This window comes from Triticum aestivum, chromosome 5A (assembly GCF_018294505.1).
Source record: "Triticum aestivum cultivar Chinese Spring chromosome 5A, IWGSC CS RefSeq v2.1, whole genome shotgun sequence".
NCBI classification, from domain to species: Eukaryota; Viridiplantae; Streptophyta; class Magnoliopsida; order Poales; family Poaceae; genus Triticum; species Triticum aestivum.
This window is the reverse complement of record NC_057806.1, coordinates 32948298-33020386: the sequence shown is the minus strand read 5'-3', so window position 1 is coordinate 33020386 and position 72089 is coordinate 32948298. Positions and strand designations below refer to the sequence as shown.

The window sequence follows — 72089 nt, the reverse complement described above, 5'->3', positions numbered from 1 at the left end:
CCTCAAAAACTGGGGTGGGTAATCCCTTAGTCATGACATCGGAGAACTGCTGAGTGGTAGGAACGTGTAGAACATGAACCTTCCCAAGAGCTACCTGCTCGCGAACGAAGTGAATGTCAAGCTCAATATGCTTCGTACGGCGATGGTGTACGGGGTTGGCGGAGAGGTAGACGGCGGAGACGTTGTCACAGTAGACGATCGTGGCCTTGGGAACCACACAGAGCAACTCCTGAAGAAGCTGACGGAGCCAAGAGCACTCAGCAACGGCGTTAGCCACTGCCCAATACTCCGCCTCGGCGCTCGAGCGAGAGACCGTGGGCTGCCGCTTGGACGACCACGATATCAGCGAAGGTCCGAGGTAGACACAGTAGCCTGACGTGGAACGACGCGTGTCCGGGAAGTCAGCCCAGTCAGCATCGGAGTAGGCGACCATGTCGATGGATGAGGAAGCCGTCAGGGTGAGCCCCATGGTCATAGTGCCACGTATATACCGAAGGATACGCTTCACCAGAGTCCAATGGAAATCACGCGGGGAGTGCATGTGGAGGCACACCTGCTGAACTGCATATTGCAGGTCAGGCCGAGTGAGGGTGAGATACTGCAGGGCGCCGACAATGGAGTGGTAGAACGCCGCATCTGGCGCAGGGGAACCCTCCAAAGCCGAAACCTTCGCCTTGGTGTCAACAGACGTGGACGCGGTCTTGCAATTAAGCATGCCTGCGCGCTCGAGAAGCTCATGAGCGTACTTCTGCTGATGCAGAAAGAACCCGTCGGCACGACGAACGACCTCAATGCCAAGGAAGTAGTGCAGCGCTCCAAGATCCTTGAGGGCAAACTCATCACGTAGACGAGCCGTGAGCTGCTGAAGAAGCCCAGACGAGGATGCCATCAGGATAATGTCGTCCACATAGAGCAGTAGATATGCAGTGGCAGTGCCCTGATGATAGACGAACAACGATGCGTCGGAGCGGGTTGTATGAAACCCAAGCTGCTGTAGAAACCCGGCCATACGCTGGTACCACGCCCTGGGGACCTGCTTTAGTCCATATAGGGACCGAGAGAGCAGGCAGACATGGTCGGGATGCTCGGCGTCAATGAGACCAGTCGGCTGCTCGCAGAAGACCCGCTCCGTGAGATGGCCGTGCAGAAACGCGTTGGAGACATCCAACTGATGCACCGGCCACGCCCAGGAGACCGCTAGCTGAAGCACTGTACAGATCGTGCCCGGTTTAACAACCGGAGCGAAGGTGTCGGTGAAGTCCACACCGGCGCGCTGGCGGAAACCGCGCACCACCCAACGAGCCTTGTAGCGCTCAAGAGAACCGTCAGGGTTGGTCTTGTGGCGAAACACCCATTTGCCATTGATGACGTTGGCGTGAGGGGGTCGCGGCACAAGATGCCAGGTGCGGTTGCGCTGCAACGCGTCAAACTCCTCGTGCATCGCGGCGAGCCAATGGGGATCGCGGAGAGCGGCGCGTGCGGACGAGGGTATGGGCGATGGTGGAGAGGATGATGTCGACACTGCGCACGCGTACTCGTCAGCAGCATAGCGCGTGCTGGGGCGGTGGATGCCGGTGTGGGACCGCGTCACCATGCCGGTGGAAGGCGGGTCGGCTGCGGCGGGGGGGACGGACGGGGGTGATGAAGAGTCCGTCACGCTCGGCGTCACAGCGGGACCGAAGCCGGCTGCGGTGGCGGGGCCAGCCGAGGTGGGGCCGGCCGGGACGGGGCCAGCCACGGCGCCTGGCGGGCTGGAAGCCGAAGGGCCACCCGGGGCCATGCAGGGCCGCGCCAGGGGGCGTGCAGCCGGGGCCGCAGCAGAGGAGCCTACGGCGGGTTGCGCCGCGGAGGGGCCCGCGAGGGGGGCGCCGAGGCTGCACCAGGAGGAGTCGGCAGGAGCCGCGCCGGGGGCATCATCGACATACGGGGCACCATCAGGAAGCGCCGAGTCTGCTGCAGGCACCTGATGAAAGGGAAAAACCCGCTCGTCAAAGTACACGTGTCGAGAGGTGTACATGTTGGGGAACGTTGCAGAAAATTAAAATTTTTCCTACGGTTTCACCAAGATCCATCTATGAGTTCATCTAAGCAACGAGTCTAGGGAGAGAGTTTGCATCTACATACCACTTGTAGATCGCGTGCGGAAGCTTGCAAGGTGATGATGTAGTCGTACTCGACGTGATCCAAATCACCGATGACCAGCGCCGAACGGACGACACCTCCGCGTTCAACACACGTACGGGACGGGAGACGTCTCCTCCTTGATCCAGCAAGGGGGAAGAAGAGGTTGATGAAGATCCAGCAGCACGACGGCGTGGTGGTGGATGCAGGGCGTCACAGCAGCAGGGCTTCGCCGAGACTACGAGGGAGAGACGTAACGGGGGGAGGTGGAGGCGCCAGGGGCTGGTGTATGAAGTCCCTCCTCTCCCCCACTATATATAGGGGTGCCAGGGGGGGCGCCGGCCCTAGTAGATGAGATCTACTAGGGGGGCGGCGGCCTAGGGGAGGTTTTCCTCCCCCCCAAGGCACCTAGGGGTGCCTTCCACCACTAGGACTCCTCCTAGGGGGAAACCCTAGGCGCATGGGCCTATAGGGGCTGGTGCCCTTGGCCCATGATGGCCAAGGCGCACCCCCTACAGCCCATGTGGCCCCCCGGGACAGGTGGCCCCACCCGGTGGACCCCCGGGACCCTTCCGGTGGTCCCGGTACAATACCGATAACCCCGAAACTTGTCCCGATGCCCGAAATAGCACTTTCTATATATAATTCTTTACCTCCGGACCATTCCGGAACTCCTCGTGACGTCCGGGATCTCATCCGGGACTCCGAACAACATTCGGGTTTCTGCATATCCATATCTTCATAACCCTAGCGTCACCGAACCTTAAGTGTGTAGACCCTACGGGTTCGGGAGACATGCAGACATGACCGAGACGCTCTCAGTCAATAACCATCAGCGGGATCTGCATACTCATGATGGCTCCCACATGCTCCTCGATGTTGTCATCGGATGAACCACTATGTCGAGGATTCGATCAAACCCTGTATGCAATTCCCTTTGTCAATCGGTACGTTACTTGCCCGAGACTCGATCGTCGGTATCCCAATACCTTGTTCAGTCTCGTTACCGGCAAGTCACTTTACTCGTACCGTAATGCATGATCCCGTGTCCAACACCTTGGTCACATTGAGCTCAATATGATGATGCATTACCGAGTGGGCCCAGAGATACCTCTCCGTCATACGGAGTGACAAATCCCAGTCTCGATCCGTGTCAACCCAACAGCTACTTTCGGAGATACCTGTAATGCACCTTTATAGTCACCCAGTTACATTGTGATGTTTGATACACCCAAGGCACTCTTACGGTATCCGGGAGTTACACGATCTCATGGTCGAAGGAAGAGATACTTGACACTTGCAAAGCTCTAGCAAAACGAACTACACGATCTTTTATGCTATGCTTAGGATTGGGTCTTGTCCATCACATCATTCTCCTAATGATGTGATCCCGTTATCAACGACATCCAATGTCCATAGTCAGGAAACCATGACTATCTGTTGATCACAACGAGCTGGTCAACTAGAGGCTTACCAGGGACATAGTGTGGTCTAAGTATTCACACGTGTATTACGATTTCCGGATAACACAGTTATAGCATGAATACAAGACAATTATCATGAACAATGAAATATAATAATACTTTTATTATTGCCTCTAGGGCATATTTCCAACAGTCTCCCACTTGCACTAGAGTCACTAATCTAGTTACATTGTGATGAATCGAACACCCATAGAGTTCTGGTGTTGATCATGTTTTGCACGCGAGAGAGGTTTAGTCAGCGGATCTGCGACATTCAGATCCGTGTGTACTTTGCAAATCTCTATGTCTCCATCTTGAACATTTTCATGGATGGAGTTGAAACGACGCTTGATGTGCCTGGTCTTCTTGTGAAACCTGGGCTCCTTTGCGAGGGCAATATCTCCAGTGTTGTCACAGAAGAGTTTGATCGGCCCCGACGCATTGGGTATGACTCCTAGGTCGGTGATGAACTCCTTCACCCAAATCGCTTCATGTGCTGCCTCCGAGGCTGCCATGTACTCCGCTTCACACGTAGATCCCGCCACGACGCTCTGCTTGCAGCTGCACCAGCTTACTGCTCCACCATTCAACATATACACGTATCCGGTTTGTGACTTAGAGTCATCCAGATCTGAGTCGAAGCTAGCGTCGACGTAACCCTTTACGACGAGCTCTTCGTCTCCTCCATAAATGAGAAACATGTCCTTTGTCCTTTTCAGGTACTTCAGGATATTCTTGACCACTGTCCAGTGTTCCTTGCCGGGATTACTTTGGTATCTTGCTACCAAACTTACGGCAAGGTTCACATCGGGTCTGGTACACAGCATGGCATACATAATAGATCCTATGGCTGAAGCATAGGGGATGACACTCATCTCTTCTTTATCTTTTGCCGTGGTCGGTGACTGAGCTGAGCTCAGTCTCATACCTTGTAACATAGGCAAGAACCCCTTCTTGGACTGATCCATTCTGAATCTCTTCAAAATCTTATCAAGGTATGTGCTTTGTGAAAGACCTATGAGGCGTCTCGATCTATCTCTATAGATCTTGATGCCTAATATATAAGCAGCTTCTCCAAGGTCCTTCATTGAAAAACACTTATTCAAGTAGGCCTTAATGCTGTCCAGAAATTCTATATTATTTCCCATCAGGAGTATGTCATCTACATATAATATGAGAAATGCTACAGAGCTCCCACTCACTTTCTTGTAAACGTAGGCTTCTCCATAAGTCTGCATAAACCCAAACGCTTTGATCATCTCATCAAAGCGAATGTTCCAACTCCGAGATGCTTGCACCAGTCCATAAATGGATCGCTGGAGCTTGCATACTTTGTTAGCATTCCGAGGATCGACAAAACCTTCCGGCTGCATCATATACAGTTCTTCCTTAAGATGCCCGTTAAGGAATGCTGTTTTGACGTCCATCTGCCATATCTCATAATCATAGTATGCGGCAATCGCTAACATGATTCGGACGGACTTTAGCTTCGCTACGGGAGAGAATGTCTCGTCGTAGTCAATCCCTTGAACCTGTCGATAACCCTTAGCGACAAGTCGAGCTTTATAGATGGTAACATTACCATCCGCGTCCGTCTTCTTCTTAAAGATCCATTTGTTTTCTATCGCTCGCCGATCATCGGGCAAGTCTGTCAAAGTCCATACTTTGTTTTCATACATGGATTCTATCTCGGATTTCATGGCTTCAAGCCATTTGTTGGAATCCGGGCCCGCCATTGCTTCTTCATAGTTCGAAGGTTCATTGTTGTCTAACAACATGATTTCCAGGACAGGGTTGCCGTACCACTCTGGTGCGGAACGTGTCCTTGTGGACCTACGAAGTTCAGCAGTAACTTGATCCGAAGTACCTTGATCATTATCATGGTTTTCCTCTTCAGTTGGTGTGGGCATCACAGGAATGGTTTCCTGTGCTGCGTCACTATCCCGCTCAAGAGGTAGTACTTCATCGAGTTCTACTTTCCTCCCACTTACTTATTTCGAGAGAAACTCTTTTTCCAGAAAGCATCCGTTCTTGGCAACAAAGATCTTGCCTTCGGATCTTAAGTAGAAGGTATACCCTACAGTTTCCTTAGGGTATCCTATGAATACGCATTTTTCCGACTTGGGTTCGAGCTTTTCAGGTTGAAGTTTCTTGACATAAGCTTCGCATCCCCAAACTTTTAGAAACGACAGCTTAGGTTTCTTTCCAAACCATAATTCATACGGTGTCGTCTCAACGGATTTAGACGGTGCCCTATTTAAAGTGAATGTAGCTGTCTCTAGAGCGTATCCCCAAAATGATAGCGGTAAATCGGTAAGAGACATCATAGACCGCACCATATCCAATAGAGTGCGATTCCGACGTTCGGACACACCGTTTCGCTGAGGTGTTCCAGGCGGCGTGAGCTGTGAAACGATTCCACATTTCTTTAAGTGTGTACCAAATTCGTGACTTAAGTATTCTCCTCCACGATCTGATCGTAAGAATTTTATCTTTCGGTCACGTTGATTCTCCACCTCATTCTGAAATTCCTTGAACTTTTCAAAGGTCTTAGACTTGTGTTTCATTAAGTATACATACCCATATCTACTCAAGTCATCTGTGAGAGTGAGAACATAACGATATCCTCCGCGAGCCTCAACGCTCATTGGACCGCACACATCGGTATGTATGATTTCCAACAAGTTGGTTGCTCGCTCCATTGTTCCGGAGAACGGAGTCTTGGTCATTTTGCCCAAGAGGCATGGTTCGCACGTGTCAAACAATTCATAATCAAGAGACTCTAAAAGTCCATCGGCATGGAGCTTCTTCATGCGCTTGACACCAATGTGACCAAGGCGGCAGTGCCACAAGTATGTGGGACTATCGTTATCAACTTTAAATCTTTTGGCATCTACACTATGAACATGTGTAATATTACGCTCGAGATTCATTAAGAATAAACCATTGACCATCGGAGCATGACCATAAAACATATCTCTCATATAAATCGAACAACCATTATTCTCAGACTTAAATGAGTAGCCATCTCGTATTAAACGAGATCCAGATACAATGTTCATGCTCAAACTTGGCACTAAATAACAATTATTGAGGTTCAAAACTAATCCCGTAGGTAAATGTAGAGGCAGCGTGCCGACGGCGATCACATCGACTTTGGAACCATTCCCGACGCGCATCGTCACCTCGTCCTTTGCCAGTCTCCGTTTATTCTGCAGCTCCTGCTGTGAGTTACAAATATGAGCAACGGCACCGGTATCAAATACCCAGGAGTTACTACGATTACTGGTAAGGTACACATCAATCACATGTATATCAAATATACCTTTGGTGTTGCCGGCCTTCTTATCCGCTAAGTATTTGGGGCAGTTCCGCTTCCAGTGACCCTTCCCCTTGCAATAAAAGCACTCAGTCTCAGGCTTGGGTCCATTCTTTGACTTCTTCCCGGTAACTGGCTTACCAGGCGCGGCAACATCTTTGCCGTCCTTCTTGAAGTTCTTCTTACCCTTGCCCTTCTTGAACTTAGTGGTTTTATTGACCATCAACACTTGATGTTCTTTCTTGATTTCAGCCTCTGCTGACTTCAGCATCGAGAACAATTCAGGAATGGTCTTTTCCATTCCTTGCATGTTGTAGTTCATCACAAAGCTCTTGTAGCTTGGTGGAAGCGACTGGAGGATTCTGTCAATGACCGCCTCATCTGGGAGGTTAATGTTTAGCTGGGTCATACGGTTGTGCAACCCAGACATCTTCAGGATGTGCTCACTGACAGAACTGTTTTCCTCCATCTTACAACTGTAGAACTTGTCGGAGACATCATATCTCTCGACCCGGGCATGAGCTTGAAAAACTAGTTTCAGCTCTTCGAACATCTCATATGCTCCGTGATGCTCAAAACGCTTTTGGAGCCCCGGTTCTAAGCTGTAAAGCATGCCGCACTGAACGAGGGAGTAATCATCAGCGCGAGTTTGCCAAGCATTCATAATGTCTTGGTTCTCTGGGACGGGAGCGTCACCTAGCGGTCCTTCTAGGACATATTGTTTCCTGGCAGCTATGAGGATGATCCTCAGGTTCCGGACCCAGTCCGTATAGTTGCTGCCATCATCTTTCAGCTTGGTTTTCTCTAGGAACGCGTTGAAGTTCATGTTGACATTAGCATTGGCCATTGATCTACAAGACATATTTGCAAAGGTTTTAGACTATGTTCATGATAATAAAGTTCTAATCAAATTATGAACTCCCACTTAGATTAGACATCCCTTTAGTCATCTAAGTGTTACACGATCCGAGTCGACTAGCCCGTGTCCGATCATCACGTGAGACGGACTAGTCATCGTCGGTGAACATTTTCATGTTGATCGTATCTTCCATACGACTCGTGTTCGACCTTTCGGTCTCCGTGTTCCGAGGCCATGTCTGCACATGCTAGGCTCGTCAAGTTAACCCTAAGTGTTTTCGCTGTGTAAAACTGTCTTACACCCGTTGTATGTGAACGTAAGAATCCATCACACCCGATCATCACGTGGTGCTTAGAAACGACGAACTGTAGCAACGGTGCACAGTTAGGGGAGAACACTTCTTGAAATTTTATAAGGGATCATCTTATTTACTACCGTCGTCCTAAGTAAACAAGATGCATAATACATAATAAACATCACATGCAATTGTATAGTTGTGACATGATATGGCCAATATCATATAGCTCCATTGATCTTCATCTTCGGGGCTCCATGATCATCTTGTCACCGGCTTGACACCATGATCTCCATCATCATGATCTCCATCATCGTGTCTTCATGAAGTTGTCACGCCAACGACTACTTCTACTTCTATGACTAACGTTTAGCAATAAAGTAAAGTAGTTTACATGACGTTATTCAATGACACGCAGGTCATACAAAAAATAATGACAACTCCTATGGCTCCTGCCGGTTGTCATACTCATCGACATGCAAGTCGTGAATCCTATTACAAAGAACATGATCTCATACATCACAATTCATCATTCATCACAACTTCTGGCCATATCACATCACATGATCAATCGCTGCAAAAACAAGTTAGACGTCCTCTAATTGTTGTTGCATCTTTTACGTGGCTGCAATTGGGTTCTAGCAAGAACGTTTTCTTACCTACGAATCACCACAACGTGATTTTGTCAACTTCTATTTACCCTTCATAAGGGCCCTGTTCATCGATTCCACTCCAACTAAGGTGGGAGAGACAGACACCCGCCAGCCACCTTATGCAACTTGTGCATGTCAGTCGGTGGAACCGGTCTCACGTAAGTGTACGTGTAAGGTTGGTCCGGGCCGCTTCATCCCACAATACCGTTGAGCAAGAAAATACTAGTAGAGGCAAGTAAGATGACAAAATCCACTCCCACAACAAAGTTGTGTTCTACTCGTGCAAAGAGAACTACGCATAGACCTAGCTCATGATGCCACTGTTGGGGAACGTTGCAGAAAATTAAAATTTTTCCTACGGTTTCACCAAGATCCATCTATGAGTTCATCTAAGCAACGAGTCTAGGGAGAGAGTTTGCATCTACATACCACTTGTAGATCGCGTGCGGAAGCTTGCAAGGTGGTGATGTAGTCGTACTCGACGTGATCCAAATCACCGATGACCAGCGCCGAACGGACGGCACCTCCGCGTTCAACACACGTACGGGACGGGAGACGTCTCCTCCTTCTTGATCCAGCAAGGGGGAAGGAGAGGTTGATGAAGATCCAGCAGCACGACGGCGTGGTGGTGGATGCAGGGCGTCACAGCAACAGGGCTTCGCCGAGACTACGAGGGAGAGACGTAACGGGGGGAGGTGGAGGCGCCAGGGGCTGGTGTATGAAGTCCCTCCTCTCCCCCACTATATATAGGGGTGCCAGGGGGGGCGCCGGCCCTAGTAGATGAGATCTACTAGGGGGGGCGGCGGCCTAGGGGAGGTTTTCCTCCCCCCAAGGCACCTAGGGGTGCCTTCCACCACTAGGACTCCTCCTAGGGGGAAACCCTAGGCGCATGGGCCTATAGGGGCTGGTGCCCTTGGCCCATGATGGCCAAGGCGCACCCCTACAGCCCATGTGGCCCCCCGGGACAGGTGGCCCCACCCGTTGGACCCCCGGGACCCTTCCGGTGGTCCCGGTACAATACCGATAACCCCGAAACTTGTCCCGATGCCCGAAATAGCACTTCCTATATATAATTCTTTACCTCCGGACCATTCCAGAACTCCTCGTGACGTCCGGGATCTCATCCGGGACTCCGAACAACATTCGGGTTTCTGCATATCCATATCTTCATAACCCTAGCGTCACCGAACCTTAAGTGTGTAGACCCTACGGGTTCGGGAGACATGCAGACATGACCGAGACGCTCTCAGTCAATAACCATCAGCGGGATCTGGATACCCATGATGGCTCCCACATGCTCCTCGATGTTGTCATCGGATGAACCACTATGTCGAGGATTCGATCAAACCCTGTATGCAATTCCCTTTGTCAATCGGTACGTTACTTGCCCGAGACTCGATCGTCGGTATCCCAATACCTTGTTCAGTCCGGCAAGTCACTTTACTCGTACCGTAATGCATGATCCCGTGTCCAACACCTTGGTCACATTGAGCTCAATATGATGATGCATTACCGAGTGGGCCCAGAGATACCTCTCCGTCATACGGAGTGACAAATCCCAGTCTCGATCCGTGTCAACCCAACAGCTACTTTCGGAGATACCTGTAATGCACCTTTATAGTCACCCAGTTACGTTGTGACGTTTGATACACCCAAGGCACTCTTACGGTATCCGGGAGTTACACGATCTCATGGTCGAAGGAAGAGATACTTGACACTTGCAAAGCTCTAGCAAAACGAACTACACGATCTTTTATGCTATGCTTAGGATTGGGTCTTGTCCATCACATCATTCTCCTAATGATGTGATCCCGTTATCAACGACATCCAATGTCCATAGTCAGGAAACCATGACTATCTGTTGATCACAACGAGCTGGTCAACTAGAGGCTTACCAGGGACATAGTGTGGTCTAAGTATTCACACGTGCATTACGATTTCCGGATAACACAGTTATAGCATGAATACAAGACAATTATCATGAACAATGAAATATAATAATACTTTTATTATTGCCTCTAGGGCATATTTCCAACAGTACACACGGTGGAAAACGGGGTCGTAGCACCGGTAACCTTTGGTGTTAGGAGGGTAACCTAGGAAGATACATGCTACGGAGCGAGGAGCGAGTTTGTGTGGTGAAGTGGAGGCGGTGCTGGGATAATACAAGCATCCGAAGATGCGAAGACCATCATAGGAGGGAGGGGAACCAAAAAGAAGGTGGTGGGGTGTGTAGTTCCAGCATGGACGATAAGGCCTAATGTTAACTAGGAGAGTGGCGGTGGCGAGAGCATCAGGCCAGAACCGAGGGGGCACGTTGGAGTGAAACAACAACGTGCGGACGTAGTCGTTAAGAGTGCGGAGAATCCGCTCGGCGCGGCCGTTCTGCTGGGATGTGTAGGGGCATGTGAGACGAAAGGTGGTGCCGTGAGAGGCGAGGAGATGGCGAGTGGCAGCGTTGTCAAATTCTTTGCCGTTGTCAGTCTGAAGGGCGAGGATAGGGTGCCCGAACTGGGTAGTGACGTAGGAGTAAAAGGCCGTGAGAGTGGCAAGAACATCGGATTTGCGATGGAGCGGAAACGTCCATGCAAAGTGAGAGAAATCATCAAGTAAAACAAGATAATATATGAAACCGGTGTTGCTCCCAACGGGAGATGTCCAAACATCACTATGGATTAACTGAAACGGAAAAGAAGAGATAGTGTTTGACTCGCTAAATGGTCGATGAACGTGCTTGCCGAGACGGCAAGCATGACAAGTGTGCTCATCGTATTTATTACACGAAAATGAAAAACTCTTGAGAATCTGGCGAAGGACGGTGGAGTTGGGATGACCCACGCGTGCGTGCCAGAGGTCGACACCGGCGGCGAGGGCGACTGGTGAGGCGGTGGCGGTGGAGGTGGAGTGCACCGGGTATAAGTCGTCGGGGCTGTCACATCGGTGGAGCACCATCCGTGTACGGGCGTCCTTCACAGAGAAACCAAGGCCATCAAATTCAACAGTGAGAGGATTGTCACGTGCAAGACGACGAACAGAGACAAGATTTTTAACTAGGTTAGGTGAGATAAGAACATTAGACATGTTAATAGGCATAGAATTAGACGGAAAGAAACTATGACCGACATGAGTAATGGGTACGGAGGAACCATCACCAAAAGTGATGCGGTTCGAAGTGATGACCAGAAAGGAAGAGGCAAGGTTACCGGGGTGCGACGTCATGTGGGCGGTAGCCCCCGTGTCCATATACCAATCGCCGCCACCTCCGTAATTGGAGGGAGACGGTGCCGAGTGAAGTGCTGCGAGTAGAGCGGGATCTCATGGAGCCGGAGGGAGCTGGTAGCCACCGGGCTGAGGTGGTGCAGACGGCGGCGCTTAGCCGAAGGACGCCGACGGAGGCGCGTAGCCACTAGGGGCGTAGCCGCCCGACGCATAGCCGCCCGGCGCGAAGCCTGGCGCATAGCAGCCCGGCGCGTAGCCGCCAGGGGCGTGACCGCCCCCACCTGCCTGGTAGGGTGTGGCGGCGAGGTGTGCCTGCGGCCCGGTCGGGTGTGGCCCGAGGATGCCCGGGGCCCGTGGGACCGGCATGTGGTAAGCGTGGACCACGCCGGTCCACGGGTTGGGGCCAACGGCCCAGGGCGGGGAGGGCTGATGTTGGCGCTGGGCCCCCCATACCCGGGCTGCTGATGCTGCTGCTGGGAGCGACCGCCGCCTCCTCCCCCATGGCGCCTGTTGCGGCGACCGCCGCCCCCGCCCTGCTGCTACTGCTGAGGAGCGGGAGGTGCGGGCGGAGCAGGCGGGAGGGGGTAGTACCCCGGTGGCGCCGGCGGGCGTGGTTGGGGCGGGGTGGGCTGCGGCTGCCCGCGAGATGTCCCGGCGGCGAGGACGGTGTGGTGGACGCGGGCCTTGACCTTCTTCATCCTCCGTTCCTCCAAGCGTAAATACGCGGTGACGGACTGGAAAGTCGGGTTCGGCAGCAAGGAGAGGTTCGAAGCCACGTTGCCGAAGTCCTCATTGAGGCCGGTGGTGAGGGTGCTAAGCATGAGCTCGTCCGACACCTTGGCGCCGATGTCACGGAGCTCATCGGCAAGGCGCTTGAGACGCATGCAGTAGTCATCGATGGAGGAATCGTCTTGGTGGCACCCGAAAAATTCCTGTTGCAAAAACACAAGACGTTGAAGCTTGTTATCGGTGAAGAGGTTGTTGATCTTGGTCCATACGGCACACGCGTCATCATCCTCCGAGTCGACCGTGTGGAAGATATCCGGGGAGACGGTGAGGTAGAACCACCGGATGAGAGAGGCCTCAATGGCCGCCCAGTCCGGATCATCCACCATGAGATCGCCATCCACGGTCCCGTCGACGTGCTCGAGGAGGTGGTACTCGCGGAAGACGAGGTTGAAGTAGGTCTTCCACGCGTAGTACGAGGAGGTGGATTGATCAAGCTTGATGGGAACACGGGTGTGGATGTTAAGATCACGGACGACGGTGGCGTCGGGGACGAGTCCGGCGAACGGGTTGGAGTTGCTGGATTGAGGGGACGCCATGGGAGCAGCGGCAAGGGAGGGGTGCGGCGGCTCGGGTGGGAGGAGTAGGGTGGCGGCGGCGCGGGGTAGGGTTAGGGTTTTGGGGGGCGCGACGGCGACTTGGGGAGGAAGGCAGCGGCGGCAGTGAGGAAGGCGGCGGCTGCGAGGGAAGGGGAGGGCGCGGCGGCGGCGGTGTACAGCGGCGGCGGTGACGCGAGGAAGGCGGCGGCTGTAGGGCGCGGCGGCGGCGCTAGTGCGGAAGGTGGGAAAGGAATCGGTATGCTAAACTGATACCATGTTAGTTAGGAAGAATGAGATTGCACGAATCGATAATCATTGATCGTGTGCAAGGTGCACATATATAGGTACAGGGTGGACCGGCCTCTACTTGTCTCCCAAGATGTACAAATATACAGAAGGAGAGAGAGATACAACAGTATAAATACAAACCCTAGTCTTATACATATGCAGTGTACAACGTACGCTCAACAGCACGTGTAGTCGCTGCCTCTGTGTGGGGCTTCCTTTGGGCGATCCCCTGGGCCTCTCTCTGGGCGTCCTCCCCTCGATCTGATGGATGGGTATATATATAGGCAGAGGTGTGAGAATGGATAACTACGGCCTCGCGGGAGCGCCACGGTAATATGGATATACACGAGCTACGGACGTTGCGGCAGAGTTGTTGTTGAGCCGGCCTTCCTAATCTTGTGGACAGATTGAGAGGAGATAAGTACGCCGCCGTGAGTTTATCTTCCTAATCTTGTACTCCACACCATGGCATGCAAATGCAATTGCGTGCAAAGAAGTTACGCGCTCGGCCCCACCCCACATGCCGCGCCGGAGACCGGACTGTGATCTTCTGTGTGTGCAGAACAGTTCAGGCCTCATGCTCGCTTTGCTCCGTCCTCGCATCGCCGCTTCGCCCACGTTGCGTTGCTTGGCGCCTCCGCTATAAACGGCGAAGCTCCACACCACCACCAGGCTCCAACCAGCGACGGTTGTTGGTGCTTTCTTTTCTTAGCTTAAATCTTCTTCTCTTTTCCTGTTGATAACTTGATATTAATTAACGAGCAAAACGTACGTGCCTTCTTGATGATCTTTTTCTTTCCGGTTGAAATTAAGCTAGTGTATGTCAATTGTTTCTTCTCCCAGAGAAAATAACGAAAAAAGTTTCTCCCAAAGAAAATTAAACATGGGAACTAATTATCCGTGCGTTGTTGGCTTGTTGCTCATCTCTCTTCCTAGCTAGCTTGGATCCATGGACTCCCCGCAAAAAAAGGCTGGATCCACCATGGGCGGCGACCGCGAGGAGTAGGACTGAGAACAGGACAAGGAAAGGAACTGCCGAGAAACATGTTTAGATTACATGCATGTTACACATGCCCTGCTTTGCATTTTGCATTGGCCAGCCACGTTGCTTCTATACCGTGTTTGCAACTGCAAATTCTGTTGTATATGCCCTTCTCCCAGGGTCATTAACTTGTGAATTACACATATATCTTACCCCAAATATGACTAGTGTTGTATACAAGCTCTGAATTTCAGGCAGCAGAGCACATACGGACACACACATGACACATATATAATTACAGTAATTCGTACCGTCCAACAACTCAGACATGGGTTCATTGTGCCGGTCATCATTGTGTACCTGATTGATCAACTTCTTGTTGAGTTTATGCACGGATTATGCACAGCGGAGGCTAATTGAAACTCTTCGATATTCCCCTTCTTTTCGGTTTTGATTGACTCGTGATATTACCTCACATAGACTCCATTGTATTCCAGAAATGTCGGTCATTCAGTTAAGTTTCCATGTTTCAGCAATGGTTCCTAGAGTCGGGAGTTTCAGTATTTCACTAGTGTCAAAAACGCTCTTATATTACGGGTTGGAGGAAGTAATTTGCTTCCTAGAGTTATGTCTGATTAAGTAGTTTTCCAGAGTTGGTTTTTGGGCTAATTTAGTTTCTAGGTGGTTTCCTAATTGAAAATGCAAATGCAACTAGTTTCCGAGTTTGATCTTACTTGCTGATCAAGCAGTTTTCTAGAGTTGAGCAAATGTAATTTTCTAGAGACGGGGAGGGGCTCACCGTAGCTGGTCGGAATCGGATGGTGGAGCTGTGTAGCTTGATCGTGCCGGAGGACTATGGTAGATGATCTGTTTAAGTAACAGTGCAGTGTGGTCTGTGAACAGCTGCGATGGGAGTCCAGTGCAATGCAGTGCGGTCTGTGAAGTTAAACTGCTTCTGGTATACTAGTTGCTAGTAACAGATGAACATAGTACGGTGGTAGTGGTGTGCGGTGCCGTTCCCAGCTTGCTGGCCATGTTTTCTTGTTCCGAAAAAAAGGAAAGCTCTAGCTTGAAGAAGGGTGATGATGATGATGATGACGGCTAACAGTGACCTACACGTACGTCTCCACCATCTATCTGTCTTTTTTTTTTGCTCGCTCAACGAACCAAACCTAAGCAAAGCACTCACACCATACCCGCTGGAGCTTGGCAGTGAGCAACCGAGCTAGTCTGCTTTATCCAAGTAAAGAGCTCACTATTTATCCGTTTTGGACACATGGAAGATCAATCCATAAAAAATCCAACTTCAGAGGTCTCAACACTTGGAACATCTTGGAATAGACCCGAAAAATATATCAAGATCCTATCTAAATAATCCTGCACATGCAAGCTCAAGATAAAAAAAATCACTAACATGCTCACAACTCACTGAACAGCTATTGCCATGGCTGGTAAAATTTGTGTAGCATCAGCTAAGGTTTGTAAGAATGTACCACATAACTAGGTCCTCAACATAGGTTTAATCAGTATATTAAAGCAGCTTGCGCCAGAATTTATATGGGAATCCATATGCACGTCAAGTTCTAGGAATATGGTTTAGAATTGATCACCACGGGTTTTGGCATAGGAAATAAATTGAAGATTGGCAATGAAGGGAAATATGGCCTTGTTACAGCATCTGTAGGAGACCCCTCAAAAGTCATATTTGAGGAGATTTGTCTTGTTCTAGGGAACTAAGCATCAGCTAGCAGATTCCACAAAAAGTTAATTCCCTTGGATATTATTCTTTTCCCCACAAAGCAACACTCCATGTCATCAAATTTAGTCCAATCGCAACCATTCTCAGTAAAAATAGGGAATTCATGGCTCTCATCCGCCCGTTGTAACCCGCTGTGCCGGCGGTCCGCCACAACAGTGATAGTCAAAATGGACCCCCCCCCCCTGCAATGTGCCACCGACTAGCGGGTCAAGGAAAGGAGGAGGCAGGTGCGCGTCCATTTCGTATCCGCGCCGACGCAAATGAGGCTAAAAAATGAGCTGAAAATGGATCGGCAGGCGGACGAAAAGCAGATGCGCGTCCGTTTGGATCGGCGCGTTGAGCCGACTTTTCTGTCCGCGGCGACCTAAACGGACGCGCGCGGACAAAATGGGTCGTCGGGTTGGAGTTGCTCTTAGTGCATCTAACTTAGGTATGTTAGAATCTGTTTATACTCTTTCCTAACCAGCCAAACCTCCCGATCCTTTCCTAGATATGAGGATACAGTAAGACTACGGCTGCCCTGTACGTGCATATATGCTCCGGCATACGGTGAATACAATATGTGCTGCAATTCTTCTTCTTGCTTCCTACATGGTATCATATAGAGTTTCCTCCTACGACCCCACTTCCGCCCTCCAGCCACTTCGTGCGAGAGCAGGTGGCTCTCGGCCACATCCGTGTTTTGCATGTTTCGACTGCTCAGTGTGTCACAAGAGTGATACTATTACTATGATTATGGAATCTTTTTCGGCAAATATAACGTTTAGAAGAGATTTAATTGGTCCCAGACTTGAACCATGAAATACTTTGTTACATATCCATGGTACAATTGTCACAAGGAACCGATGAATTTCGTTGGAACCTACATGTGAGTGGTAAATTCACAGTGGACTCTATGTATAGAACTCTAATAATAATAAGATTTGGAAGATGAAGATATCACTTAAGAATATAATCTTTGTTGGTATCTTCATCGAGGAGTCATTCTTATCAAAGATAATCTTATTAAGAGGAATTGGCATGGAAATACGCAATGTATTTTTTGTCAACATGATGAAACAATAAAACACTTGTTTTTTCAATGCAAATTAGCTCGTTCTTCATCTAACTAGCTTCTGGCTTGTATCCTCCATGTAGTGTTGCTAATATATTTGGCAACTGGTTACATGGGATTGATCATAAGTTTAGAATTCTTCTAAGGGTGGGAGCGCTCGTCATTATTTGGTCGCTCTGACTATGTAGAAATGATAATGTATTCAACCATAAAAATGCTTCTCTGATGCAGGTTATCTACAAATGTACCGGTACGCTCCACTTATGGCCGTCTCTACAACGTGTGGAGAATCCAGACCTGTTTAGGTGTGTACACGCTTGGAGAACACGGCGAGGGATACTTTTATGCGACATGGATGTCAGCATGATCTTAGGATTGGCTCTCCCACGGTTTAGGCATCATATAGTCCGATTACTTGTATTTCGCATCTTCTCTTTATGAGTTTGGACTTGGTTTGGTTGTGTGCATCTTAATTATGCAAAGCTAAATCTTGCAGAGGAGACAATATCTTCCCGTACAAAATAAAGAGAATTACTTATCTTTATTCTCCCTGCCTACAAATTATTAAAAGTTATGAAAGAGCAAGAAAAAGGTCACTCAAGATAATGCCTTGAAAACACGCATTGCATTGTTGGGAAGCACATGATGGCTCACCACTTTATGCCTTCGTGGAGGCATGCCATCAATCGAGATCACCTTCTTTCTTCCTCTGACAAGCCTTTTGAGTAGACCACAAGGGTCAAGATGACCAAACAGACCTTTGGAGCCCCTCCATGTAACTTAAAGTTGAGTTTGCATCTCTCCTTTAATCATTAACCATAATGATATGGTTCTCTTGTGCCCATTTGCATATCTCCTTTGGCGAACTGTGCTTGTTGCTTTCAATATGTCATCACACACAATAATCACGAATATGTCTTGAAATAGGTTGCGTTGTGTTCATACTAAATTTAAGGCCCCAATTCTTTGTGGGGATACGTGCCTTACTTGCTACTCCCTCTGTCCGCGAATAAATGTACATCTAGCTTTTGTCTTAAGTCAAAGTTTTAAAACTTTGACCACCTTCCTAGGAATAAGTAAAAGCATCTATGGCACCAAATTAGTATCACTAGATTTGTCTTGAAATGTACTTTGATAATATATCAACTTTATGTCATATATGTTACTATTGTTTTCTATAAAGTTGATCAAAAATTTCAAACTTTGACTTAGAACAAAAGCTAGATGTACACTTATTCGCGGACGGAGGAAGTATCATTTAGCTTAGTCGTTGCGTGGTGTAGTAGGAAGCGTGACACAGCTCGACACGACGCATAGGTGACCACTTGACAACATGCACCATCAAAGTGCCATGAAAGCGCATCGTGCATGGTGCACCACGACATACATCGTTGAGATGTGGGAGTTGCGATCTTCGGTGATGACGAGATTATCTTCACTATCCGCCATTAGGGCACCACATGCATCGAGGGGACACATGCACATTCGGTGCATAATGGCAGTTAAGCGTTGTTATCCTATTTAAGGAGGCAGTCTTCACTCGATTTCCTATGCCATAATTCCACTTGATCAATTATAAAAACATATTTACAACTTGCCGTACATGTGTATCCCGATCTGAATTCCTGCGCGGCCTACATTAATTTAATGGTTAAGCTTACATTGATGATCTCGTTATGTCGTACATTCTCTGAGCCTCCGTTGGCGCTAAACAAAGTTTAGTGGTCATTGCAAAAATAGTTTAGAGTCATGGTCATTTGATATGTGAGCATGTGAGGGACTAATATGCTAGGATTTTCCATGTGTTGAAAAGAGATCAAACAATGACTATCCCAGTTTGTTAAAGCAACTAGTTTGGGTGGTGCATCTAAACTATTAATTTATTTTTAAAGCAACGCTAATTCCTTCAGAGGAGACAATCTCTTTCCCTACAAAGTAAATTGAAAGAAGAAGAAAAAAAAATAGAGAATCACTTAGGTTTATTGTCTATTCTAGAAACTATAAGAAATATGAAAAGCAGAAAAATTAATAAGCCCACTAAAGATAATATGTTAAAAGCACGCGTTGTTGGGAAGCACATGATGCCTCATCACTTTATGCCTTGGTGGAAGCATGCCATCAATGACCATCACCTTATTTCTTTTGCCACTTTTTCGAGTAGATGATTATGTAGGGTCAAGATGACCATGCAGACCTTTGGAGCCCCACCACCCATTCTCAACCAAGACAAATAAGCTTAAGAATGGTTTAGTGTAAAATATAATGTCACGTTGTAATACTCAGTGTATGTCAAAGTAAGGTTGCATCCGTTAATGACAACCAATCATGCATAAAAAAGATATTAAAAAGAATGAAACTATTCTGCCAAAATGTGGTAGAAGCAAGCTTATGGAAATGATTGATTTGGCCACCCGTCGTTAAGGGTGGTGAATGGGCATGCTACTCTGAAATCTCGCTAGTTGAGAATCACCCGTAGCTAATTAAAATGAGCATGTGCATGCGTGTGCGTGATGAGCTTCACTAGCATTTCTTTACGTATGGAAAGATATTAACTAGGCAGGCATGCATCCCACAGCATAGCCAAAAATGTTATACGCGCTCCCTTGATCGGACGAAACTTGCACGTGGTTTCCTCTCTACATCAATGCGACGACCGAGACCATCACATGCTTCCGCCTGGGTCGCTCGCGTATCGCAGCCTTGCATGCTCACATGTACGGTGAGTCCCCTCCCCCTCCCTTCCCCGTTCATCTAGCTTCTAGGAGCACTACGCATGCATGTGCACCTGTGTGTGTTGGGTGAGCAGCATTGCCAAAGATGGTCTAGGTCGCGGCCTCACTTTGCATCGCACACGACCACACTCGCTACTTAAACAGCTACGCAGTCCACAACACCAGTGGCCGGCAGCCTCCAACACCACCCTTGGAGTGTAGCACGTCGCTCGCGTAGGGAAAAGGAAGCACCTCCCACATCCGACGAGTGACGGTGAGTCCCTCCCCCTCCGTCTCCTCGTTCTTGCATTTTGTCGCTGAATTCTTCTTTCTCTTCCTCTTTCTTCCTCTTGACCTTGACTAACAGTGCCTCAGTGTCTCATCTCCTCATCTTGTCCAGGTTTGATCCATGGAGTCCCCGCAAAAGAAGGCTCCTGCATCCATGGACGGCAGTGCTGCCGGTGACCCTGTCCCTGGCCAAGAAGACGCCTCGTCCTGATCTTGTCCGAGGAGTCAGTTCATGGGCGCTCCTCACCGCCTGCCACATCGCGCTCTCCTTGGCCATCGGCACCGTAATAGCCTACGCACTCTACCACTTCCACGTCCGTTGCAGCCAGGTACGCCCGATTCCCCTTGCCCTACCCCTTGGCTGCTGCCCTTCTCCATGCCTTCTCAATTTCCACTCCTCCACAGTCCTCCTTCTTTCTGCGCTGCGACCAGCTTACGGACGCGGAGGAAGCCATGGTGAACGCCCTAGGGATCGGGCTGCTGTGCTGCCTCGTGCTCCAGGCGGCCGCGGCGGTGCTGGCCCTGCGGCTCCCGTGCCGCCGCCGTCGCCGCGCCCTCGCCTACCTCGCGCTCGTGCTCACTATCGTCGGCCACTTCATCATGGCCGCCATAGCCCATATCCTCCTCGTCGCCGACCCAGGAGACCTCTTCTTCCGGATCTGCTCCACCGGGGGCCTCTTCATCTACGCAGCGGGAGACATCATCAGCTTCTTGGCCCTCCTCCTCGGCAGCGGTGAGGAGTAGGACTGAGAAGCAGGGGTACGTAGGCAGCGTCGCAGCGATCATGTCCATGGATCAGCTGGTGAGGTACTAATGAGGGACTGATAAATAATGAGTAGGAGTATGCATTATGCTAGCTGCCACAATTGACCGAGTGCCGTATGCGTGAATCTACCAGTGTAGTCGACTGTTAATTGGATAGATCGGAGATGCTAGTACGTATTTGTGTAATGTGTTACGTACCCTGAATTGTGCCCGTCTTTGATGCAGTAGTATTCCACCTTTCCTCTGTAGTATGATCAGACATCATTTATATGCTTATTTATCCAGCTTCGATATAATTGATGTTGGTGAGATTGTCACTTCATGCAGTATAGGAGTATATGTTAACTATGGTTTTTCATGCAACCGCTGGCTAATCCACTGGGGATAAAGCTGTTGTTCCAACTTGTGTATAATTGAAAATGCAAATGTAACTAGGTTCCTAGTTTCAACTTACTCCTACCTGCTGATTAAGCATGCAGTTTTCTAGAGTTGTGCGATAAACGTCTCATCATGGTTTTTAGCTGTTTTGATCTAGCTTAGCAAGCTACCTCAATTTAGCTGCACAGTGATATTTCAGCTACGCATGTAACCCGCGTGCTTCGTGCCCTGCTGGTTTTGCCAGCCCGGGTAGCGTGCCATTGCTGCTTTGCCATGCCCGTGACTACATGCGGTAATGCATGCATGCATGTCACCATGTGCACCGCTCTATCTTTGCCAAGAATATGAGAGGTGGTGGGGATCCAAAGGTCTGTCAACACGGTTTTTTGTTTCACAAAAACAAAAGGTCTACAGTGTACTCGACTTGACCCATGTCATCTACTCCAAAAGACCCATCAAAAGCAGAAGAAAAAAGGACGATGATGATTCATGAATAACCCCTCAAGCCGTGTAGAAACCATGAAGAAACCCAACCAATAAAATGCCTCAAGTGTGACCTCAGGAAAAAGGAAATCTTCACATGCATGCTCACAGCTCACTTGGCGACTATTGCTACGGACAACAAAACTTGTTTAGCGTCCGCCAAGGTTCACACAATATAATAGTACGAAATAACGAGGTCGTCAACATCAGCTTATAACTAGTAAATTAAAGTAGCTTGTGTCAGTATTCAGATGGAAATCCTTATGCCGGTAAGTTCTAGGTATGCTTTATAATTTATCAAGAGGAATACTAGCGTATGAAATAATGTGAAGAATGGCCTTGAAGGTGAATAGAAGATAAAAACACTGAATTCTTTCATGGAGTTGCAAGCAACAGAATAAGTACAAACAATATCTTTTGTCTGACTCAGGGAAAAAGTATGGACCTCCAATATCTACCGAACGTAAGATTTCTAGCGATGTCAACCCGAACGAGTAGTTCACTGGAGAACCCCCTCCAGCGCGAACGTTCTATTCGCTACAGGTAACCTGCCAAGCGAATACAAAGCCGTACATGACCTTCGCTAGGCTTCTGGCCCAATCATCATTCCCCTATGCAAATAAATAAATAAATGAAATATTAAAAAAGAAAGTTTTTTCATGATGTAGGTATAAATAAAAAATAGTATAATTGACAGGTTGTACACAACAAAATTGGATGACAAAATTTGTCATATTAAAAACAAGAACAAACATAAATATTTTGTTTCAAACAAAAAAATCTCATAAAAATTAAGTTTTTTTTGTGTGGAAATAACATGGCAAATTTAATAAAAAAACAGAAGAGTTCACATAGCAAAAGTCTACATTGCGGAAAAAAGGTTGTGCTTGTAAGAAGGTCCAAAATTGCCATGTCAAAAAATTTGATAGCACGTAAAAAAGGAATTTACCATGGTACGCTAAATAAAATCGCTATGGTCCAAGAAAATGTCGCAAGACAAGAGAACTATGGTCTAAATTGCCATGCTGCTTACAAAAAATTACCATGGTCTAACCAAAAAGAAATTGCCATCGTCTACATAACGAAAATTGCTAAAGTACCTACGGAAAAAACCACCATGGTCTAATGAATATAAAATTTCCATGCTATAAAATAATATAGCAGCTATGTTACCTATAATAAAAATTGCACATGTAAAAAATATAAAATATTGACCAAAAAAACATGGATTTTTTTGATAATTTGTAGTGGGCACATGGCAAAATTTGGAATTTTCTAATTTAAAAAAGATGGAAAATATTAGGGAATTTTGCCATGGATACATGGTTAATCTTGTTGCGTGTACAACATGGTTGGTTATGAAAAAAATATATATTTGTTGTGGTTCTTAAATATAGAAATTTGCCATGGTTCTATTAAAAAGTGAATATTGCCGTGGTTCATTAGCTGAATTTGACATGGTACTTGAAGTGAATTTGTCATGGTCCATAAACTTAGTTAGCCACGGTCCATAAACTAAATTTCCCATGGTCCCTAATTTTTTTTGCCATGTTCCATAAACTTAATTTATCATGGTCCCTAAACTGAATTGGTCATGGTCCCTAATTTTTTTACCATGGTACATATAAGAAAGGAAAATTGCCATGGTACGTAAACTGAATTTGCCAAGGTCCATGAAACACTCGGGGCGTATCGGCAAGTTTGGAGGCCAGCACAGAATCCCTTGACATGGCCATGACGGTGTGCGATAAGCGATAATGCCACATGTGGCGACACTTGGTGTCCATCAGCAGCGCCACTCAGTTATGCCACAGTGCAGTAGGCATGCCAATACAGGTGCTGGGCCCAACTCAACAACCACCATCAGGAAGGCACATCATGCATGGTGTGCCAAGACACACATGATCGGGACACGTGCCTTATGAGATTTGGGAATGCTAATTTCATCTTGTTCGTCCGCCATTGGGGCACATCCTTTGATGGGCCACATGCATATCCACTGCATTGTAGCAGTTATTTGCTGTTATCCCCTATAAGATGCTAATCCACACTTGATTTGATATGCCACAATTCCTCTAATGGTAAAACTTATTTTGATGATCTTGTTTTTTTCGCAAATACGCAAAGCTTGCGTATCATTTCGTTGATAGAAGGAATAGAAGAAGTACAGTGAATGGTACAACACATGACACGAACTCAAACAGATGTGAACATGGTGTCCGGAGCAGAGAAACAAGGGGTGCTCAGCCCGAACAGAAGAGACAACACAGCTAAAGCCAACCAAGCCAAAACCAAGAGCGGCAAAACACATCGCCGAGGCCAACATCGGGGACACCGCGAGCGAGCAAGATAGCGCCTTCAAGAAGGAAGACAAGGCCAAGACGCAGTCGCCATCCGGTCCCGAGGAGCCAGACCTAGGGTTTCCCCTGAGCTAGAAGAGGGGCGTAGCCAAAAGGCTGTGGCAGCGCCTCCAAGAAGGACAACGACACCCGCAGGCACCGCCGCTGCCAGCACGGGCAAGCCGAGCAGGGGTTTCTCCCTGGCCTGAGGCTGCGCAATCCCATAGCCGCCGATAATGGAGTCGAGGATGAGGAAGCCAGCTCTGGTTGGATTGGTGGGGCTGCACCTGCCGCCGGAGGGTGGCACTGCCTCCGAACGCACGAACAAAGGATCAGGCCAAAGGGGGAGGCTTTGAGGTGTAGAGGGTAAGGCCGGCGGCGAAGCGAAGACCACCGCAATGGGGGGACGACGGCGACCGGCAACGCCGGCAAGCTAGGACCGGAGAGACGCAGATCTGAGCTGCCATGGCCGTGGCCGTCTCGGCGAACCAGGCTAGCTGGAAGGGACGCAGCTACTGGCGCCGAGGCCGAAGCCGCCCGGAGGAAACGCCAGCAAGCGTCGAACACCGGAGAACGCGGGGTCGAGGCTGCCGGGGCCGGAGCAGCGCAGCAAAGAACCCATCGCGAGGCGCCCCTCGTCTGCCACTACCACTGGAACCTCGCCACCGCCACGCGAAAGCCGTTACCTTGGATCATGGGGGGAGGAAGAGCCGCCGGAGGAGGGGGGACGCCTGCGCGAGCAGGCTGCGTGCACCCCCGCAACCGGCCACATGCCCGCACCCAACCGAAGCGCCAGCGACAGTGAAGGCCGCGCCGCCGGGGGGGAGGGGAGGGCCGTGGGGATGGGCGCCCATGGCCGCTGCCAAGGAACGCCGCACCCCCCGCCGGAATGACAGGAGTGGGGTCAGCCGCTGCGGTGATGGAGGGGGGCGCCCGTGACAGCCGGGGAATCCTGGATCCGCGCGCGGGGAGGGTTGGAGGTGGTGGAGGCGAACCGGATCCGCGCGGCCAGGGCACGCCGGAGACCTGCCGGACCAGCGGGAGCCAGCCGCCGTGAGATGCGAGGCGGGTGGGCGGGGGAGCGTGCGAGAGGACAGATCCTCCCCGCCGCCGCCTTCCTGGGGCCCGGCGCGGCTTCGCCGGCCGGCCCTCCGGCGGTGGCGATGTGGGGGAGGGCGGCGGAGGGAGGTGCTAGCACCGGTGGCTGGGATTCCCCCGTGTCGCCAGAGGAGGGCGGCGCGGGGGACGGGCTCCAATCTTGTTATGTCGTGCATTCTTTGAATGTTAGTTAACACTAAATATGTGAGCATGTGAGGGATTAATTCGTTAGGATCTTGATATTTCCCTAGATGCCAAAATACTTCATGTGTTAAGACATCATGACTTCCAATCGATTGAGTTTCCATGTGCTCAGAATAGATTAAACAGTGACCATCTTACTTTGTTAAAGCAACTAGCTAGTTATGTAGGCTCTGACGGTCCAACAACATCTGAATTGTTGCTTTTAATTAGACCAATGCTAATTTATGTAGATGATCCACCCTTTTCCATACAAAGTTGAAGGAAAAGCAATAGGGAATGGGTAGGTTTGTTGTCCTCTTCTAGAAATTAGGAAAAATTGTTAGAAAAGAGAAAAATAGTCTTACTCAAGATTGTGCGTTGAACACGTGCATGCTTGGAAAGCACATGATGCCTCACCAATTTATGCTTTGGTGGAGGCATGCCATCAATCCGCATCATTGCCTTTATATTTTTTTGACACGCTTTTTGAGACAATGACATGAGTCAAGATGGACCATGTTGACCTTTGGAGTTCCCATTCCGACAAAAATAAGTAAGCCGATGAGTGGGCTCGTAAAAAACCTAATGGTTGATCCATCACATTGTAACAATAGGCAATGTAACTTAAATTTTTGGTTACCTACTAATGGCATCCGAGCAAAAAATGAGTACATAAAAATCAAACATTTCAGCCACAATGTTGTACTACTAGCTTTATTCTAGTGAATGCTGTACTACTAGCTGTCCGTGACTTCACCATTTGCGCCGAACGAGGTAGGCGACCCCGAGGACATGCCGGGGTTCGTCCACGCGATCTGTGACTTCACCATTGCGCCAAGCTGGGTTGCACTGCCGGTGCTCATGGACTCTGCAGACCCGGTAGATGAGCCGGGGTACATGAGGGCATTGAGGGAGTCGGTGGAGACGCTAGCGAATTCGACCGCTAACGCGGAAGAATTCTTCAGCTACTTCAACAGCAGCGATGATGATGACTCCGACGAGAGCGTATAAGACGGCGACGGTTGAGTGTCAAAAAAGCCCAAATTTCTCCTAAATTTTGGTTGTGAAATTAGGAGCATATGCATCCATGATTTCCTTGCATATGTGGATTTTGAGACCAATAATGCCAACACTGAATTCAAATGGAAATTTGAATTTGGTTGAAAACCATGATGGTCCCACCCAAAAATTATTTTCGGAAAACTTGCATAAGGGCAGGAAAGAAAATTTCCTAATATTATATTTGCCCTATTTATTCTCTAGTGAACGATATTTTAAAAATAGTTTAATTTTGGTAATTCAACTATAAGTAAAATTCTGGAGTAAATTAATAAACAGAAAAACAGAAAGCAAATAAAGCAACATTGCGAAGGGCCCATTAGTTACTGACAAAATATAGATTGTTAAAAAACCTTGGAGAAATGTTTATTTAGTCAGAAATATTCCCAAGGTAATTTAGGAACACTTTCTCTTTTGAATATAACTTTGATTTTGTCATTTTTGCCAGATTACCACGGATGTGATTTCTTCGTGAAACTAATTCATATGCAAGTATACCGATTGACTATGTATATTACAAAAATAAATTCAGATTTTTCATATTATTTCTAGCATTTTTTTTTCAAATTTACTATTCATAAAGGGTGCACGTGCACCCATGTACACCAAATCTGCGTCCCTTCTATAGATGCTATAGTCGCCCTCATTATGCTATATAGTGATGTTTACATGTAAACAAAATTACATCTTCTATATATGTTGTAGTTTCTCAAATGACTGAATTTGAAGAAAGATGGAAAAGCAAGAACTAATGCCTAGAAGTCGAGTCCTCCTTTTCCCATCTCATTGCAGGGCATAACTAAGGGCTCCTATATGTTGCACTTTGTGATAGAATGTTGGGCAAACGCAATCACTCAGATGAACATGACCAGTTAGCGTTCCACTACTATGTGCATTAGTGCTTTAGGTCCCGTGTTTCACAAGTTTATTACGATTTCTTTAAGTCACATTTTTAAAAAATTGTAAACATTTTATTATAAAAATCTAACAACAAACATTTTTTAGAAATTATGAACAGTTTGCAAAAATGTGAACATTTTTCAAGAAACATGAAAATTTACTCAACTCCAAGATTTTTTTTCAAAATTGTGTACATTTCAAAAATAAAATAAAACGACCAAAAAAATATGCAGGTGGAAAATTAAAACTGAAAGCAGAACAAATTTAAGCCGGTAGAGGAAACAACATGAAGAAGAAAAATGAAAAACCGAATGAGAACCTTGTAAAACCATCTAGAACCTGGAACTAGAGCCAAACCGAAATATAGGCGAACACTATTTTCTAGCCCATTTGCTCGTTGTGTGGGTTTGTTCGACATCTTGTCGCAACGAGTGACAAATAGGAATTGCCGTATCACATAGTCGAGCAAAACACCTGAAGCACCTTATATGGTTTGGCTTTAACGTTGTCCATTAAGGCTTGAATTGAACTTTCCTTTCCAAATACGGTTTTTCCAAACTTACGTAATATGAATGAAAAGTAATTTTATGGTTTTTAGTTAAAAGGTCATTATATTATCAAAAGTAATTTTCTTAAAAATGAAAAGTATGTTATGGTAAAAAATAAATATTCACGTGTGCAAAAATATTAATATATATGAAATAAATATTTATTAGTTATTTCAAAATGTTCACGTATACAAAAAATAGTATGTATTAAAAGCACATGCTTTTACAAAAGCATGCATTTTTAAAAATGTGTGTACATATGAAATAAAATATACCAAGTATTTAAAAACATGCACGTATGTGTCTAAATGGTACTATTTAGACACGTACATGCATGCTTTTAATATGTATGACGGTTCGAGTTTGGGTCGTACGGTTTACATGTACGTGCACTCTAAAATACTAAGAAGACTAGGTCCGTAAGGGTTCAATTTACCTGGTTTATTCTGAATTTTTTTTACAGCCCTTGTTAACGTGACACGTGTGGTTGATATTTTTATTACTGGTGAACTCACTCCTTTTCTATTCTTGCGCCACGTTGATTGACCTTGCGCCAGGTCGATTGGTTCTAGATGGTTGCTTCTAGATTTGTCTGGCTCTGAAAAGATCTTTTGCAACTGGTCACCGCTTTGCCGCTGTATGCCACTATAAAATCTCCCTCGCTATGCGCCCCCAAATCCCGGCTACGGACACTATAAAATCTCCCCCGCTGTGCGCCCCTAAATCCCGTCTGCGGACACGCAACCAGTCCCTCCCTCCAACCTCGCCGCCCCTGTCTCTCTTCCTCAATGGAACTCATGCAGTGGCGCGCCATTCCTATCGCCGTCGTCACACCGCTGACCCCGTCACCGCCAGCAACAGCAGAAGGGGCCGTGTGTACACCGCATGCCACGCCGTTTCCAACGTGGCGGAGCAAATCCACATGCACGACCGGGGCGCTCGGACTCCGCCCGCTCTTCGGCGTACCCGCCGGCTCAACCTGCGCGGTCGGCGGCTCCGGCACGACGGCACCCCGGCGGAGTCGTCGTCCGTGCGCTCGACCACGCAAGAGGGCTTCAGCCATGTGGACCACGCGGGAGCAGGATCCGTGCTCGGACCCGTCCTCTCCGGGCTCCCGTTCGTGGAGCGCGCCGACGTAGCGGCCAGCCACAGCGGACACCCTCGTTTCTCCCAGGAGTGCCACAACGTCGCTGACGCGACAGGGCACGACCTGGACGCTCGGGTTCGGGCTATCCCCGCTCCTCGGCGGCTCCACCTCCGTCGCCACGGCCCACGGGAGGGCGACTCGACCTGGGTGATGAAGGTGGCGAGGAGGACGTCAATGCCGTGGGCCATGCGGGAGCAAGATCCGCGCTCAGCCCCGTCCCCGTCGAGTTCCCGTCGTCCGTGGCACACACCGTTTCTGCTCCGGTGCTCCCCCCTGGGCTGAACGCGGGGTGGAAAAACACATCGACGACCAGGATGAACCAAAAACGGTTCATAACGAGGGGCACGATCGTCTTTGTTGCCCTCGCGTATAGCCGCCGAGGAGCCCTGGGAGGCCCGTACGGGGCCGATTAGATCGTATGCCCGGCTGTATACGTATGCCCGTCCGTATACGTATTTGTTTGTATACGGCGGCCTTTCGTGCACGCGTGAAGCCGCCCGCGCGTGGGGCAGCACGTGTCACCGGTAGTTGCCAAAACTGTCGCATCATATAAATGTGGACGTCAACCACCTCCGGCCGCATCGCCCACCATTTCCCCCCGCCGCATCGTCTCCCTCTCTCCACTCTCCACTCCCCACTCCCTCTCCTCTCCAACCTCCTCGTCTCCCTCACCGCATCCTCTCCATCGCCATGGCGGACGCAGGAGGCGAGCGCCCCGATTGGGGCGCAGATCTGGTGGAGCAGGCGCGGCAGGTCGCTGCGGGCACCTTTGTGAGGGGGCGTGCCGGCGTCCAGCGCGGTGCTCCCTCCGCTGGAGATCTGGAGAAGGCGGGGGCGGGCCGCAGCGGCGCGGTCCAGCCAGATGCGCCCGCTCTGGCGAACTCCGGCGAGGCGCAGAAGGTGGAGGCGGGCTCTAGCGGGCGCAGAAGGTGGGGGCGGGCTCTGGCGAGGCGCACGAGGTGGAGAAGGTGGAGGGCCGGCTCCGGCGAGGAGGAAGCGGAGCAGAAGGTATCTGCGGCTAACTTTTAGTTGGTAGTTTTTAGATTGTAGGGTTTGTGGCCAGAACTTTGTTTGGTTAGATTTGTTGGAGGTAGGGTTTTCTCTGCATTAGGGTTTTTCTGTATTTGATTCGTGCAAGAATGGTGGACCACATATGATTATTAGATTAGGTTAGAAGTAGCCAGATTGAGGGATGGGGTTTTTTCAGATGCTTATTAGATTAGTAGTGGAATTTTTGCAATTCTTTAGGTGTTTGGAGTCAAATATATACTTCTGTATTGGTTTGGGTTGGTGCCTGCTTTAGTTCTTTGGCTTGATGATTAATTAAATGGATGCTTAGTTCTAGGGATTATGGCTGTCATAGTTGCAATTCTTAGATGCTTGATTGATGCATGTTGTCATAGTTGCAGTTATTTGATGCTTGATTGATGCCTGTCAGGCAGAGGCTATGAGATGAGTTGTGCATGGCCTTGTGTTTTTGGAAATTGTCTACGTGAGGTGATTAGATGGTGCATTAGTTTGGTTGTAAATATAGTGAAGGATGTGCTCATGTACTGGGTGTTGTCATGTTAATCAAAAAGAGCTTCTCAAGGGCTGGATTTTTTTGTGCTGGATTGGGGCTTCTGAAGGAGAGGGGAAGCGTGGTCGAGGGGAAGGGGCAGTCTATGCTTATTTACTTTGGGTTAGTAGTGGAATTTTGTCGTTGCTTCAGAGATATTGACAGCATTGAACATCCTCTGCAATGCCGTTGCTTCAGAGATAAAAGCATCTTGGGGTTTTTTCAGATGCTTATTAGATTAGTAGTTGAATTTTTGCTTGTTAGAATTTAATTAGTATGAGGATGAATACCTTATTTAAGGGGGAATTTAAGGTCAGATAGATGTCATATGATTATTAGATCTGTAGTTCAATGCTGCTGACATTTATGATTATTTGATTTGATCTGTGGTTCAATGATACTGGATGGAAACATATTTGATTTGGAATGCATTAATTAAGATGTGCCAATGAATTGATTTAGATGATACAAGATTCATCTATAGTATAATTTGTTGTTGTTTAGGTAAGTAATGAAATTTTAGATGTTTGTTGGAGATGTATGCATTTATAGTTGAAGTTGTACCTAATTAACTACTGCATTATGTTAATATGTGTAGGAGCTTTGCTGCATTATCCCAAAAACAGTAATTTGTGCATATTAAAATTTGTAGTTGGCTTCTGTAATTAGTATATACTATATGTAAAGTGTGAAGTAAACATTCCAAGGCAGGATCCTAGCAACAAAATATACTATATGTTTCCATTAAGTAGTGTGTGGGGGGGGGGGAATTCCCTCAAAAGAAAAGTGTTGGGTTAATCCAGGGAATGTCAAGAATCCAGCTTGCATTTTCATTAGCATTTATGAAGGACATCATTTATCTGTTGATTGATTGCTTAGATTCTGTATTTATAAGGAAAGCATTTGGTCACTTGCAACATACCAATGTGGTTCACATTCACAATTTTGTTTGTAATGACATTCTGTGAACTGCAATTCAATTCATTGTAATTGATGTGCTTGTTTGACAATATAGCAGGAGGAGGAGGATCTTCTGGGCAACAAGAGGAAGTGGGACAAGACTGGGTTCTACCCATATGAGTCTGATGAAGATGAGCCGTACGAGGTAAGGCCTAGTTGAAATGTTATTTCTGCATTGAGTTAGTATTATGTGTTTATAGTTTTTGAATGCATAATGTATTAATGTCAGTCATTAATGTGTGCAGTATGAATCTGGAGATGATGTGGTCGAGGGGAACGTCGAGTCCTTTAAAGAGAAGGAGGTGTTGAAGATCAGGGCCAAGGACCTGCTAAGTACTACAACTGGAGGAATGAAAAGTACCGGTGCCCCTACTGCAGCAAGCCCAAGCCCAGGTCTGGGTTATTGGAGCATCTGATGGAACATTGCCGGGCTACATCGATCTCCAGTCATGACTACAAGATCATTGGTCAGCATTCTGCCCTCCTGAAGGTCCTGAGAAACCCTGACCTCTAGTCGTACATCATGCTGATCATCGGAAGCTGGAAGCCGTACTCATCATCAGTATATTTGATGATGTTTTACTTTTGGAAAGCTGCATCTGGGTCTGAACTGCTTGAAAACTTGCTATATTAATTAATGTAATGTAATGTATTGTGTGTTTGAACTGGATCTGTTGTGAACTGCCTGCTACCTATGGTGGTAACCTAGAATGCTATCTATATATGTGTGGCCTTAACTTTATTGGTGGTGAATGCTTCCTTCATGTTTAGTTGTTGTTTCGATGGTGCAATGATCACAAATGGCGCTTCAGTGTTGCTTGAGACATGCTGCAACACTTGTCTATGCTGTGGGCAAGTGCAACATGCTGTGCCCATGTGCCAATTATACCAAATATTGAATGTGGCAATGTTCCAAAATGGCTGTCATGAATTATAGTACATGGGGTTTAGTAAAGTTACTGATAATTGTTCATCCTCACACATTCCATCAACGCATAATTTGAATAAGCAAAAAGATCAAATGTTCCATCATTTGAACCTATGTTGCAATTAGAGAGCAAATATTCCATCATCAAAGTGTGAAGGAATTTAATGTAAATTTAGAAGAGTAATGTAATACTAGTTAAAAATAATGTGTGCAAAAAAAGGAATTTGAAATAAGATCTACTTTATTTTGTAATAAAGTTATATTACCCTACTTATTAGAATTTTGAAAATGTCACTTATTTATAAGAAAAGAAAATATAAATATTCAAAAAGATGTGTTTGATAAAAATACCTTTTGAATTTTTGGTATGTTATTATTTGAGGGGTCGTGTAATTTTTATGTTATTTTTGGAGTGCTCAGGTAATTTTTATGTAAAGTGAAGGAAAAGGAAAAAAATAAACAAAAGGAAAAGCATGGGCCATCCTAGCCATCTTGGAAACCTAGCTTTATAAATAAAAAATTCAAAAAAATTAGAGGGCATTAAAAAATTAAACAAATATAAGAGGGCATTATAAATTCAAAAAATTCAAAAATATAGAAAGAATATTTTGCAATGCCCCCCTGAGGTATAGACCGATGTTTTGACCAGTCAGTCTAGAGGGCATTATAAATTAATAAAAATTCAAAAAAATATAAAACCTTGGAAACCCACCTTTGTTTGTGCAATAGATCATGTGTGCCAAAGTTGAGGTCATTTGGAGGTGGTCGAAAAAATGACCGCATTCCGGAGGGGCCATTTGGTCTAACTTAAGCCAGTTTTTGAAAAAAAGTGATTTTTCCCACCACCTCCAAATCACACAAACTTTCTTGAACATGGTGACCCACATGTGCCAATCATGGCTATGAAAGAAAATTTGGAAAAAGAATATTTTACAATGCCCCCCTGAGGTATAGACGATGTTTTGACCAGTCAGTCTAGAGGGCATTATAAATTAATAAAAAAATTCAAAAAAATATAAAACCTTGGAACCCACCTTTGTTTGTGCAATAGATCATGTGTGCCAAAGTTGAGGTAATTTGGAGGTGGTCGAAAAAATGACCGCATTCCGGAGGGCCCATTGGGTTTAACGTAAGCCAGTTTTTGAAAAAATGTGATTTTTCCCACCACCTCCAAATCACACAAACTTTCTTGAACATGGTGACCCACATGTGCCAATCATGGCTATGAAAGAAAATTTGGAAAAAGAATATTTTACAATGCCCCCCTGAGGTATAGACCGATGTTTTGACCAGTCAGTCTAGAGGGCATTATAAATTAATAAAAAATTCAAAAAATATAAAACCTTGGAAACCCACCTTTGTTTGTGCAATAGATCATGTGTGCCAAAGTTGAGGTCATTTGGAGGTGGTCAAAAAATGACCGCATTCCGGAGGGGCCATTTGGTCTAACTTAAGCCAGTTTTTGAAAAAATGTGATTTTTCCCACCACCTCCAAATCACACAAACTTTCTTGAACATGGTGACCCACATGTGCCAATCATGGCTATGAAAGAAAATTTGGAAAAAGAATATTTTACAATGCCCCCTGAGGTATAGACCGATGTTTTGACCAGTCAGTCTAGAGGGCATTATAAATTAATAAAAAATTCAAAAAAATATAAAACCTTTGAAACCCACCTTTGTTTGTGCAATAGATCATGTGTGCCAAAGTTGAGGTCATTTGGAGGTGGTCGAAAAAATGACCGCATTCCGGAGGGGCCATTTGGTCTAACTTAAGCCAGTTTTTGAAAAAATGTGATTTTTCCCACCACCTCCAAATCACACAAACTTTCTTGAACATGGTGACCCACATGTGCCAATCATGGCTATGAAAGAAAATTTGGAAAAAGAATATTTTACAATGCCCCCCTGAGGTATAGACCGATGTTTTGACCAGTCAGTCTAGAGGGCATTATAAATTAATAAAAAATTCAAAAAATATAAAACCTTTGAAACCCACCTTTGTTTGTGCAATAGATCATGTGTGCCAAAGTTGAGGTCATTTGGAGGTGGTCGAAAAAATGACCGCATTCCGGAGGGGCCATTTGGTCTAACTAAAGCCAGCTTTTGAAAAAATGTGATATTTCTCACCAGCTCCAAATCACACAAACTTTCTTGAACATGGTGACCCACATGTGCCAATCACGGCTATGAAAGAAAATTTGGATAAAAAATATTTTACAATGCCCCCCTGAGGTATAGACAGATGTTTTGACCAGTCAGTCTAGAGGGCATTATAAATTAATAAAAATTCAAAAAAAATAAAACCTTGGAAACCCACCTTTGTTTGTGCAATAGATCATGTGTGCCAAAGTTGAGGTCATTTGGAGGTGGTCGAAAAAATGACCGCATTCCGGAGGGGCCATTTGGTCTAACTTAAGCCAGTTTTTGAAAAAAGTGATTTTTCTCACCACCTCCAAATCACACAAACTTTCTTGAACATGGTGACCCACATGTGCCAATCATGGCTATGAAAGAAAATTTGGAAAAAGAATATTTTACAATGCCCCCCTGAGGTATAGACCGATGTTTTGACCAGTCAGTCTAGAGGGCATTATAAATTAATAAAAAATTCAAAAAAATATAAAACCTTGGAAACCCACCTTTGTTTGTGCAATAGATCATGTGTGCCAAAGTTGAGGTCATTTGGAGGTGGTCGAAAAAATGACCGCATTCCGGAGGGGCCATTTGGTCTAACTTAAGCCAGTTTTTGAAAAAAATGTGATTTTTCCCACCACCTCCAAATCACACAAACTTTCTTGAACATGGTGACCCACATGTGCCAATCATGGCTATGAAAGAAAATTTTGAAAAAGAATATTTTACAATGCCCCCCTGAGGTATAGACCGATGTTTTGACCAGTCAGTCTAGAAGGCATTATAAATTAATAAAAAATTCAAACAAATTCAAAAAAATTTATTAGATGACTTGAAGGTCAAAACATTAACTTGTCATATATGCAAAAAAATATGTGTATTGAACGCAAGTGAGCATGTGTATAATTTAGTGTGTGATTTCAAGATCAAATCAATACACAATGGCAATATGCCAAAAAAAGTGCCGACCTACCAGAGCAGGAGAATTCATACTCCACGGCCTGCATACGACTAGGAACCCTGCGGTGCATGGGCCAGGATGCAGGCCCGTGGTGCAGAATATCTCTGCTGCTAGTAGGCCCCACGGGGCAGAGGGGACAAGAGTTAGGCAATGTACTGCCTGCAATAGATAGGAGCTTGGGAGGGGAGTCGCAGCAGGGTATATAAACCGGTGCGGCGCTCCTCGCTTGGCGAGGTGGGACTAAACTCCCACCACCCAACGGCTATGCGCTGCGATGTGCCCTGCGCGGCTCCGCCTTGGGCCCAATTCGGGCGGGCTGGCCCAGGGCAGCCTTACTCCGCTCGCTGATACGTTTTATATTTTCTTTGTTTCTTTTCTTGTTTATATTTCTAATATTTAAAATCAAGTCTCTTTTTTCTATATTATTTCTAACAGTGTTTACTAAAATTTAAAAAATATGCCAAATTCTGTTGTGTTTTATTTCATTTGTTCGTACTCTTTTGTATATTGATAATATTTACGAAATATGAACTAAAATGTTGTGTTTTAATTCAATTCTTCATTCCAATATTTCTTATCTTTATTATTTTTTAAATATTTTTAGTTTGTAAGATAAAATGTTCTGTTTTATTTCACTTCTTCATTCTAATATTTGTTCTCTTCTTTATATTTGAAATATTTCCAAAATGTAAGATAATATGTTGTCTTTTATTGCACTTATAAATTCAAATTTTTTCTTCTGTTTTCTATATTCTCCTCTTTTCTTTGTTCTGACAGTTATAAATTTAAATAATGTATGATATAATGTTCTCTCATATTTCACTTTTCATGGTTGTCTTTCCTAATTATAAATTTTATTTTCTGTTTCATACTTGAAATATTATTAAATCAAATATAGTTGGGACAATCGCATGTATGCCTCCACTTGCACCATGTACTACAAGCAGGTTCTTCTTCTCGGTCTCACCAATTGATACCAAACTTTTATGCACACCCTACGATGACCATAGCAAGCATGCCTGGCAACTACCGTTCATTTCCGACACTCTATGCATCTTGTAGGCGTTTTGCGGTGATAAAACCCTAGAACACTGCCGCGGCGTGACGCAACGTGTGTTTTGTGTCCGAACTCGTGCACACCTTGCCTGGGGGGCACATTGGCCATGCTCACATGCTCCCAAAAGTTGGGGTCATCTCATGCATGCCCCCACATGCACCATGTACAAGCCGGACCATTCGGGTCTGCCGGAGGGCAAGTTTGGAAGAGGTTTTCCTTGACGGTCCCACCAAAAGATCCCAAACTTTTTGCACACCGTACCATGACCATGGCATGCATGTGGTAGTAGAATTCATACACCACGGCCTCATTTTTGTTGAAATCCAATTAATATCCATGTGTATTACATGTAAGTGAGCATGTGTAAAATTTATTAGATGACTTGAAGGTCAAAACATTAACTTGTCATGTATGCACAAAAAAATTGTGTATTGAATGCAAGTGAGCATGTGTATAATTTAGTGTGTGATTTGAAGATCAATACACATGGCAATATGCCAAAAAAAGTGCCCACCTACCAGAGCAGGAGAATTCATACTCCACGGCCTGCATACGACTAGGAACCCTGCGGTGCATGGGCCAGGATGCAGGCCCGGGTGCAGAATATCGCTGCTGCTAGTAGGCCCCACGGGGCAGAGGGGACGAGAGTTAGGCAATATACTGCCTGCAATTGATAGGAGCTTGTGAGGGGAGTCGCAGCCGGGTATATAAACCGGTGCGGCGCTCCCTCGCTTGGCGAGGTGGGACTAAACTCCCACCACCCAACGGCTGTGCGCTGCGATGTGCCCTGCGCGGCTCCGCCTTGGGCCCAATTCGGGCGGGCTGGCCCAGGGCAGCCTTACCCCCACGCTGATATGTTTTATATTTTCTTGTTTATATTTCTAATATTTAAAATCAAATCTCTTTTTTCTATATTATTTCTAAAAGTGTTTACTAAAATTTAAAAAATATGCCAAATTCTGTTGTGTTTTATTTCATTTGTTCGTTCTCTTTTGTATATTGATAATATTTACGAAATATAAACTAAAATGGTGTGTTTTATTTTAATTGTTAATTCTCATATTTCTTATCTTTATTATTTTTGAAATATTTTTAGTTTGTAAGATAAAATGTTCTGTTTTATTTCACTTCTTCATTCTAATATTTGTTCTCTTCTTTATATTCGAAATATTTCCAAAATGTAAGATAATATGTTATGTTCTATTGCACTTCTTCATTATTTCAATTCTTCATTCCAAATTATAAATTTTATTTTCTGTTTGATACTTGAAATATTATTAAATCAAATGTAGTTGGGACAGTCGCATGCATACCTCCACATGCACCATGTACTAGGAGCAGGTTTATCTTCTCGGTCTCACCAATTCAGACCAAACTGTATGCACACCCTAGGATGACCATGGCAAGCATGCATGACGAGTATCGTTCATTTCCAAAACTCGATGCATTTTCTAGGGTTTTTCCGGCGACAAAACCCTACAACACTGCCCCCACGTGACGCAACGTGTGTTTTGTGTCCGAACTCGTGCACACCTTGCCTGGGGGGGGGCACATTGGCCATGCTCACATGCTCCCAAAAGTTGGGGTCATCTCATGCATGCTCCCACATGCACTATGTACAAGTAGGACCATTCGGGTCTGCCGGAGATCAAGTCTGAAATTGGTTTTCCTTGACGGTCCTACCATATGGTCCCAAACTTCATGCATACCCTACGATGACCATGGCATGCATGCGTGACAAGTATCGTTCATTTGCGACACTCGATGCATTTTCTAGGGTTTTCCGGCGACAAAACCCTACAACACTACCCCCACGTGACGCAACGTGCGTTTTGTGTCCGAATTCGTGCACACCTTGCCTGGGGGACCACATTGGCCAAGCCCACAAGCTCCCAAAAGTTGGGGGTCATCTCATGCATGCTTCCACATGCACCATGTACAAGCAGGACCATTCGGGTCTGCCGGAGGTCAGGTCTGAAATTTGTTTTCCTTGACGGTCCCACCAAATGATCCCAAACTTCATGCATACCCTACGATGACCATGGCTTGCATCGTGACAAGTATCGTTCATTTGCGACACTCGATGCAATTTCTAGGGTTTTCTGGCGACAAAACCCTACAACACTGCCCCCACGTGACGCAACGTGCGTTTTGTGTCCGAATTCATGCACACCTTGCCTGGGGACCACATTGGCCAAGCCCACAAGCTCCCAAAAGTTGGGGTCATCTCATGCATGCTTCCACATGCACCATGTACAAGCAGGACCATTCGGGTCTGCCGGAGGGCAGGTCTGAAAGTGGTTTATGCGTAACCTACGATCTCACGAAATGATCCCAAACTTAATCCGTAACCTACGATGACCATGGCATGCATGCATGACAAGTATCGTTCATTTCCGACACTCGATGCATGTATAATATTGTAGAAATGATAGAGATACTATAAATATTGTTGAACATATACAAGTATACAATAACTAATACGTGTCACAAAGAGTTTTTTTAGGGATGAACCAATGATATTTATTTTGAGGGAAGAAACAATAAAGGTAGGTGGGCCGGCCCAGACCGCAAATAAGTGTCGGATCCATATTGTGGAGCCCACAACGCTGCGCTTTCCATGCACGTCGATCACACGCACGTCGATCACGGGAGTAGTTGCCGTTCTGTTACACAATTCTGGGATCGTGCTAATCCATATGTTCCTAATCCTACGATTGAGGAGCACGTTCAGCCTCGCTTCAACGGAGGAAAATATAGATCGCGAGATTGGCCACAGGGAAGTTACGACGACCTAGGCGTCGACCTCGTATATAATCTCCTCCTCCTCGCACATGTCGTCGACTAGATCGACTCCTGCCGGCGAGGCGTCGACAGCTCCGTCCGCCGCATCCCACACGCCACAAAAACCCCGAGAAGATCAAGGTCGTCCGCACGTGCAGGCCGACCTCGACGAACTACGTCGAGAACGCATCGCCGACTTCTTTCATCTTTGTTGACCGATCAAGTAAATTGTCCTCCTTCCCTCGCGCCTTCATAGCAAGCTACTTCCTCTGTCTCGTTGCTTTGATGGACTTAGGTTTACCACATATTTTCAACTAGTATGAACTCGACTAGATGCGTTCTGACCAGATGGCGTAGATGAAAACATTCTTTGGTTCTTTCATAGCATGGTAGAATAAGATGTTTCTCGAGAAGCATGATGCAATACATTTTTTGTCACAAGATCCAATTATATTTTTGTCACACGATCCAATTATATTGTTGTGCACATAGAACATTAAAGAGTTATTAACATTAGATGTTGATGAACCTCAAATAGGTACCATTTGCTATAGACTCTAGTTTATTTACAGCTGAACAATTTGTCACCCTGTTAGTGAGACAACCAGATGAATTAGTAACAGTTTACCATATTAAATTTATTGATTATATAATTTATATGATACTCAAAGAACTTGATCAGATGCAAGTAAATTCAATTACCAATTGTAGTTATTTTTTATTGCCTCATGTCAGCACACACTTGGTTGCATGTTGCAGTATACATGGTGATAGTTTTGTATTTCCATTAGTGTTATTTTTACATTAGTGTTAGCTACCGCCAATTTTTTTAATATTTTTTGCATGCCTATTGTTATTTTTGCTTTAGTGTTACCTAATGTCACGAAGTTATATATTTTCTTTCAACAGGATGGACGAGCTGAATGGAGAAATAGTATGCGCAGTTGAGAAATGGTGCAAGCTTGTTGCAGATCTATCGAGCGGTCAACGCGCTAGAGTGGCTGATACATCATTGCGCAGCATGCTGCAGATACCATCTATTAAGATGCGTACCCTGCTGATTAGGTATATGATTGAGAATTTTCAGGCCAGCACGGGCAGGTTCATTATACAAGAGCAGGTTGGGGAGGTGACTCTCGGTGCGGTCGACGTCGAGTGCATCTTTAACCTCGAGAACCAAGGACTGTCCGCTTCGGACATTCTGACTGAAGAAGGCGAGGACATGAAGGAGCGGGTGCCGCCACAATTTCTCAGTAAGACATCAGAAAACATAGTGATAGATAATCTCATTGAGGACATAATTAAAAGTAAAGCCACCGACGACGATTTCCTTCGCAAAGTAGTGCTTGTCCTGTTAGGAACAATTATTGCTCCCATGTCGAGCAAGATTGTGCCAAAGCAGTACTACGCTTTGGTCGAAGATGTGAAACGTATTTCAAAGATTAACTGGAATGCCTTCACCATGCGTGTTCTCCTTGATTGCCTTCGCATAGTGAAGAAAGGCAAACACCTCCGCCAATGGCCGAAAGGCAATTTGGCTCTCTTGCAGGTACACATATGAGACCTGTTGCATAATGTCAATTATCATATCATTGCAATTTTATGTGATGTATTACTAACTCTAAATCCTTATATTTTTTGTAGTACTTGTACTGGGAGAAGGTGCAACCGGTCGAAGGCGAATGCGCCTATAATCCCAACTTGTCCATACAACCTCTTATGAGGAACTAGACAGAAGGTGCAGCCACTAGGGGAGATAGGTTTGACTATGATAATGGGCGTGGCCGTGGTAACGTAAGGGTAAGTCATTGTGTTTCGTCTTTCTTAAATGTTTTGTAACTTAATACTATTTATTTTTTATTCATCACATGTACTTCAATATCGCATGCAGATCGAAAATAATATCACTAAGGAGTATAGGGCTCAGGAGCCCAACATCCCAAATAATGCGCCTACCATGAAGCCAAAAACCAAGCCTGCAACTCGAAACGCAAAGAAGTCGACGATAGCCGCATTGTCAGAAGATTTGATGGAGCTTCTAATGAAGCGGTGCATGGACTTCATACACACCCAGATGAGGCAAATCCCTGATCAAGTTGCTGAGTTATCACACCCAAACTTTATAGTTTACAGTATGTTTGCTGTTTTAAACCATGCTACCATTACTAAGTTTATATTTCTATTGCAGAGGTTGTTGGAGAAGTTGAAGAAAGCAGGTGTCATGTACAAGCCGGCTGCTGCCGTGCCATCCGTGGAGAATGATCCGGACGAAGTGGATTCGTTCGAGAATGGTCCATATGAAAAGAAGGAATTCGTGTACAAGGAAGACATGGACAGTGATGGACAGCCGATCATTGACATGACGCAGCCTGATATAGTGCTTCCCGACCATAAAACCGTTCCTGAGGTACTATGTATTTATCTTTCTGTCTATAATTTTCTCGTTTAATTTTTTACGTCCAGAAATGTTCACACGATTTAGTTTGCCAAACAGAAAACCCCACCGAAGATGAATGGACACAAGGAAGCTTCACCTGTTAAGCGTAATGATGTATGTGGGGGTACACCGGAAAACCCTTGGGTGGTTGGTACTTCTACTCTAGCACCTTCATCGGACATAGACATTTGTCCATCTTCTGTCAGCAAGTTCATGGCTAAGGCGAATGGAAAAAAGGGTGTAACAATCGATAAGGATGAGGAGGTTATGTCCGGTAAGCGAAAGCGGACCGTTCCCAAGAAATTTGAATCCCCCTACGCACTTGACAAGCCCGGCAGGCGTACCAGCCGTGGTCAGAGAACCTCTGGTACTAGTACTGCTACTAGAGGTATCGTAACTAACATTCTTAATTTTTTTATTTACTACCAATGCATATGATCACCATTGTTGACGTTCATATTATTTCATGCAGCTCTATTTTCGAACAATAATGTGCCGGAGGTTGTGGCAGATGAGTTGACGCCGGAAATAATTGATGCAACTATTTCATTTGTCGAGTTAGCTGCTAGCACTGAGAAGAACAAGAACAAAAAAATTTACTACAGTGAAGGGCGTGGCATAACTCTGACTTCCGAAAGGATTCTACCGGTACTAGCTCATAGATGGCTGTCGGACGATGTAAGTACTACTTGCATGTCCTGTTTTTAAAATGCTCAATAATCTATGTCTCAACTTTCAACATGTAATGCGCTGATATTCTATGCAGGTTATTGATGCTTATATGGGACATTTGGAGCTGCGTGTTGGTCATGATCGTTACCTCTGTCCAGCGTGGAGGTCCAAATTCCTTGTAGATCGTGCTATCGCACATGACGATCCATTGCCATCGAGCTGCAACATGGATAGTGCTCTGACCAAAGCTGGAGCAGTTAATAGAATCACGAAAGAGTATACTGTGCGTGATAAGGTACGTAATGTTTGTGATTCATCACTACATGATAGTTCATCAAGTATTTCTTTTGATCCGTAATGCTTTTTTGCACTGTAGACGTATATCGCGTTGAATATCGACAATAGCCACTGGATGACCATGGTCATGCACATGATCAAGAAAGAATTCCAAGCTCTCGATTCGCTCTATCCTCTGGACCTGACTGAAAGGACTGTTAAAGCACTGGTAATGTAACCAACATTTGTACCATTGCTCTTACATATTGTTTATGATTGTTCTTTAACACTATCCTCTTTATAGCGAATGGCTATAGCAAACGATATGCGTCAGGCAAATCTTATTACACCAGGGAAATATCCGGACGTAAGTAAGTGGCCTATCAAGGAGTATGACATACCCCAGCAAGAGGATGGGTGAGTTAATAGGACATCATGCACAATCAAACAACAACACACATGTTTGTATTGCCCACCGCTAATGTTTGCATATGTACCAGGAACTCTTGTGGCCTTTTTGTCACAGAATGTCTAGAACATTGGGACGGGGACCGAATCACCCGCCAATTTACACAGGTATGCTGTTATTTTCGTTTGTAGACTAGCTACTATGGTGGTGTAGCAACTTCGGTTCATGTAACCTTTATGTCATTTTTTGCAGGCCACCATTGACGCAAGGAGAAGACGTTTCGTCGCAGAGTTGATTATGTCACCTTCAAACTCGATGGAGTGTGTGAAGAACAAAATTCGCGAAATCGCAAGGAAAAGGCGCCTGAAGAATTCATGCGGCATGCAAGATTGAAGTTTTAGTGGTTTGGATTTAGTCCGGTCTAAGGTTTCGACGGCATGATTATCTTAGGGGTTCTATAATTTTTATGTAATAAACAGGGCACATGCATGTGTATGTGTCTGTCAGACAATTCGCTCGTACAAGACAATTCGGTCATAAAATTCGCTCGGAGAAGACAATTTGGTCGTACCAATAAAGTTTTGGCTTCACTTATCAATTGTTCTTGCTTAATATTTTTCTCGTTCTCCAATTTTTTATAATTGTATTTTTCACGGCTTCACTTATCAAGTGTTCTTGCTTAATATTTTTCTCCTTCTCCAATTTTTTATAATAGTCTATTTTTCTCTTCAACTGCTCTCGTAAGTTTCATATTAAAATTTTCACAATCTTAACTTTTTTTAAACTCTACCAAGCTTAGCATTCTGCCTTAGCTATCTGCATGTCATCATCTTGCATAATCTCCTAGTAATTTCCCCTCATCACATTATTATGAAAAGTAGTCATGGTAGATAAGTAAATATATCGAGCCAAAATGTAATATTACACTCATCAAAATTAGTCATGTCAGCTCGTTGGCTCTATCGCGTGTTATCAGGCATCATGTTTTTCTAGTTTGTTTTACAAACCCGTCGTTTTTTTATTATATGTATAATTAACTTTTTCTGTACTCACCATAATGCCAGGCACGGCCCATCTAACCACGTGAGGGGCCCCACAGGTGGGCTATCTTCCCGACAGCGCTACACCAGCCCATTTTGCTAGGTTCACATCGATCTTTCCCCTTTTCTCGTTTCCCTTTCCAAATCCCTAGCCCTCCCTCTCTATTTGCGCCTCCAAATCTCGAGGGCGAAAGCATGACAGCGAGCTGGGCGTCGGGCGACGGCGGATGCGGCTGGAAGAGCGGTGGCGACCGCAAGATAGGTCGAACCCTGGGCCCTGCAAGCAGGTGGGCCGGATTCAGTGGCACAGGAGGCATCGGCGGCGGATCTAGTGGAACAGGGGACGGGGGTTTCGTGGGCGGCGGCGGGCCGGGAGAACCCACGGCTAGGGTTTCTTCAGTCCTACACTTTGGTGGCAAAAAGGTAAGTTCTTTACCATTGTTTTTTACATCCCAGCATTATCGCCCATAATTCATCACCTATGGCCATGACAAACTCCATCTATATGGTCATCAGGAAACTCCTACTGGCCGTGTCTGCATCGATGCAGACAATTTTGGCAGCGCACTCGGGGGATGTGTGTTTGAGGTTAGTCTACTGAGCATGATCTTCAAACTAGTACTGCTATTGCGGTCAAGCTGCAAAAAAGTTCGGTGTTTAACGCTTGCAGCGACAAGTTCAGTTATAAAATGACTTGAATTGCTCATGATTTATTTAGGATGATATCACTTTTGAGTATGTTGAATGGGTTGATGGGGAGTGGGATAGCAAAGCAAAGTCAGTCATTAAGTATCTTGCCATGAAGAACAAGAAACTGGAGACTAAGATTACAGAATATGAAGCTAAAATTAAAAGGAATGAGAAAGAAAAGAGGGCAATGGTTAAGATGCACAAGGCGATATTGCTCTATAGGGATAGGATTTGGAGGTCTTCTGTATCTTAGCCTGCTTGCCATTATGATTGCTGTCATAGTTAGCAAGTAGATTGTTCATAAAGTTATTGACATCATTGTAATTGACATGATGAAATGACGCTAAATTATTTGCTATTCAGTTTACGGGCAAAGTGTAACAGAGATTGCAGCATAAATAACATGGGGACATCATGATTGGTAGACAGTGCACTTTTGGCATGTTCTATATTTGGCAGACAATGCACTTTTGGCATGTCCTTTATTTAACAGACAATGCACTTTTGGCATGTTCTATATTTGGTATGTGATGCACATGGGCACATCACCTAGCAACACTACTGATTTATGTAGCAGACTAGTTCATTGTCTTGTTGCAACATAGGAGCAACATCTAGCAGCTTCCATGCAACACTGAAGCAAAGCAACAATACATATTCAATATTCAGAAATTTAACTGAACTTGGCACTTAGGGTGAGCAGTAGATATTCAGTTCTTCAGCCACAAAGAACCCGATCAAACCGTACCGATTGCATAACTTATATGCTTACATATAAAAGCATACCTAACCAACATCAAACCCAAAATAATGTTAACTTATATGCTAAAACATATAACAGCATACCTAACTTAAGATAATCAGCAGCTTCCTCCTCCTTCAGCAACTGTGCCCATCTTCACTTCTTCAGAAATTTGAGGCGGCGTGAGCGGCGCAACACACATGGAGAAGCCTTCTTCTTGACCACCGTTCTGTTGGAGAGCTGCGCCACCTGATCCTGAGCCACCTCCTCTTCTTCCACCTTCACTATGTCAGGGAGGAGGGGAAGGAGCTCGACGTCAATGGGCATTGTCTTGCCACCCTCGACGGCGATCGGCGCTACCATCTGCACAGCGTCCTCCTTGCCCTCCTCATGGTCCAACGGCAGCACTGGCTTCGACACATGGCGGACCTGGTAGTCCGGGCTGACGGGTGCAGGGACAACGAGCTCGACGTCGACGCGGTCTGCCCTCGATGCGACGCATGCTAAATCTGGCCGCAGCGTCATGGTGGCGGAGCGGTACATCCACCACCTTGTGCGCTGAACAGGGGAGTCGCTCAGCGTGGCCTCTCGCATTGCCAACACGAGCAGGACAGCCGGCGGGACGCCGCGGTCGTAGGGGAAGGCACGCTTCCTCTCGGCATCGGTGAGGACTTTGACGAGGTCACGTGCGTGGTTGACCAACATCTCTGTGCTGGGGAACCAGCCGCACACCTCCCTCAACTGCGCGCGCCACCCCTCGTCATCGTCGGCAAGGTCCATCATCGCTCTCTGCCAGCCGAGGCTTCTCTCCATGGAGGCGGCTGCAGCGGTCACCGGCGAGGGTATTCTCGATCTAACACTACTAGGAAAAGGGCTATAGATGGAATTGACACTAATGGCGCACCAGACATGTGATGCGCCATTACTATATACTAATGGTGCACCATGTGTTGGTACGCCATTAGTGTCCAAATACTAATGGCGCACCACATCCGCGGGTGCGCCATTAGTAATTTTTTTTAATTTTTTTCAAAACTACTAATGGCGCACCGTGGGAGTGGTGCGCCATTACTAGTTGAACTAGTAATGGCGCACCACATCCACGGTGCGCCATTAGTAATTTTTTTTAAATTTTTGTCAAAACTACTAATGGCGCACCGTGGGAGTGGTACGCCATTACTAGTTGAACTAGTAATGGCGCACCATGCCACGGTGCGCCATTAGTAACTTGGCCACCACTTCCACCGAATGCACCCCCCTGTGGATCACCTTTTCAGTTTTAAAAAAAATAAAAGAAAATGATGAAAATGTCAAAAAAATAAAAGAAAATAAGTTTCCCATGTGATATGTGGTCTAGTTGCTGGGAAAATTTGCAAATATGAATTTCGACTTCATAATCTCTCGAGAATTTGTAAAAATGGGCATAACTTTTGCATACTAACTCGGATGAAAAAGTTTTTTATATGAAAAATCATCTACTCGAAAAATCATCCCCGTGCTGGGGAACCAGCCGCACACCTCCGTCAACTGTGCGCGCCACCCCTCGTCATCGTCGGCGAGGTCCATCATCGCTCTCTGCCAGCCGAGGCTTCTCTCCATGGAGGCCGCTGCAGCGGTCGCCGGCGAGGGTATTCTCGATCTACTGTAGGTGGGGATAAGAGGGGAGTTCGAACCGGCGCCCGTGGGAGGTGGGTGAGTGTGTGGTGGGGAGGAGAGTGGTACAGTTACTTATTTAATGGCATTTAGGACGTGGGCATGGGAAATGTACAATAATATTCTTTCTACCTCCCACCCCGGTCATTACACAGCCCCAGTCATTACACAGTAAAGATTTTTTTTGATTTTTGTTTACAGGGAAACATCTTACTTTATCTAAACAAAGACTGGGATCTCGTCTGCTAATACACTAAGGATACAATCACGGGGCCAAAGCCTCCAAACCAAAGAAACACAAGCGCCTACAGCTACCTTAGCCGAAGTATGAGCCGGCCGATTAACACAGTAAATAATTGAAGCAAGTGTTCTACTCTTGTTCCTTCTCCACTTTTCTGCACCTGATAGAAGACAAGCTAAGTTAATGAATGATACAAACTTTAATAATCCACAATGCATACAAACACTTACTTCTGATTTTATTTGCATTTCTTGCTACGTCTAGTGTGTCCTACCAATTTGCAAGCGCCGCACCGGGTTTTCAACTCATCAAAAGAGAGTGGTCTACCATTTTTTGAGACAGGGCGGCTCTCATCTGCCTTTGTTGCACCTTTGCTTGACAATTTCATAGGATCTTTAACCTCAATCATGTTGCCTTCACCATCGTCCACATATTCAACTGCACACTTACTGATGTCATTTGTTTGCTTCAACAAATTTTCCTGTAGCAGATCATACTCATGACTCTTAGCTATCACAAACTTCAAACTCTCCTGTAACTGATCCCACAAAGCAGGGTGTTTGCATGCCGCATGCATAGCTTCAGACGCTAACACACTTACCTGGCTATATTTCATTCTTTCCCCGGCCCCAGTCCAACCAAATCCCAACAGATCGCTTGTGCGCCTCGCGGGCAGTCCCAACCTTGCTTCTTTCGTGAACCGAATAAGAACTAAACACTTTGGTATTTCAGATATGTTCAAGTGCTTTAGTACATGGAATATGTGCTTGCAAGGTAGACCCTTTCGAATCATTCTTCTGCAGCTGCACCTTATAGTTTCTGCGGAATTTACTGGTGTATACTCCACCCAAAAAAGGCGCTTCCGGTTATTCTTCCAGGCCACGATGTACTGCTGTGATCCGCCTCCCAGCTTAATTTCTACAATCTCCATGCCGTCAATTTTTCTAAGATCATCTTGCAACATATAGAAGTTTGCTGGAGTGAAGACGTGAGAAGCAGCTATCTTAAGTTCCCTCGAGCTAGTAACTGGCACCGGTAAACTCTGTGAGGCCGTGCAGTCATCTCGCGCCTCGTTTTCACGGATACGCACAACGACGTTCTCATAGTGCAAAATCATATCCACCAGGGTCATTTCACCGTCTAGGTGGAGGTGAAGGCATGAGTTCAGGCTTTCACTCCGCTGGTTGCTTTTCATGCCAAGCCAAAACCCCTCAGTTAGATATGCCGCGGCCCACAGTCTCCTCTTATACATCCGCCACAACCATGTTACAGTTTTTTCCGACTGCCATCTTTTGGAAAATGTGTGCCATCTCTCCTCAAACGTTGTCGTGGACGTGCTGTAGTACAGAAGAGTTCAGAACTCCTTCAAGGACCTGTGACTGAGGTGAATCTTCATATTTTTCTCTATGTGCCACGTACATATACGGTGCCACACGTCTGGCAAGACTTCGCGAATTGCCTTGATCATCGCAGCGTCGGTGTCTGTGATAACACTCTTAGGCATCTTTTGACACATGGACCTCAAAAAAGTCTGCAGAAGCCACACGTATGTCTCCTCGGTCTCGTCCGAAACTATGGCACAACCAAAAACAGTGGTCTTCCGGTGATTGTTAAGACCAACAAAAGGTATGAATGGCATACCATGAACGTGCTGTCAAATACAAGCACGTCGCCGAAGTCCTCATAGTCATGACGAGACTGGGAGTCACACCAGAACATCCTATTCAAATGTCCTTCCTTATCTAGCCTGTACTCGAAAAAAAGCTAGGATCCCTCTGTTTCCTACTGGCCATGATGCCTATGGCTGTGGCAGCATCACCTTTTGAAAGCAGCTTCCTCTTCTCCTTGGCGCAAAGGTTGTATATTTCACGCCTAGTAAAACCAACACCGCCATACCATACATGTTTGCTGATGAAGCAATCCATCATGTCGTGAATTCTAATCCCTGCAGCTCCCATGGACATTATCTCATGCTTCTGGTACTCTTTGATTTTTCTGTGGGACCAAAGAAAAGGTACCTCGTCCGGTCCTGCCAACATATGGCTATGCTTGTCCTCAAAACTTTCAACATACCAAACCCCACACTTTTGGTCAAGCTTGACGGTCAGGTGCGCTTCGCAAAAGCAGCGTGTCTCGGCTCTGAGCCTACGGCTGTGTCCTTCCTTGGTTAGCAACTTGCTGTCACGTTTCCCTTGTCTTGAACAAACAAACCGCCTATAACGCATATGACGTGACTCTGTTTTGCTATACCCGACCTTATTCTTTCTAATGCTGAAACCATTATCTCTAGCATAGGTGTTGTAGAAATCATACGCAACATCGTGAGACGTAAAGGTCATTTCCATTATCTGCATGAACATATCCTTCTTATCATCTGCACTGGCAGTATCTTGGACATTCTTTGCCCCATCATCTTGTGTCACCTACACAATCAAACCACAGCCATGAAAATAGATTTCTAAGGTTTAACATTACTTACTTCCATAGAACATTGATTACACACATACCTCACTCATGATGACTGACGACTCGGACTCCCCAGAACCAGGTGCATCTAATGATTCGTCATTAAGGCCTGTCTCCGTGTCGGATTCACCGTAATAGTCGTACGCATTATGACATTTGGAAATGAACTGAAAAATACAACACAAATACATAATTACTTATCATATAATATTCCAGAAGAAATTCAATTTGCATGCCAACAAATTTTTTCACTTACGTACCTGACTAATGTAATCTTCATTCGAGAGCTCCGAGTTGTTTTCCTGATCATCATAAAGCTCATCGATCTATAAATTTTCAACACAAAGATTTAATGTTGTCCCATTCGTTCCAATTTTCAACATGACAATGCCACTCACATTAAGATCGTCCCATTCGTTCCCATTCTCTGACCGATCTTCACGATCTGAATTTTCATCATCTGACCAATCTTCTATCCAGTCTTTCATCAGTTCTCCAAACTCCATGTCTACCATGATATCAGTTAACTTCTCGTCCGCCATTTCCTACAACCAATATTATGTATCATCACATGTGCAAACATTATCAATGATGAAATATAAAACACATAGCACACGATCACGGACGTTATGTAAACAACCGCAACCGAGGCCGTTCAGATCTGCCCAACTTAGTAAGGAAGATGGCCACGACACCTGTCGTGATCACTTTCAATCGTGAGGAACTGCACAATCTCAAAACCTAGCTTGATCTGTGATTACCTCTGCTGCCGGATACCTAGGTTAGCCGCCACATCAAATAACGATACCGGTGGTGCGCACAGCCAACGGCAACCGACGCTACGTGAACCCAGATCATGAGGAGCAGCACTACCGGAACAAGATCCACGATCGCATGCGCCGCCGGGTAGCTAGGTTACCCGCCCCGCTAGGTTAACCACTACCACTAGCGCCGGCAGTTCGTTCGATGTTGCCGCGAGCGAGACTAGAGCGGGGACGCGGGATGCGGTACCTGTGCGCGCTCGTTGGAGATTCACGACGTTGTCGCGCCCGCTGTCCGACGAGATCGCCGGCGACGAGATAGCCGCCGCTGGAGATCTACTACGTGACTTATGGAGCTGCCTCAATGCTCGCGAGATTGATGGAGCTGCTCGCGTGAATGATTGGATTCGGCAGGTCTTACGTGGACGTGGGGTCGTGTGATTTTTTTTTTCGGACCAGGGTACTATACGTATACGTTCTGGGTTATACAGGGTTAGACAGGGCTTTGATCTGGGCTGCGGCGGGCCAGGAAAAAAACAAATTCGCGGGGACAAAAATACCCCTCCAAAATTAGGTTAGGGGGAGCACTGGAGCAGGGCTCCCATACGTCCTTTTTGGTCACATGTTTCCCACATTGCTATTTGACCAAGCATTGTTTCCTAAACAAACTCATGCATGTATCCAGCGCCCATAAGGGCATCTCCAGCCGCGCCCCCAACAGGGCCCCAGGATAATTTTTCGGCGCCGGCGCCGAAAAAACGGCCCAGTCACGCCCCCAAGACGCCGAAAATCGCCGGTTCGGACCTTTTTTCCGCCCGGCGGTCACAGGCCGAACCCGGCGCGCTGGGGAGCATTTGGGGGCTCCGGCACTAGGGAAAAGCACGCCTGGCCCACACCGACAGGGGAAAAGTCAAGGTTTTCTTCCCCCGACTCGCCTCGCACCCCCCTCGCCATCGGCCACCACTAGCTATATCCCGGCGACGGCCGCCGCCCTACTCCGCTAGATAGCCATTCCCCGCCGGAAAATAGCAGCGCTTCGCCGCGGCAGCCCCTCCCACAGCAGCTGGGCGTTTCCGGCCGCCGTTTCCGGCCGCGGAGGCGCGGTTAACGGCGGGTATACGCCCACCGAGCGCAAGGTGTTCGGCGTTTTGCCTATCTCGGCGATGGACTCGGATGAGGAGGAAGAGCTCGCCGCACTGCCGGAGGAGGAAGCCGTGGCCGACATCCAGGAAGAAGAGCATCTCATGGTGCTCGCCGCCCTTGCCTAGCTACTGGTGAGCAATGAAAAGCCGCGGCGAGGTGGCTCGGTGCCGGGGCGGGTGAAAGCAAAGAACCGGCATCGTCTCCAAGGCTACTGCATGCTCTACTCCGACTACTTCGCCGATGCTCCACTTCATGGCGAGATAACATTTCGGCGCCGTTATCAGATGAGCCGAAAGCTCTTCCTCAGGATTGTGAATTCCATCCGGGAGTTCGACAACTACTTCAAGTGCAAGATGGATTGCACTGGCGCTCTTGGATTCACCTCCATCCAGAAGTGCATGACAGCGATGAGGATGCTTGCATATGGAGCTCCCAGTGATTCACTCGACGACTATGGGCGCATGGCTGAGTCCACCAGCATAGAGTGTTTCTACAAGTTCTGTCGGGCAGTGGTGGCAGTGTTTGGGCCACAATACTTGAGAACACCCAATGCGGAAGACACTGCTCGGATCCTAGCCCAGAATGCAGCAAGAGGATTTCCTGGGATGTTTGGAAGCATCGACTACATGCATTGGAAATGGAAGAATTGCCCATTTGGTTGGCAGGGGATGTACAAAGGCGCCAAAGGCGGTTGCCGTGTGGTGCTTGAGGCGGTAGCCACACAGGACCTCTGGATTTGGCACTCCTTCTTTGGTATGCCAGGAACTCACAATGACATCAACGTGCTGCAGTGCTCTCCTATTTTTGCCAAGCTCGTTGAGGGCCATTCTCCTCCGGTGAACTTCGAGATCAATGGGCACCAATACAACAAGGGGTACCATCTAGCTGACAGCATCTATCCGAGATGGTCGACATTTGTGAAGACGATCTCAAACCCTGTGGCAGGAGGCAAGAACGCCTGGTTTGCGAAGCTTCAGGAGGCTTGCAGGAAGGATGTCAAGCGGGCATTTGGTGTGCTCCAATCTCGATTTGCTGTTGTTCGGTACCCCGCTCAGACCTGGTCCAAAGATCAAATGTGGGAGATTATGACTTGCTGTGTCATCTTGCACAACATGATCATCGAGAGCGAGCAAGAAGACCCAGTGTTTGACACTGAACCATACTACAGGAAGGGTCCTCTAGCCGAAGTTGATCACCAGCTACCGGCAACTTGGACTGCCTATCTCATTATGCGTCAGGAGATCCGAGACCCACAGGTGCATCATCAACTGTAGAAAGATCTGATTGAGCACCTATGGAGGCTCAAGGGGGACGCCGTGTGATGAAATACGAGTTTTTATTTGTTGAACTATATAATTTGTATTGAACTATTTGTTGTTGTACTATTTTGTTGAAGTATTTGATTTTTCTGTGATGAAATATGTGATAAGAAAATAATTGTGTTGATAATTGAACGCTAAGACACGGCGAAACCACGCCGAATATGGGCCTATTATCGCCCATATGGGCCGTTTATTCACCGAAATTGGGCTGCAAAGTGGGCTAATTTCAACGCCTGGGGACGAGCTGGGGGCTACGACTGGGCGCAAAATCGCCCCTAGCACCGATTGTATCGCCGGCTCGCCCCCAAGAGGCGATTTTTATGCGTCTTGGGGGGGCCAACGGCTGGAGATGCCCTAAAGACTAGGAGACACCCGGCCTCTCCCAATCGTGGTGCTACTCCATCAATGCCTACCTCACCATCAATGTCGTATGATACCTTGACGGACGTTTCTCGCTCTTCAGCTCCGCCGTGCCAGCACGGCCACGGTGATCTCCGATTCCTACCTCGACACCATAGATGTTGTGTTGTACCTCGATTGTGCTTTCTCGCTCTTCGGCTCGGAGACGTCATCTACACGGCGATCTCTAATCACTACCTCACGACCTCGCCATAGATATTGACATACCATGCAATACCTCGACAGAGGTTTGTCGCTCTACGGCTGCTCTGTGCTAACAGCGGTCATCTACATGGGGATACTTGATGGCGATGAGGATATCTGCATGGTCTTCACCGTCTCCAGCCACATGGCACCCATGGGGTACGTGGTGACCAACTAACCAGCCACGACAGGTTCCAGCTGCTAAGCTGGAACGGCATCGCATCGGCGTGTGTCACACTTCAGTTGCGACCCTCGACCGCGTGCAATAGATGTGTGTGGTATGGCCCTTATGGGTATTGTGACATCACGACGGTAGGTGAGTGCGGCGGAGTTGAGCGCCGGCAGTTTCGACATTTGGCCGAACCAAGCGCTGCTGCCATCGGGGGCAGCGAGGAGGCAATCCTAGCGATGTCGAGCATGAAGGTGCCGAACAAGTTCTCGCTCCACTAACTGCTTGTATACGCAAACCTATGCAGCAGGAGCACCAAAGAGGACGTGAGCCAGTGCCCAATAATTCTACACCTACATGAAGTTACGAAAGTTCTACGTAAATCCTTCTAGCTAATTATCCCTGCCTCTCTGATTTTCAGGAGGGTTGGCCCCATGCTCCCCTTATGTTCAATAGTAATCCTCCACATAACTCTGCCCGTTAACTTACCTAGAATATCTTCGTATGTCTAGCATTGCTCAGCCAGTGCCTGGTATGGGTGGATCCATGGATGACCTCTTCAACGCCATAATGATCGGCACACACTTGAGCACTGCCGCCTGCCAGCGAGATGCTTTGCCTCCATGTTCTACCCAACACTGCAGGATACACATGTGAAAGAATACACATTTTTCAATAAAGGGTGGATTTTATTAGCTTAAAAAAAAGCGTCAAGAAGATACAAACACAAAAAGCACACACCTGACCTTTGTATAATTAGAATGCACACACAACCAAAATCAACACACGCACATAAATACACCGGCAAATAGCAAAGTCATATAAGACTGAAGTTGTGCTCAAATGAGGAAAAAAGTCAAAGCGACCAAATCCATGATCGGAAACTGCAACCATGATCATATCTGCACCAAGAATCTCATGGCACCATACGGTCAACGATGTTCTTCAACAATAACGCATTTAGGAAGGCAGCGATGCTCAATCATCACCATCACCGGATCCAACCACTCAAGGCCAGAATATAGGTTTTCACCTTGAAGAATCAATCCAAGCAAATCCGAGCAATACCTTCAACAAGGTAATGACGTAAAAACACCGCCATTGTTAGGTATAAGCAAACCTAGACTTCCACCCTGCGCTCGAGACCGGGTGCTCGAGTGGCACCATCATTGATGACACTTGTGTTGTCGCCACCACTCTTCCGCGATCCCGGTAGTTACATGCAATGTGTGACCCCTGACGCTACACAACCATCCATCTGCATGCCGTCGTCGATAGTTTTCATCTGTTTGCCAAAATCAACCACCAGGTCTGCGGAGGAACCTCAGGAAGACCTTTCAGTACCCACAGTAATCCACAGTGAGGCAGTCACCGAAGGTCGGAGTGGTCACCATAAAGACCAACACCAATGGCGGAGCACATCACTATCGATTACCACCTGGCCGGACAGCCCCGTCTAGTCCCGTCTACCAGAGATGGATCCAGAAACAACCCACATACTCGAGCCCTTGACAAAGATCCATCACATGCCACAACTGGAGGTCCCTCATCCTTGAGCGTCCTACCACTAATCTCCCTCGATGTCGCCATGAAGCCGCCAGCAATGACCTGACTGCAACCAGGACTAACATGATAGATGGATCTGTCATTTGTGGAACAAGTGTTGGAATTATTGGGCATAACCCATATAATAATTCATATTTTGTGCCAATAATTCAAAGTAAATCCCAGAGGCTCATGTGGCCCATCCATGCATGACAAGCTTGTGTGGAAAATTGACCAATGCCACGTGTATGCACTGTTTTATCACGCGCAAAGAAAGTTGAAACAATTGACGCATAAATGGGAGAAGAAACTAAACACTTCATGTGAGTTTTAGTGCGCTCGTTTCTTCTCTCCTTAATGGTTTTTAGTGCGTCTATTTAATGGTGTTTATTGCACCGGTTTCTCTTCTACTAATGAAGGCCAGTTTCAACTCTTCTCACGTATATAAGAGGTCGCTCCTCTATTGTTCCAAGTAGCACAACAACCTTTCGTCTCATTCCAAAGCATTGAGCCGCCTATCTCTTTCACATCTCTCTTCCTGGCGTGCACCGGGAAGTGAGACAGCAGGCCTCCGAAACCCCGCCTCTTGTGATCCGGTATGGGAGAGGGGCGATCAGGTTTTTGGGGAGCGTCCTTACGCGACTGCTGGAATCTTGTTCATCGTGGCTGCGAACGACGACATCACTGATGACGAGTTCCCCAATGATGACTTCTTCCCCGACGTCAACGACCTCTTCAGCGACATGACGATCGAGACATCTGCACCTTCTGCTACTGTGCCGTATGCCATCTTATCCTCATTGTTAGGTCTAGCATTTGGTTTATTGCTAATAGCAATTGACATGGATATGATGCATTTTGCTTATGATTTTGATTGCATGACTAGTCTCAACAAATTGTTGCTAGTTTCTAGTTTCATCAATATATTGCTATTCATGTTTTATCCATTATTTTTCTGGATTAAACTAAATGGGAAAATGCCTAATTATTCAACAATCCAAAAACCTGATATGTGTAGGCAATTTTCTCCTATTGCTTTTGCTGCAACTCTCAAGCCCGCACCATTTGAGGGCGTGAACTATAAGAGGTGGCGTGCGAGGGCAGTTCATTGGCTTACCACCATGAACTGTTTTCACGCCTCTAAAGGCAAGCCAGAGGGAGAGCTGACTGCTGAGCAGGAGCAAGCTTTCCAGGCTACAGACACCCTCTTTAGAGGTGCTGTCTTGAGCGTTCTTGGCGACAATATTGTCGATCCATTCATGACCATCATGGTCGGTAAAGATATGTGGGATGCGCTCGAAGCCAAGTTTGGAGTCGCAGACGCAGGAAGTGAGTTGTATATCATGGAACAGTACCATGACTACAAGATGACTGATGACCGCTCCGTTGTTGAGCAGGCTCATGAGATTCAGTCGCTCACTAAAGAACTTGAGGATCTCAATTGTGTGTTACCGGACAAATTCATTGCCGGAGGCATCATTGCCAAGATTCCACCTTCATGGAGGAATTTTGCTACCTCTCTGAAGCATAAGAGGCAAGAATTTACGGTTGTCAATCTAATTGGCACTCTTGATGTGGAAGAGAAGGCGAGGGCAAAAGACACACGTGCTCGTTTCTATGAGGGGAATATTAGTGCCAATTTGGTACAAAAGAGAAATTTCCAAAACCACAAACCCAAGAACAAAAATAATTATGCGGGCAAAGGAAAATTTGATGGCAAGTACAAAGCCCCAGAACCTATCAACTTCAAGAAGAAGAAGGATACTTATAAGAAGAAAGGAAAGTGCCATGTATGTGGCAGTGAAGAACATTGGGCTTCATCCTGCAAGGATCGCTGGGACATGCGTCAGAATGAGAACAATAGCAAGACCGCTAATGTTGTTATTGGCGATGTTGACATGAAAGATGTCGGGTATGGTAAATTTCCTACCATTATTTCAGTATGTCATTCTCCAGATTGGTGGATTGACACCGGTGCCAATGTACATGTGTGTTCTGACATATACATGTTTTCTTCTTATCAGGTCGCAAGAACTACACCAGTGCTGATGGGAAATGGGACACATGCTTCTGTTCATGGTGTTGGTACGGTCGATCTGAAGTTTACTTCGGGAAAGATCGTGCGATTGAAGAACGTGCAGCATGTCCATGCTATAAATAAAAATCTCGTCAGCAGTTCTCGTTTGTGTCGAGATGGTTATAAATTGGTATTTGAGTCCAATAAGGTTGTAGTATCTAAGTGTGGACAATTTGTTGGGAAAGGCTATGAGAGCGGAGGCTTGTTCCGCTTATCTTTGTCAGACTTTTGCACTAAAGTTATTAATCATGTTTGTAGTGAAACCGAATCAAATGTTTGGCATTCACGACTTTGTCATATTAACTTTGGTGTCATGATGCGGCTAGCAAATTTGAGTTTAATCCCGAAATTTACAATTGTCAAAGGTTCTAAGCGCCAAGTTTGTGTACAAGCAAAGCAACCTCGCAAGTCTCATACGACTGTTGAGGCGAGGAATTTGGCACCACTTGAACTCATACATTCAGATCTTTGCGAGATGAATGGTGTGTTGACAAAAGGTGGAAAAAGATATTTCATGACTATAATCGATGAATCTACTAGATATTGCATGATATATTTGTTGAAAACAAAAGATGAGGCTTTGCACTACTTCAAAATCTATAAATCCGAAGCAGAGAATCAACTCGATCGAAAAATCAAAAGGCTTAGGTCGGATCGCGGTGGAGAGTATTTTTCCAACGAGTTCAATTTATTTTGCGAGGAACATGGTATAATACATGAGAGGACGCCTCCCTATTCCCCCCAGTCAAACGGGGTTGCCGAACGAAAGAACCAAACTCTAATTGATTTAGTTAATGCCATGTTAGATACAGCGGGACTTTCCAAGGAATGGTGGGGGGAGGCTTTGATGACTACAAGTCATGTCCTAAATAGAGTTCCCACAAAGAATAAAGAGATTACTCCGTTTGAATAATGGGAAAGGAAAAGGCTTAAACTTTCCTACTAACGGACCTGGGGTTGTTTGGCGAAGGTCAATGTACCAATTACTAAGAAGCGTAAGCTTGGGCCAAAAACAGTTGATTGCGTTTTCCTGGGTTATGCTTTCCATAGCATTGGCTATAGATTTCTAGTGGTGAAATCTGAGGCACTTGACATAAATGTTGGTACCATCATGGAGTCGAATGATGCGACTTTCTTTGAGGATATTTTTCCTATGAAGGATATGCCTAGCTCGTTTAGTCAGAGGTCAGAGGCAACTCCTGGACCTACTGTTCCATTGGAACATTCCGAGAAAAAACACACAGATATTCCTGAGGAGGATGGCAATGAAGCTCCTAGAAGGAGCAAGAGACAAAGGACTGCAAAGTCATTTGGTGAATATTTCATTGTGTACCTCGTGAATGATACTCCGACTTCTATTTCAGAAGCTTATGCATCTTCTGATGCTGACTACGGGAAAGAAGCTGTGCGTAGTGAGATGGATTCTATCATGGCTAACAGGATATGGGAGATCACTGATCATCCTTATGGGTGTAAACTTGTAGGGTGTAAGTGGGTGTTTAAGAAAAAACTTAGGCCCAATGGTACAAATGAAAAGTACAAGGCGCGGCTTGTAGTGAAGGGATATACCCAAAAAGAAGGTGAATATTTCTTTGATACTTATGCGCCTGTGGCCAGATTGACCACCATTCGAGTACTACTCTCATTGGCAGCCTCACACAATCTTCTCGTTCATCAAATGGACGTTAAGACAACTTTCCTAAATGGAGAGTTGGAGGAGGAAATTTACATGGAATAACCAGATGGTTTTGTAGTAGATGGTCATGAAGGAAAAGTGTGTAAATTGTTGAAATCTTTGTATGGTTTGAGACAAGCACCTAAGCAATGTCATGATAAGTTCGAAAGAACTTTGACATCTACGGGCTTTGTAGCAAACGAAGCCGATAAGTGTGTGTACTATCTCCATGGTGGGGGCGAAGAAGTTATATTATGTTTGTATGTTGATGACATACTTATATTTGGAACAAATCTCAAGGTCATTCAGGAAGTGAAAGATTTTCTGAATCAAAACTTTGAGATGAAAGACCTTGGAGTAGCTGATGTTATCTTGAACATCAAGCTTTTAAGAGGTGGTGATGGTGGGATCACTCTCTTGCAGTCTCACTATGTGGAGAAGATTCTGGGTCGCTTTGGATATTCAGATTGCAAACCTTCTCTGACACCTTATGATCCGAGTATTTTGATTCGAAAGAACGAAGGAGAAACAAAAGATCAATTGAGATATTCTCAAATCATTGGCTCGCTTATGTATTTAGCTAGTGCTAAGAGGCCTGACATCTCGTTTTCTGTGAGTAAACTAAGCCGGTTTGTTTCAAACCCGGGAGATGTTCATTAGCATGCACTTGAGAGAATAATGCGCTATCTGAAAGGTACTGCGAGTTATGGGCTTCACTATACCGGGTATCCAAGAGTACTTGAAGGTTATAGTGATGCAAATTGGATATCTGATGCTGATGAGCTTAAAGCGACAAGTGGTTATGTGTTTACACTTGGTGGTGCTGCTCTTTCCTAGAAGTCTTGCAAGCAGACCATCTTAACAAGGTCAACAATGGAAGCAGAACTCATAGCATTAGACACGGCAACAGTTGAAGCAGAATGGCTTCGAGAACTTTTGATGGACTTGCCAATGGTTGAAAAACCAATACCAGCTATTCTAACGAACTGTGATAATCAAACAGTGATCGTCAAGGTAAACAGTTCTAAGGATAATAAGAAGTCATCAAGACACGTGAGAAGGAGACTGAAATCTGTCAGGTTCATGAGAAACTCCGGAGTTATAGCGTTGGACTATATAAACACCTCGAAGAATTTGGCAGACCCCGTCACAAAGGGTTTATCACGAAATGTGATAGACAATGCATCAAAGGAGATGGGATTGAGACCCACTACATAAGTTGTTCATGGTGGTAACCCATTCTTTGTGATCGGAGATCCCGTGAATTAGAATTGGCGAGACAAGCTATTGGATAACTGAGAGGAGAATATTTATTTGACAAAAATCCACTCCGCCATGATGCAATTCTCTCCTAATCTGTATGGTAGGCTGATATTTATGTTAATGTGTTCTGCATGGCTTGGGTAGGCAAAGATGTTGTCCTACAGAACATCTAGAAAGAACACACCTATATGAGTTAGACTGTTAAACTTCGCGGTCTGTGAGAGTTGGGAAAGTTTTCAGCGGTCTAGTATCGGTCAAGGCTTTTACATGAAACTTGTTTGCACAAAACTTGCAGTGCAAGGCGTAGTCCACTGTTCAAGTTCTGAACGAGTGTAGCATGGAGTTCTAGGTGGAAGTTCAACTTAACAGTCTCCACCGAAACACCGGTATATAAACAATGTTTTGGAATGGTAGGCAAGTTTACGTGCCTCTGGGATCTGGTGGGGGATTGTTGGAATTATTGGGCATAACCCATATAATAATTCATATTTTGTGCCAATAATTCAAAGTAAATCCCAGAGGCTCATGTGGCCCATCCATGCATGACAAGGTTGTGTGGAAAATTGACCAATGCCACGTGTATGCGCTGTTTTATCATGCGAGAAGAAAGTTGAAACAATTGACGCATAAATGGGAGAAGAAACTGAACACTTCGTGTGAGTTTTAGTGCGCTCGTTTATTCTCTCCTTAATGGTTTTTAGTGCGTTTGTTTAATGGTGTTTATTGCACCGATTTCTCTTCTACTCCCTCCGTTTTTATTTAGTCCGCATATTAGCTTTGGTCAAAGTCAAGCTTTGTAAACTTTGACTAACTTTATAAACAAAAATATTAACATATACAATAAAAAATCAATACCACTAAATTCATTATTGAATGTACTTTCACATCTTATAGATTTGTTATGGTAAATGTTTATATATTTTTCTATAAACTTGGTCAACCTTTGCAAAGTTTGACTTCGGTCAAACCTAATATGCAGACTAAATAAAAATGGAGGGAGTACTAATGAAGGCCAGTTTCAACTCTTCTCACGTATATAAGAGATCACTCCTCTATTGTTCCATGTAGCACAACAACCTTTTGTCTCATTCCAAAGCATTGAGCCGCCTATCTCTTTCCCATCTCTCTTCCTGGTGTGCACCGAGAAGTGAGACAGCAGGCCTCCGAAACCCCGCCTCTTGTGATCCGGTAGGGGAGAGGGGCGTTCAGGTTTTTGGGGAGAATCCTTACGCGACTGCTGGAATCTTGTTCATCGTGGCTGCGAACGGCGACATCACTGAAGACGAGTTCCCCAACGATGACTTCTTCCCCGACGTCAACGACCTCTTCAGCGACATGACGATCGGGACATCTGCACCTTCTGCTACTGCGCCGTATGCCATCTTATCCTCACTGTTAGGGCTAGCATTTGGTTTATTGCTAATAGCAATTGACATGGATATGATGCATTTTGCTTATGATTTTGATTGCATGACTAGTCTCAACGAATTGTTGCTAGTTTCTAGTTTCATCAATATATTGCTATTCATGTTTTATCTATTATTTTTCTGGATTAAACTAAACAGGAAAATGCCTAATTATTCAACAACAAGCCACCGTGAGAGAGAGCGCACTGCTGGGACAGAGCACCACGCCCAAGGGAAAATCCCAGCCACCACTGCGGCACTCGCCAGCGGTGACGGTGGGGCGTGCAGCTTCCTTGAGAGGGAGACTTGGCGGCGGCAAAATTGGATTCCCGGGTTGCCCCTCCCGAGCGACATGGGAGTCAGTTGTTTCTTCTTGAAAGAACACACATGTGAAATAATGGTGACAGAATGCAATGACACCAATGCATCTGCATATGTATTTTACAACCAATTGGTTGTTACATCAAAGTTTTGACATGTGTTTGCATGGGCAGGTAGAAAGGGGTGCAGATATGCAGTGAAAATAGCATTGGCGGTCTTAGCAGTTCTCCTGTAGCTCACTTCTATGGTTCTGTGGTACAATTATATTTTCTTCCCTTCTCTTTCTTATTACCTCTCACCTTGTCATACTCAATCATTCTTAGATAAAATGATCCACACATCAATCTTGTAGACATGGAAATAAGAACATGCGACAAAACAAGTTGGTGATGCCTGGGGCCGGAGTCCCAAACACATGAGTAAATCGGAAAATGAGACCAACCGGGGACCACCGCCACTGCCACGTGCAACTTATTCAAAAATTTCATGATCAGAAAAGTAGGGTTCGTCAAGTTTATTAGGTACTGTTCATCTTATACAAATCTAATTGCAAAAGCGCTTGAAGGGGATGCACAAGCTGGTGGAGAATTTCTTTGCTCCTGAGCTCAAAGTGAAGGTGGTGGCAGCATCATTCGCCGTGAAGCAGAAGCACTCCTCTAACAAATGAACTGATTCATTTACGTTGGCCTCTCTTTGTAGTTTATGCATGCCAACTTTCAGTAGACCAATCTGCACTTATTTCTAAAATTATATTATATGAGCAAACTTAATATATCATAATGCTGGTATGTGGATTGCATATAGTATTGTAATCTTCATCTAATCTTTTAAAATGGTTTCATAACTAATGCCAATATTGGCATGGTTACATTGTTATCGTAGTGAAAATGGATCTGCTATTGCAATTTCGATTTGAATTTTGACATCCATATATACTCATGTACCTAATTTGCCTCTCTGTAGATTTTTAGGTCTTTTAATTTCTCCACCCGTTGCCACAAAATAAAATAAAAATCCGCCAAATTCAATGTAGTAAAGCATGTGTGTTCCAAACATATTCCTTTTAAATTTTTACAGCATTTTAATGCTTATTTTGATCGTTTAGATAGATCCCATCACCGATGTTTACCTAGTATTTTATTAGATAAACATGATTCATCATACTTAGTTTGTTCCTTCAGTTCTTTTGTAGCAAACTAATTTGCAACAAATCATTTTTTCATAAGCTTTTCAACTTATGTATATCATGATAATATTATAGACAATAGGTTTTTAATTAATACTTCAGTTCTTAATGTGTTTATGTTCGTTGTAGTTACAAAAGCACACAAAGAGAGTCAGTGGGAAAAGGAAGGAGGATAAGAAGCTAGTTAGGTATCAGTGGACTTGTCTGAGGATGGGAGGTGGAGGGGGAGTCGATCTTTAGCCATGCTTATTGGGTTAGGGATGTGTGATGTTTCTTTTTTACTCTCGTCATACTTGTTGTATTAGCATGTGGGACATTTTTCACTCCCATTGCAGCACACAGACATGTTTGTTGTGTGAGCATTGAGGCCACCGTCGATGACGGCGGGAAGGAGGATATATAAGCGGCACCACACATGAGATCTCATGTTGAAATAAAGACATGGATCTATTAGGGTCATGACTCATGGTTACTGTATTAGCCAGCATGCGGTATTTTTCTCTCTTGTTGCAGAGCACGAGCTGTTTTACCAGTAAGTTTATAATTGTTCAATGTTTTAAGAAAATATTAATGTAGTACATGAAAGTGTTCATGCTTTAATAATTTTTTAATTTTTTTATATATTTTAATAAATCCTTACATAGGTTTAAAAATATTTACAATTTTAACAAAAATATTAATGTAGTATATAAACATGTTAATGCTTTAAGAATTTATCTATATATTTTATATATACAAACTCTATTTATAACCTAGGGTGAGGAATAAGTAATTCCTCGCACCAGCTCATCCACCGAGCCAAGATTTCACCGCCCCCTCCGCCTTGTTGATGGGCTGTTTGGAAAACGGCACGACCCTTCCAACTCACACAAAAATAATAAATAAATAAACCCCACGCCGCATGGGTAGTAGCTGGGCAATCTCGATATTTTTTGCCGCTATCCCTTTTCCCCAAATTTGGCGATGCGACTGCGAGCGGTTCGAGCGACGCGGTGGATCTGCGGGTGGTGGTCGTCGTGGCATTGCATCGACCATGGCCGCTTCCTCCTGTCCGCCGGCCACGACGGCTCTACTCCACCAAGCGAGCTCGGACGACGTCATAGTGCGGCACCAGTTGGAGCGGTGGAGCACACCTGCTCATCATCACCACCAAGAACATGGCAGGGCAGCAGTCGGAGCCAATCCGCTTGCTGCTCTCTGACGTCGTCCACACCTAGTAGTCCATGCTCGCCATTGCCTCACCACCACGGACGACGACCTTCGCGTCTGATCCATCGTCCAGCACCACAAGGTGCGTCAACCAGTCAACTCGCATACTGTTTACACTCCCCAGTCCCCACGCCTGTCGATGTGCCTGCTGGTATGGTCGGGTCGTCTTGGTCCTCCAGAATGTTTGATCTTGGTCTGCTTACGTTGATTGTTGTGGGTACTGATTATTCATAGCTGTGTCTAGCGGATCTTGTGACACATTCTTGGTGGCAGTTAGGCCTGTAGATGAGGAGTTTCATTGTTGTTTGTCTTGCAACGTATGAAGATTTAGATGCCAAATGTGCAGTGTCTGCTGCGTGAGCTCTAAGGCTAGTTTTACAACTTACAACAATCTGTGGGATACCAACGTCTATATAGTGGATTAGTGGTACTTGTTTCTCGTGGTTGTCTTCATAGCTAGCCTCTTCGGATTGGGACAATGAAAGAATTAACCATTGTAGTTGCCTTAAAAGTTTAGCTTCAGTTGATTATAATTTTGATATTCATATAGCAGAGCATGTGGTGTTGTTTTTTTTTTGCAGGGAATGTGGTGTTGTTTATTTACTTCTGAGTTTTCATCCAATCCCAGCAGAATAAGTTATGTTTGGTGTTGATACTATGGATAAAATTACGGAAACTTGTGCTTGATTCTTTGCTAAATTTTCATATTACTGGTGTGCCAAGAATTAGCCTGCGTGCTGCAATTCAACTGTTGTGCAAGTTATAAAAAATTACCTACTACACGGTGATTTGATATGGTGTTTGCCTTTTTTGTGAATGTACTATGATCCAGTTAAATTAACTTTGTTTTCATGTTTTAACAAATACTAGTGGGTCAGTGACAAGAAAGCTCCAGACTCCTTGAAGTATTTCGGTAGGATAACTGAAAAAGATGACATGGTTCTACAGTCACCGCGGTCCCTATCTGTACGTTTACTTCTTGATTGTAATACTGCGATTGGCTATGCCTAATATAAGCTCTCTTTACATTAAAAAATTAGGCCTGTTTTGTGCACCTTAATATAACATTGACATTGAGGCAAGCCGCATCTGGCAGATTGCAGACAGAGGTCACGGAAGGCATCTTCTACTCAACCTGGCCCAGAAATCAGCCCCCAACGGGCATGCAATGAGAAGGTGACTCGCCAACTCTAGCGGGGCGTGGCAGAGCATGCAACTCTTCCATGCTATATAATTGAGGTTTAGTGTAATAAAAAAGATTAATCTGCTTCTGAATCATGATTTACATTCTTTAGCGACCAATCACTAGTAGTCTTGTGTCAGATGTGTTGTTTGTTGGTTCATGTAGACATCCCAACAGAAGCCTGATAGAGAAAAATAGAAAATGACAGATTTTTGGCTTGATTGTCTTGCATAGACTAAAATTAGTGAGTAAAGAATTTTGATTTTTCTTCGAGATCCTTTCCTTGAGTTTGTTCAAGGCTTAATGTTTTGTTTCTATTTTAATTACAATGCGTCACTTCCAGAGGTGTTAGAACACTGGTAGAAAAAGGGCCTATAGTCCCGGTTCGTAAGGGCCTTTAGTCCCGGTTCCTGAACCGGGACTAAAGTGTCGGTACTAATGCCCTGACCCTTTAGTCCCGGTTCAATCCAGAACCGGGACTGATGGGCCTCCACGTGGGCAGTGCGCAGAGCCCAGTCAGGAGACCCTTTGGTCCCGGTTGGTGGCACCAACCGGGACCAATAGGCATCCACGCATCAGCATTTCTGTGGCTTTGTTTTTTTTTGAAAGGTGGGGGGGGGGGGGGGTTGGGGGTTTTGGGGGGTTAATTTAGGTGTTTCATATATTGTGTTAGCTAGCTATAAGTAATAGAGAGAAGTGTCCTCTCTTACGTCCGTGCTTGGTCGACGCTACGTACTATACATACGTATAGAGAGGACTAGACACGCTAGTTAGCTAGTAAGCAAACGAAGGAAACATAAGATCGTCATGAACATATATGCATAAAGAGAGAAGTGATATCGACCACCTCTCCTTCTCCGAGAGATTGGTCGAACAACAAGTTCTCGTATATCTATCCGACACTACCGGCTACATATATACAATAATTATCTCTTACAAATATAATCATACGGACTCATGGTCCACATAGTATTCTCCGTCTTCAGCGATCACTTGGTCAAGAAAGAATGCCGCCAATTCCTCTTGAATTGCTCGCATGCGAGCTGGTGCTAGGAGTTCATCCCGCTTCCGAAACATCTAATTTGAAGAAGGGGGTCAATACATATATATATGAATGAATGAAACTCAATACAAATGATGGTAATAAAATAAAATTGTGAATGTTGTTATTTACGTACTTCATATTATTCGTCAGAGTACCCGCCCCGCTCACAGGTCGTTTGGCGGATGGACTGACAGACGTAGTATCCACAGAAATCATTCCCTTATTCCCGCCACAACCACTTTACAAGAAATAGAGGTCAATCAAACTGATAAGCAAGAATGCTAAATGGTATTGATGAAATTAGCGCTTGAATCACTAGGAGATGCGCGGAACATGGTACTATAGTACTTACTTTCGGGTGTCTAAATTCCAGCTCCTTCGGCAGTCCCGGAACTTTTCTGGTGAATTTTCTCCAAACCCTGCCGAACAAAGAAAACAATTACTTGATATCAGGAAATGAACAAAGTTGCTGATATGGTGCATAATGATCGATTTAACTTACTTCTTGAGGATTTCAGTCATGTCTGCATACTCCTGGGGATCTTTTCGTTTAGAGTCCAAGACGGTTACTACTCCCTGCTCAAGCCTAATCTCTAGGAGAATATAGTGGAAACTGCACACGCATGCATAACTCATCAATTACATTACTATAACCTGGACTAATATATAAGGGAAACCGAATATGCACAAGACAGTAACACTCACTTGAAGTTGTAAGGAAAGAGTATTATATCTTTGTTTTCATTTTTTTTGAATGATCGTAGCAAGTTGGCCTCGGTATCTCCGGGACGATGTTCAACCTCAGTTGCATCTATGAGATATGTGTTAACGAACCCAATATCACCGATTTGTCTTTTCTTCAATTCGGCGATCTTCATTCTGCATAATATAGTGAGGATAATTATAAATACATGCAATGAAAGAGATGAGCTATATAGAGAGACTTAATGACAGAAGTAGTAGTATTTACAGACAGTAGCAGGTGATCGTTGTTTTATCGAGGGCCAATTGATTGAAAAACTGATAGAACTCCTCAAATGGAATAGGCAACAGTTCAATTCCAGTGAGGTCATGCTCCGGTTTAACTCTCGCATACAAAGTACTCCTCCCCCCAGACTCTCTGCAGATTTTCAAGTACCAATCATGTAATCTTCGCATCATCGTTGATAAAGATTTTTCATCTTTGACGAGAGGCTTCCCGTACTCGTATCTGTGTATCTGCACCTCCATGGTATCATAATGTACATCGTCGGGCAGGTAATCGTCAACATTGCCATAACCGGGCACCATCCTCGGATCGACGATGTCGCAAGGCACCTTGGGGGGGGGGGCACGATTGCTTCGCTTGTTCGCCGAGCTGGGCAATTTGTTTCCCAGCTGCTCGTCGTTCTTTCAGCCTTTGATCACTGACTGTACTTCCCGACCGCTCTGCTTTAGCCCATGTCTTTGCAATAATGCGCTCATAGTTGCCTTTCGGCGGAGACTTGGGTGGTTTTGCCAGGGCAGCCAGAGTGCGCTTCACTTTCACCGGATCTACCTTCTCCTCCGGAGGTGGATGTCTCTTTGCTTTCAACCCTTGAAACCAGTCATCCACTTCGGTTCGCGCGATCTTCGCGTTCTCCTCCGGGGTCCTCTCGTATGGTAACTTCTCTGGAGTCTTCAGAGAAGGACCGAATCTGTATGTCCTCCCGCCTCTGATTGTACTGCTAGACGCCGAACGAGCAGACGGAGCGGTTGTCTTCTTTACTTGCTTACGAGGCGGAGGAGAAGGACTACGACGCGCCGGAGCAGCTGGAGCGGCGGCAGGTCTCTTCCGCCCTTGCTGACGAGGCGGAGAAGGAGGAGGTTGGTTGCTCGGGCACGTCGACGCAGGCGGAGAAGGAGGCGGAGTGCCGCCACGCGCCGGAGAAGGAGCCGGCCGAGGGCCCTGATCGTCACTCGCCGAAGGAGGAGGTGGTGGAGGAGGCAGAGCGCCCTGACTCGCCGGAGGAGGAGGAGGAGGCGGAGGCGTCCAGTTTGGAAGGTTGATGAGCTCCTTCCGCCATAGGCATGGAGTCTTCAGAGCAGACCCCAGCCGAGTCTCCCCTTCACCGGTAGGGTGGTCAAGCTGGAGGTCCTGAAATCCCTTCGTTATTTCATCCATCATCACCCTAGCATATCCTTCTGTAATCGGCCGGTAGTGAAAAGTTGCGCCGGGTTCAATAGGATAAACAAAGCCAACAGCCGCCTTGACCTTCAAATTCATCCATTGCGTCATAAGGTGGCAATTTTGAGACTCCGTGATAGCATCCACGGGATAGCTGGCAGGAGCCGTCAAGGCATGCTCTGGCTGAAGCAGCTCAGTGGAAGCCACGCTGCTTCTGCGCTGAGATGGCGGGGTAGCTTTGGGGGAGGCTTCGGCAGTACATTTGCTGTGATTTGCTTCTCGTTTCTCTATCGCGTCTATCCTTGTTTGCAGCGCCTGCATTTGGGTCTGCTGCACTTTTTTTCTCCTCTCATGGGATTTGTAACCGCCCGCGTCCGGAAACCCAACCTTCCACAGAATGGAGCCTGGCGTGCCTCGTGTCCGTCCAGGGTGCTCAGGATTCCCGAGGGCCATTGTGAGCTCGTCGTTCTCTCTGTCTGGAAAGAACGTCCCTTCCTGCGCTGCTTTGATATACTGCTTAAGCTTACTGACTGGTATGTCCATTTGATCGTTTGTCCAAATGCACTTCCCTGTTACAGGGTCCAAGGTTCCGCTAGCCCCGAAGAACCAAGTCCGGCAACGGTCTGGCCAGTTAATTGTCTCTGGTTCGATCCCTTTATGAACCAGATCATTCTCAGTCTTGGACCACTTAGGCCGGACTACGAGGTAGCCACCTGACCCCGTGCGATGGTGAAGCTTCTTCTTCGCAGCATTTTGCTTGTTTGTCGCCGACATCTTCTTACTCTTTTCCGATGTCTTGTGGGCCACAAATGCGGGCCAGTGATCTCTGATCTTCTCATATCTGCCCTTGAATTCTGGTGTCTCATTATTTTCGACAAACTTATTCAGCTCTTTCTTCCACCTCCTGAATAGTTCTGCCATCCTCTTCAGAGCAAAAGACTTGATTAATTTCTCTTTAACTGGGTTCTCTGGATTATCCTCTGGCAGTAGGGTGAAATTTGACTTCAGCTCAGTCCAAAGATCATTTTTCTGCATATCATTGACATAAGACACCTCAGGGTCTTCTGTAGCCGGCTTAAACCATTGCTGGATGCTTATTGGGATCTTGTCCCTAACCAAAACCCCGCACTGAGCAACAAATGCGCTCTTTGTCCTGAGAGGTTCAATAGGTTGGCCGTCGGGCGCGATTGCTATGATCTCAAACTTTTCATCCGAGCTCAACTTTTTCTTCGGGCCTCGTCTCTTTACCGAAGTTGTGCTCGATCTGGAGGGCTAGAAAAAAGAAGAAAGACTTAATTAATATGTGTACATACCAAAACAATGAATGCATCAATCAGCTAGTCAGCACAGGCTTAACTAATATATATACCTGGCCGGACTCAGTTCGGTCACCGAAGCCGTCATCACGGTCTCCTTCTTGCACCGGCATTGGGTCACTGGAGCCGTCCTCATGTTCTACTTCTTGCACCAGCATTAGGTCACCGTAGCCAGCTTGTTCAACCTCTCCTTCCAGACCATCGGTTTCATTGAGAAACAACGAGATGGCATCACTTCCTTCTGCGATTATGTCCCTCAACAACGCTTCTTTTGCTTCGTCTAGGGCGGTGTCCATAGTTTCTACAAATATTTACAACATGGCAATTATTATTCAAACATGATAGATGGATATATTAGTGCCAAACGTAGAACTAGCTACCTAATCATAGTAACCTATCGGGAGGGGGTATATATCGACAACGACGACACTACATCTATGTCCCTCGACGACCCTCGTTCCCGATAAAAAAAAGAGGAAGAAGAAGAAAAAAAAGAGGAGAAGAAAGAATAGAGGAGAAGAACTCCTCTATTCTTTCTTCTCCTCTTTTTTTTCTTCTTCCTCTTCTTTTTTATCCTCTTCTTCCTCTCATGTTCGAGAGGATCGCCGAGGGGTCGGGAGGTTGCCTAGTGTCAAAGGACTCAACAAAACCATGTCTTCATCATTAGGCGAAAGTAACATGTGCATGATGGTACGAAGCTCTTCAAAGTTGTTCTGGAACGGAGTCCCAGATAGGATAATGCGCTTTTTGGTACAAAGTTCAGCAAGAGCCATCCGAATATCGCTATTTGGAAGGCCTTTGCTGAATTCGTACCAAAAGGCGGATTATTCTATCCGGGACTCCATTCCAGAACAACTTTGCAGAACTTCGTACCAACATGCCCTAGTTACTTCCGGCTAATGATGAAGGCATGGATTTCTTCAATACTTTGACACTAGGAAACCTCTCTCGACCCCTCGAACCCTCGACGACCCTGGAACCCTCGACCCCTAGACGACCCTGCTGGAACCCTCAACCCTCGACCCTATAGAACCCTCGAACCCTCGACCCTGAAATCCTCGACCCTTGACCCCTTAACGACCCTCGACCCTCTACCCTAGTTCCCGACCCTCGACCCCTCGGCGATCCTCGACACCCTCGTTCCCGATAAAAATTAAGAAGAAGAAGAAGAAGAAGAAGAAGAAGAAGAAGAAGAAGAAGAAGAAGAAGAAGAAGAAGAAAATAGAGGAGAAGAAGAAAGGAATAGCTAGAGGAGAAGATCGAAGAAAAAAAAGAAGAAAAAAAGAGGAGAAGAAGAAAGGAATAGTGGAGAAGAAGAGAAAATAGAATATATTCTATTTTCTCTTCTTCTCCACTATTCCTTTCTTCTTCTCCTCTTCTTTTTCTTCTTCTTATTTATTTCTCCTCTTCTTTTCCTCTCCTCTTCTTCTTTCTTTCCTCTTCTTATTTTCTTCTTTCCTATCCTTCTTTTTC

General features: G+C 45.8%; 1 protein-coding gene across 1 annotated transcript; it reads left to right on the top strand.

The window, feature by feature from the left end:
• Positions 1–20257: 20257 nt before the first annotated feature.
• On the top strand, positions 20258–21503 carry LOC123106434 (uncharacterized). The gene has a single exon (XM_044528602.1). It carries the CDS (start codon positions 20790–20792, stop codon positions 21078–21080), a length of 291 nt encoding a protein of 96 aa, XP_044384537.1. The 5' UTR covers positions 20258–20789; the 3' UTR covers positions 21081–21503.
• The last annotated feature ends 50586 nt before the right edge of the window (positions 21504–72089 follow it).

What these genes read in the sequence shown, in the direction of transcription:
- LOC123106434 (XM_044528602.1), top strand. Translation starts at nt 20,790, where the DNA reads ATGGTGAACGCCCTAGGGATCGGGCTGCTGTGCTGCCTCGTGCTCCAG.